Source organism: Malus sylvestris, chromosome 8 (assembly GCF_916048215.2).
Source record: "Malus sylvestris chromosome 8, drMalSylv7.2, whole genome shotgun sequence".
NCBI lineage: Eukaryota > Viridiplantae > Streptophyta > Magnoliopsida > Rosales > Rosaceae > Malus > Malus sylvestris.
In genome coordinates this window covers 29549743-29609352 of record NC_062267.1, presented here as the reverse complement: position 1 = coordinate 29609352, position 59610 = coordinate 29549743, and the positions used below count along the sequence as shown (strand labels likewise).

At 38.6% G+C, this 59610-nt stretch overlaps 7 protein-coding genes across 11 annotated transcripts in view; 5 read left to right on the top strand and 2 right to left on the bottom strand.

The window, feature by feature from the left end:
• Positions 1 to 8894: 8894 nt before the first annotated feature.
• Positions 8895 to 10107, top strand: LOC126631777 (uncharacterized). Its single transcript, XM_050301912.1, has 2 exons — positions 8895 to 9117; positions 9278 to 10107. The coding sequence occupies exons 1-2, from the start codon at positions 8968 to 8970 to the stop codon at positions 9902 to 9904; spliced, it is 777 nt and encodes a 258-aa protein (XP_050157869.1). The 5' UTR covers positions 8895 to 8967; the 3' UTR covers positions 9905 to 10107.
• Positions 10108 to 24010: 13903 nt separating this feature from the next.
• LOC126631245 (uncharacterized) lies at positions 24011 to 25437 on the top strand. The gene is made up of 2 exons (XM_050301418.1): positions 24011 to 24557; positions 24707 to 25437. The coding sequence occupies exons 1-2, from the start codon at positions 24408 to 24410 to the stop codon at positions 25331 to 25333; spliced, it is 777 nt and encodes a 258-aa protein (XP_050157375.1). The 5' UTR covers positions 24011 to 24407; the 3' UTR covers positions 25334 to 25437.
• A 715-nt stretch (positions 25438 to 26152) lies between these two features.
• Positions 26153 to 30078, top strand: LOC126632047 (stromal 70 kDa heat shock-related protein, chloroplastic-like). The gene is made up of 8 exons (XM_050302265.1): positions 26153 to 26796; positions 27366 to 27618; positions 27745 to 27824; positions 27968 to 28110; positions 28242 to 28340; positions 28515 to 28704; positions 28864 to 29262; positions 29377 to 30078. The coding sequence occupies exons 1-8, from the start codon at positions 26284 to 26286 to the stop codon at positions 29785 to 29787; spliced, it is 2088 nt and encodes a 695-aa protein (XP_050158222.1). The 5' UTR covers positions 26153 to 26283; the 3' UTR covers positions 29788 to 30078.
• A 255-nt stretch (positions 30079 to 30333) lies between these two features.
• On the bottom strand, positions 30334 to 31474 carry LOC126631526 (uncharacterized). Its single transcript, XM_050301643.1, has 2 exons — positions 31279 to 31474; positions 30334 to 31142 (listed from the first exon to the last, which is right to left on the bottom strand). Exons 1-2 carry the CDS (start codon positions 31472 to 31474, stop codon positions 30334 to 30336), a joined length of 1005 nt encoding a protein of 334 aa, XP_050157600.1.
• Positions 31475 to 33160: 1686 nt separating this feature from the next.
• LOC126632616 (autophagy protein 5-like) lies at positions 33161 to 48005 on the top strand. Of its 2 annotated transcripts, none has more exons than XM_050303061.1 (8): positions 33161 to 33579; positions 33669 to 33793; positions 34150 to 34216; positions 35548 to 35637; positions 35838 to 35925; positions 36469 to 36609; positions 45655 to 45789; positions 47475 to 48005. In XM_050303061.1, the coding sequence occupies exons 1-8, from the start codon at positions 33460 to 33462 to the stop codon at positions 47813 to 47815; spliced, it is 1107 nt and encodes a 368-aa protein (XP_050159018.1). In that variant the 5' UTR covers positions 33161 to 33459; the 3' UTR covers positions 47816 to 48005. The 2 variants fall into 2 exon arrangements, with proteins under 2 accessions (XP_050159018.1, XP_050159019.1); XM_050303062.1 differs by having other exon boundaries at positions 33165 to 33564.
• A 2453-nt stretch (positions 48006 to 50458) lies between these two features.
• LOC126632618 (uncharacterized) lies at positions 50459 to 51366 on the bottom strand. The gene has a single exon (XM_050303064.1). It carries the CDS (start codon positions 51200 to 51202, stop codon positions 50645 to 50647), a length of 558 nt encoding a protein of 185 aa, XP_050159021.1. The 5' UTR covers positions 51203 to 51366; the 3' UTR covers positions 50459 to 50644.
• A 7269-nt stretch (positions 51367 to 58635) lies between these two features.
• The window catches only part of LOC126632611 (MACPF domain-containing protein At4g24290-like), a 5884-nt gene continuing 4909 nt past the window's right edge, over positions 58636 to 59610 (top strand). Inside the window, exons 1-2 of one of the 4 annotated variants that reach the window (XM_050303041.1) lie at positions 58636 to 58965; positions 59090 to 59396. In XM_050303041.1, coding sequence (XP_050158998.1) covers positions 59133 to 59396 — 264 coding nt within the window. In that variant the 5' untranslated portion in view covers positions 58636 to 58965; positions 59090 to 59132. Of the gene's footprint in view, positions 58966 to 59089; positions 59397 to 59610 lie in introns of those variants that run through there. The other 3 variants (XM_050303040.1, XM_050303042.1, XM_050303043.1) reach the window with 3 other exon arrangements.

The window sequence follows — 59610 nt, the reverse complement described above, 5'->3', positions numbered from 1 at the left end:
GCCAATAGCCACATGTGCTCCACGTCAACTGATTATGTTATCCACATATTAAGCTTAAAAATTCGTCAAGGAGCTTGAGTATGAACTTCAACTTCCTTCACTTTGAGCCCCGTTTAGTAATTAACATAAACTAGTCGAAACCAAATTGAACTCGGCTTTCCAACAACAATTTTAATTCAAACCAAATTGGACTTGGCTTTCCAACAACAATTTTAATTCATTTTTTTCTTGGCCTTGGAGCGGAGAAAATGGAAGTCTTGAAGTTGAAAAGTATTACCAGTACTAGCTACTAGAAATGATGCACAGTCATATTATTAAATTTGTTTTACAGTAGAATTTCAACTTCTTTCACTTAGTATTAAGAAATATCTTGTAATATATTTTGTAATATATTTACCTAATATAGTTTATGTCAAATGCCACAAAAAGAGGGATACGATTTTCTAGGGAATTGATGTAAGGTTAATTGTTTGACCCAATAATGTTTATATTGAGAGGTGGATTGTATGCCCTCTCATTTTCATATCTTGTAATATATTTTGTAATATATTTACCTAATATAGTTTATATCAAATCCCACCAAAAGAGGGTTACGATTTTCTAGGGCATCGATGTAGGGTTAATTGTTTGTCCCAATGGTGTTTATATTGGTAGGTGGATTGTCTGGTTTCTCATTTCCATATTTTTTCTATCCTCTTCTGTTTTGTGTGATCATGCTTAACCGTGATCATACAAACAAAGAAGATGTGAAAAGTATGAAAATGAAAGGGCAGACAATTCCTTTCGTTTATATTGTACTGTAAAGCTTATCAATGAGATACGAAAAATCATTCAGTCTGTTCTTTCAATTGCCTTGTCATTTAGCCATTTTAATATTCACACTTGTTAAGATGGTATACAAAGCATCAGGTCCTAGTGCTTGATTGCCTGCGTTTTCAACCCTTGTTATTTTCCAAACATCATGTCAGACACAGTATTTCAACCACAACCACAAAACAGTCAAACCAATAGCAAGATCGGTATGGATTCAACGAAGCCATACTATGTTCATCATTCAGATAGTCCTGGTCATATGCTCGTTCCGGAAAAATTGAATGGATCCAATTATCCATCCTAGAGCAAATCCATGATTCATGCTCTCACAGCCAAAAACAAAATTGGTTTTGTTGATGGTTCTATTCAGCCTCCATCAGCAAAAGATCAACCAAAAGAATACGCTCTATGGAATCAATGCAATTGTGAAATCTCGTTTCTGGATTTCACTGTTATAATCTACGTATTTGTATTATTGAGATTTTATATTATTTTTCAAGAATTTATATTGATTTATTTGAATTTAGATTTCAATTAAACTAGTTATGAAGAGTGAAGTTTGGAAAATTAGTATTTACTCGTTGACCTTTCGAGGTCACAAGTAGCATTTTCAAATAGATCTCGAAACCACGAACGTATTGGTGAAAACCGTTTGCGAGTCCGGATTATAACGATAGAATTACAGACATTTAAAGTTGTTTTACTAAACTATAGATTTTAAATCGATTAAACTTCCACAAGGAAGAAGCTTAATCAGATTTAAGCAAAAATAAGAGGACCAATTAGCTAGAAGGAGAATGACCAATCAAATAAAAGGGGGGGGGGGGAAGGTTTCTGAAAGAAAAAACAATAAAATAAAATAAAGGAGGAGTGGTCTGATCTTGACCCATTTTTTGGGTGATTTCAACCCTTTAACCCGTCAATTTGATCCGCTCATATCTTCTTCATCTGAGCTTCGTTTTGGGTGATCTTAGTGTCCATGGAAAGCTCTTGACGAGTCCTACATCTATATATCATTATATTTTCTTTTTGCTTTTCCATTTTTTCTAGTTCAAGGCAGCAAAGTCCCGTGGATTTTCGGCGGTTTTATCGTTTTTCCGGTGATTACGACAACCATTTCCTTCGAGTGAGGTATGAAACTTCATCTACTCTTCCTAATCTTCAAGTTGGTATGCTTTGTTCATGCTTTAGTATTTGTTTTAGAGTTGGGTGTTTAGAACCCTAAATATCTTATTTTCTCCTGTGAATTTGGATGGTTTCTGGTTAGAATTTGTCGTCGGCCTAGTTGTGAAAAATGTTTCCCTTGTTGAACTCTAGCTACCACATAAATTTGAGCACATTTAGTTAATGTTGGAAAATTGGGGTTACTAAGCCCTCCACTTTGACTACCCCGCGTGTGGCAGTGCATGAGACTGTCAACGAGTGTTGTCTAAGTACCAAATACCTTCTAGTGAACATGTAAATCTATGTCTAGCTTGGTTTCCCGAAATTTAATTGTTTGGTTTGGGGATCAAATTGGACCGTCACTTGTTTGTGTGATTGATGATAATCCGATCGTTAGTTCGTCGTGCAATTTTGTGAACACCCTAGTTATTAGTTGTTGGACCTTTGAGAACATACAGATCAGAAATCCAATGTGCGGATCTTCTAGATTTAATTACCTTAGGTTTTTTACCTTAATGGACCTACCTTATCGACGGTTGACGTTCTAGTCAACGTGCTCTACTCTTGAGGTCGCTTACCTCAAGTATGTTGTTGAGGCTTGATGGAGCTTAGTTGGCTCATCACAATGACGTGTCATTCCCAGTTGATGTGTGTCTCAATATATGTATTAGTGGCACCATATTGAGTTATACTTGTTGATTAAATGTGCTTCCTATTGAATTGTTATTTTTATTTTTAGCATCAATCTATGTTTAGTAATTGTGAATCGACTGTAGCTTGGAAACGTTTATGAAATGTGGTTAGATATGTATGATGTGAATGATTGTTTTTATGACGATGTGAACCCAAAATCTTATGAGAAGTTTATGTAGAACTTTTATGCTTGAATGATAAGATAGTGGTCATGAGAAGTTGATAGTGCAAGTGATTACGATGTAAATCATAGCGGATGAGATAAGGGTAAGTGGTTTGTGTGTTGATCTAACTGTACAATGTAGTCGTGGTACATGGATGTTTCTGCTTGGTATATCCGCGATGGGGGACCATATGTATTCAGGGGTGATCATACTTGGTATATCCGTGATGGGTGATCATTGCATACACGATGAGATTATGCCTATGGTTCTGCTTGGTATATCTGCGATAGGGGACCATATGTATTCAGGGGTGATCATGCTTAGTATATCCGCGATGAGTGATCACTGCCAGCACGATAAGATTATGCATATGGTTCTGCTTGGTTTATCCGCGATGGGGGACCATACGCATTCTAGAGGTGATGATGATTGGTTGTACCTGGTACATTTTGTAGGCGATCATATTTGGGTTGGTTCTGTTGAGTGGTCTGGAACCCGAGGTTGTTGAATTTCGTGAAGTGGCCTAAAATCCCATTATTTGGAGAAGTAAGCTTGGCCTAACTGTGTCACTCTAACCTTAGTTTTATATATATTTGTGTCAATGATTTCAAGAGTCTTGTAGATTGAGTTAGAAAAGATGTTGGACGTCTAAGTGACTTCTTCGGGATTTTCTATGATTCGATTGTGATTTCATAAGGTATGAATTTAGAAGATATGAGAATGATTGTTATTACTAGATCAAATTAATTAATTAATACGGCTAGAGAATGGTTTTGTGTTTCGTTGGCTCTTAAATATGATGTGTGTTGTGAATTGCGATATCATGATGAGACATAATGATTTATATGTTGGATGGGAGAGAAATCATGTTTTCATGGGGATTGGTTATGTAGCTTGAGTCCAAGAATTACATGTTGACAGGTTATAATAAATGATTGAGGAATGCTATGCTTTTCTGCTTGAACTTAGTGGAATAAACGTCTGATTTTGTGATAAGTGAACTATGAATGGCTTGATCCCTATTGAGGGTATGTAGGCAATCTAACGAGGAGGTTAGATGCAACCATAAGGTAAACGGAAAATTACTTTGCAATTTGATTCTCGAATTGTGATTTGCCATATCCCAGAGACGGGGTATGTGAGTTATACGTGTATTTGGTGACGTCACGTGTCGATCCTGGACGTATGTCGAGATCGGGGTGTGACAACAATATTATGATTTTAACATGGCTCGCTCAATCTGTGGAGCCTGATTTATCCAAATGAGTTGTTCATGCAAAAAGCGCTCAATAGGTATGGGAAGATTTTAAAGATCAGTTCTCACAAAAGAATGCACCAACAATTTATCAAATCCAGAAGTTCATCACATCTCTCTCTCAAGGTTTCATGACAGTCTCGGCTTAATTTACAAAACTTAAAGGCCTTTGGGATAAATTAGAGACTTATCGACCTCTTCTCATCTGCGACCAGACAAAGGCACATAATGAACGAATAGAAGAAGATCGAATGATGCAATTTCTCATGGGTCTTAAAGGTGTCTATAGTGGAGTTTGAAGTAATATTCTCATGATGGCACCCTTGTCTAAAGTTCGTCAAGCCTACTCACTCGTTATTCAAGACGAAACACAAAGACAAATGTCTTTGGGATCGAGTAAAAAAAATTTCCATCGCTGCAGCCGTTCAAAGTCGATCAAACCATTCCTTCAACAATTCCAAAAATCTCCGTTGTGAATACTGTGATAAAGACGGACATACAATTGATAATTGTAGGACTCGAAAATATCATTGCAAGTTTTATGATAAAAGAGGCCACACAGAAGATAGATGCCGATTTAAAAATAGGACGAATGGAGGAAGTCAAGGGAGCCACAAAGCACAGCAGCGCAGTTTCCAAAACAGCAGCAACCCACGTGCTGCCCATGTCTCTTCTCCTACTGCCAATGCAGCGGTTGGGCCCCCCACTGCTGCAAACACAGCACCAGTCATCCCTCAAACACAAATGCAGCCTTCATAGAACCCGTTGCAATGACTTTCTACAGACCAACTTCAACAATTGGCTCAATTTGTGTCCATGATGAATTTAAACAATACCTCTGGTAATAACAGTGTTTATGCGAATGCAGCAGGTCTGTCTTCTTTTACTGTTGCATCCATTAATTCTGTATATACTCAACCTTGGATTTTGGATAACGGGGCTACCAACCATATCATTTCAGATTCTTCACTTTTCACCACAAGCACATCTTCACCAATACTCATTGTTAAATTACCCACTGGATCTTCAGCCACAATTACTTCTACATGAACCGTACCATTCAATTCAGATATTACATTAAACAATGTTTTATGTATTCCTTTTTTTCACTTAAATCTCATGTCTGCCAGTCAAGTCACTGACTCTCTAAATTGTTGTGCCATTTTGTTTCCCACTTTCTGTGTCTTGTAGGACTTGGCTACGAGGAAGATGATTGGATCGGGTAAGCAATGTGATGGTCTTTATTACATGTCCCTGTTGCAACAGACTCCTCTCTTTTGTCAAGTTTCCCATTCCTCCAATTTGTGGCATATGCGACTTGGACATCCTTCACCTACCCGCTTTAAATTAGTATTTCCTTCATTGTCTTCAAATAATTTTTCTTTCGATAATAATTGTACTATTTGTCCCATGGCTAAACAAACCAGGCTTCCATTTCCTTTAAGTTCTATATCAACTCATGCTCCATTTGATTTGTTACATTGTGATATATGGGGTCCTCATAGAGTTCTCACACATTCGGGGGCTCGTTTTTTTCTTAGCATTGTTGATGATTTTAGTAGGTGCACATGGGTTTTTTTTATGCAACATAAATCTGAAACTCAACACCTTTTAAAATCTTTTGTTACTTTTCCTCATACACAATTTCATGCCAATATAAAAGCAATAAGGGTTGACAATGGGTCTGAGTTTTTGTCCATGAATTTTTTTTTCCAAACCAATGGCATTGAATATCAACGCACATTTGTCTACACTCCACAACAAAATGGCATTGTCGAACGTAAGCATCGTCACATTCTCACCGTAGCACGTAGCTTACGCTTCCAATCTCAGGTACCCCTTTCTTTTTGGGGCGAATGTGTATCCACCGTTGTCTATCTTATTAACCGATTACCATCTCCTCTGTTATCAAACAAATCCCTTTTTGAGTTATTATATAAACGTCCGCCATCATTTGAGCACTTGAAAGTTTTTGGTTATTTGTGTTTTGCTACTGTTGTTCATCCTACCCATAAATTCGACCCTCGTGCTAAACGTTGTGTCTTTGTTGGCTACCCCACTGGTCAAAAGGGTTATAAACTATATGATTTGGAAAGTAAAAAAAATTTTGTAACCTGAGACGTTAAATTTACTGAAACGAGTTTCCCTTTTCACTCTATACCATCTTCCCTTTTGACCCCTACCATTCCCATCTGTGACAACGGGCCCCTCTCCATACCACCATATCTGCCAAATCTTGTTGACACCCCCCTCATATTGCCAGCCCTTCTTCCATCCCATCCGTCTCCCTCAAACATCTCTACCCCACGGACCCTACCATCTAATACTACCCTTCCTGACATGCTCCCATCACACATCCATTTTACTTCTCAAAGTCCACCCTCCCCACTCACTGTCATGCCAACCTTTCTCACTTCACCATCCACTGACATGTCTGCTTTATCCCCTGATCTCTCCCATCCTTCAGCCACCACGCCAGCTCAGCCACCCACTCCACCTCTCCCACGTCAGTCTCTCTGTCCTAAACAACTTCTGATATGGCATAAAGACTATCACGTGACTAACCAGGTCAGTCTCCCCCTTGGCGCCTCGTCCTTCCTCAGGTACTCGATACCCTCTTTCTAATTTTCTTTCTTATTCACGCCTTTCTTATGCCCATTGTGCTTTTTTGGCTAACATTACAGGTCCCACTGAACCTACTTCTTATGCCCAGGTTATCCTTGATCCTAATTGGCGACATGCCATGCATATAGAATTAATGGCTTTATAGCACAACAATACATGAACCATGGTTCCCTTACCTGTAGGACATAAACTCATTGGCTGCAAATGGGTCTATAAAATTAAATACAACTCTGATGGCACCATTGAGCGGTATAAAGCTCGTCTTGTTACAAAAGGATACACTCAAATTGAGGGCATCAATTATCAGGAAACATTTTCTCCTACTGCCAAACTCACCACTCTTCGTTATCTCCTCATGGTTGCCAGTGCCCGTCATTAGTTCATTCACCAACTGAATGTTCAGAATGCTTTTCTCCATGGTGATTTGCACGAGGTTGTTTTCATGGAACCCCTTCCTGGTCTTCGCCGACATGGGGATAACATTGTATGTCGGCTTAACAAATCTCTATATGGACTAAAACAGACCTCTAGAAACTGGTTTTCAACCTTTTCACTCACTATTCAGAAAGCAGGTTATCAACAGTCAAAAGCTGATTATTCTCTCTTTACCAAGGCTCAAGGTACTTCATTTACTGCAGTCCTTATCTATGTAGATGAAATACTTCTTACATGAAATGATCTTCAAGAGATGGAACACCTCAAAACATTTCTTCTCACACGCTTCTGCATCAAAGATCTTGGTGATTTGAAATATTTTTTAGGCATTGAATTTTCTCGCTCTAAGAAAGGCATTTTCATGTTTCAAAGAAAATATGCATTAGACATTTTGCAAGATTATGGACTTATGGGAGCACGCCCAGACAAGTTTCCAATGGAACAAAATTTGAAACTCACTCCCACTGATGGAGCATTGTTAGATGATCCCACCAAGTACAAAAGACTAGTCGGACGATTGATTTATCTTACTGTCACTAGGCCTGACATAGTCTTTTCAGTTCGCACATTGAGTCAATTCATGCATGAACCTCACAAACCTCATTGGGATGCAGCTTTATGAATTCTAAAGTACATCAAAGGTACTCATGATCAAGGTTTGTTATTCCCTATCTCTGACAATCTTGAGTTAAAAGGCTTTTTGTGATTCCGATTAAGGAGGTTGTCGAGCCACAAGAAGGTCAGTTACAGGATATTGTATTTTTCTTGGAAATTCTCTCATATCATGGAAATCCAAGAAACAAGACAATGTTTCTCGATCATCTGCAGAAGCCGAATATCGAGCTATGGCCAACACATGTTTAGAGTTAACTTGGCTACGTTATATATTGCAAGATTTAAAGGTTCCACAAAAGGCTTCCACATCATTATTTTGTGACAATCAAGCTGCCCTATATATTGCAGCTAATCCTATTTTTCACAAGCGAACGAAACATATTGAAATTGATTGTCACATCGTTCGAGAAAAAATGCAAGCTGGAATGATTATTCCCTCACATGTACCTACTCGTTTCCAGTTAGCAGATTTATTTACAAAAGCCTTGGGAAAGATCAATTTGCGACACTACGCGACAAGTTGTGAGTTCATAATATTCACTCTCCAACTTGAGGGAGAGTATTAAGAAATATCTTGTAATATATTTTGTAATATATTTACCTAATATAGTTTATGTCAAATCCCACCGAAAGAGGGATACGATTTTCTAGGGCATTGATGTAGGGTTAATTGTTTGACCCAATGGTATTGTACTGTAAAGCTTATCAATGAGATACGAAAAATCATTCAGTCTGTTCTTTCAATTGCTTTGTCATTTAGCCATTTTAATAGTCACACTTTTTAAGACTTAGGGCCCTCATTTGACAATTATTCAAGTTGTCATTTCTTTTGAAATTAAAAACTCGTACACTAACTAGTTATAATTTTCAATATTGAAAACAAAAAATAGTATACTGAAAATAGTTATCAAACGAATTTTCCGCTTGTAGTTTTTTAAACAAAATGAAAAAATAGTTATCAAAAGTCCTATTAATAGTCAAGATTAATTAGTGGAAACCAAATTGGAATTTGGCTTCCAACAACCACTTTGATTATTTTTTCTTGGCCAGGGGTGGAGAAAATTGGAAGTCTTGAAGTTGAAAATTGTTACCAGTACTAGCTTCTGCATGTATAAATTAGAAGTTTAAAACCCACGTAATTTCACTCTTCCTCATTAGGTAGTCCTCTTTTATTGACGGCTAAAAATTACAGAAGTAAAAGAAATGGCAGGTTTATTCGACAAGCAGGCAGAGCTTTACTTGGAAGCAAGGCCAACTTATCCCAAGGAATGGTTTTCCATGCTGGCCGCTCTCACACCAAATCACTCCTTAGCTTGGGATGTCGGCACTGGCAATGGCCAAGCTGCTTTCTCTGTTAGTACTCCTCTTAATTTCCAAAAATTCCACAATGCACCGCTGTATTAGACGACTAGATTTTGACACTCAAATCCAACACCGTTGGATCACATACAACGGTGCACTGTAGAAAATAAGAGTACTAAATTTTGTGATGTGTGTGTTTTTACTTTTGCAGCTTGGAGAGCATTATGAGCAAGTAATAGGAAGTGATATCAGTGAGTCCCAATTGAAGCTGGCACTCGAACATCCTCGAGTTCGTTACGTTCACACCCCGATGACCATGTCTGACGACGATTTGGTTGAGTTAATAGGGGGTGAAAACTCAGTTGATTTGGTGACCGTGGCAGTGGCCGTGCACTGGTTCGACCTCCCAAAGTTCTACTCGGTCGTCAAGCGCGTTTTGCGTAAGCCAGGAGGCATAATTGCAGTTTGGAGCTACAATGCCATCGTGACAGACCCCGAACAAGACGATTTATTGAAGCATTTTCGTGAAGCCAGTAAACCCTTTTGGGACCCGAAGACGGAGTACGTGTGGGAAGGGTATAGGACACTTCCATTTCCATTTGAAAGTGTCGGTTTGGGTTCTGAAGGTCAGCCTGTGCCACTGGAAATGCCAATGGAGATGTCATTTGAAGCGGTGATGAGGATGTTCAGGTCATCCTCTGCATTCAATAAAGCTAAAGATCAAGGTGTGGATTTGTTATCACAAGAGGTGATTGAAAACCTTCAAAGAGCTTGGGGTGACCCTAACTTGGTCAGAAAACTTACTGCCAATACATTTATGCTTGCCGGAAAAGTGTAGGCTGTAATATTTTAGTCCGACATGTATTTCAAACTACTCTAGTATCTACAATGAAGAACTTTAACATTGATGCAAAGGGACGGAAAAAGTCCTAATAAGTTGGACTAATCCACGTCTTGTTATATTGGGAATGATTCATATGCATGATATCCTTAATTCTCATCATGTCAACATATTGGTTTTGGGTAATTCTTATTTTACTAGGTTTTCAAGCTTTTACACATTAAGTTTTTTTCATCTCAATGTAATACCTAATTTGAGAATTGCAAGACACTTTCATACATTCGTTCAACTTTCCGTGGGAACTTTTGTTAACACGTGACGTGGTGCTCACATGGACAACGACTGAGGGCCCAGGAACAAGGTGTGGATTTGTTAGTCATAAGGCACTTCCATTTCCATTTCAAAGTGTTGGTTTCGGATGCGAGGGGAATCCGTTGCCACTGGACATTCTGAAGAAGTTGTCGTTTGATATGTTTTAGAAGATGTTGAGGTAGATCTGTAGTCACTACAGCCAAGGAACAAGGTGTGGATTTGTTAGCTGAAAAGTGCCTGGGGTGGTTCTAAACTGGTCTGGTGTAAGGCTTTTATATGCTTGCTGGAAAAGTTATGCTGCGATATATTTGTGACAGGTTGAAGCCATTCCATGACAATTTAACAATATTGGTAGTTACTACCAGTGGTGGATCTAAGAATTTATTTTTGGATAGGCAATGTTCAAGAGCTTCCTAAATTTAGCTTAAGTTTCAGAAACGCTCTTCTAATACATTTTTAATGGCTAGCTTGTTGTGAAATTAAGCTTAACCCTTCCTCTTAAGATAGATAATATTGTTTATTAAAAAAAAAACTCATAAAACGAATATTCAATCATGCATGAGTTCTGAGCTAGCTACAATCAAAACTATGAACATAGAAATTTGCCGTACATAATCTGGAGACAGATCGAAAGAGTGCTGCAAAAGAGACACTAGCATAATTAACTCTAATGTCAAACTTCAGCATGTGTTAATTAGTCAAATTAATTAATGTACATGGCCATAAACCCTAACCTAAGACTATTCAAACAGAATTGTCCTTTGCTTTCATGTAGTCTTTAGTTTTGAGAGTATGAATTTTACACACGAAAAAAAAAGAATGTTGTATGTGCTTACAAGTAATTGTATTATTCCTCATTGTCAATTAGTGTTATGGTGAAATCTCAAATTCCTTCATGATATCAGAGCAAGTCGTCCCGTATGTGAAGTCTAATGGCTACACTTGCTCCAATCATCCAATTTGTATTGTCCACTTGTAAGGTTTGAAAATTCGCTATATGTGAAGGAGCATGTTGAAAATATGAATTCTACATCGAAGAAAGAAGTGACTTTGCATGTTCATATTTGATAACTAATTTTAATATTTTGTTTTTAGTTTAATATTTAATCTTAATTAGTCTAAACCAAATTGGACTTGGCCTTCCAACGACAATTTTAATTCATTTTTCTTGGCCTTGGGCCGGAGAAAATCGGAAGTCTTGAAGTTGAAAAGTATTACCAGTACTAGCTACTAGAAAAGATTCACAGTTAATTTGGGTACTTCTTATATTACCAATTAGTTTATGATAGAATTTCAACTTAGTTCACTTACAAGGTCCGTTTGGTAACATTTCAGTTTTATTTTTGCCAAAAATTGAAAATTCGTTTAGTAACTAATTCAATTTTCAATATTGAAAAAACAAATAGTAATTAAACGAGTTTTTTTTTTTAATTTTATTAAACAAAATGAAAATTAAAAACAAAACGTCTTTGTCAAATGTCCCTTCAATAATTAACAAAATTTAGTCGAAGCCAAATTGGACTTGGCTTTCCAACAACAATTATAATTCATTTTTCTTGGCCTTGGGCCAGAGAAAATCGGAAGTCTTGAAGTAGAAAAGTATTACCCGTACTAGCTATTAGGAAAGATTCACAGTTAATATGGATACTTCTTATATTACCAATTAGTTTGTGATAGGATTTCAACTTAATTTATTTATAGGGTCGTTTGACAATATTTTAGATTTTATTTTTGTCAAAAATTAAAAATTCGTTTAGTAACTAATTCAATTTTCAATATTGAAAAAACAAATAGTAATTAAACGAGTTTTTTTTTTTAATTTTTAATTTTATTAAACAAAATTAAAATTGAAAACAAAACGTCTTTGTCAAATGTCCCTTTAATAATTAACATTAATCAGTCGAAACCAAATTGGACTTGGCTTTCCAACAACAATTATAATTTCATTTTTTCTTGGCGACTGGAGAAAATTGCAAGTCTTGAAGTTTGAAAAGTATTACCAGTACTAGCTAGTAGCCATCAGGAATGATTTACAGTAAATTTCTGCATGTATAAAATTAAAAAGTTTAAAACCCACATAGTTTCACTCTAGCTAGTCCTCTCTTATTTAAGGCTAATACATTGTATGAACATGAACACAAAGATACAATATGATACAACGAAGATATATCAAATTTTAAAAAACAAAAACACGATATGACATGAATATAATGTTGAAAATATATACAAAAAATTAAATATACCTAAAATATTATAAAATAAATATTCAAATTTATTACTCAAGTACAAATTTATATTATTAGACCCAAACCTTCAGTTATGTACTTATGTTGGCACATCTACAATTTAGTTATTAAATTAAAAGAAAACCAAGCAATGCCAAAGTCATCCGAGAAAGCAAAACTGATGTGCGCAATAATTACAAATAGAAACTAAATAATATTAAACCATCACCGGATGTTCTAGCAGTTGGGAATGAATTTCACACAGTATGTCATGAGTTTGATTTTTGGTGCTCATAAGTTACACGATGATGGTTAGGGAAAGATTAAAATGCCTCTGTGAGTTTTTCCAACTGTTGAAAAAATAGATTGTTGGGGCGAAGAACTAAATAATATTATAGTTTACATGAGGCCACCACCACATATAATATATAGAATTTTTTTTACTAAAATCTTATTCCTTTTCAATTTTTGTCACATCCAACTCTTGACTTCGCCGTAACACGATATTGTCCGATTTGGGCTCCGGCCACGCCCTCACGGTTTTGTTTTTGGAAACTCAGATGAGAACTTCACCCATGCTAGAATTGATCTCGATCGAACTCACTTAACTTCGGAGTTCTGATGAAACTCGAAGTCAGTGAGTTCCCAAAATGCCTCGTGCCATATGGAGGTGGGCATGTACATATAAGGCACATCACCCTCTCTCCGTTGGTCGATGTGGGATGTTACAATTTTTTTATCAAGATCCTTATATTTTAATAAACGTTATTAATTATTCCAATAATAAAATAATTTTTATTTCTAAATATATTCATTTAGTGTTAGAAATGTTAAACTTGATATATTCATATTTAAGGCTAAATTTTTTTATCATACACTTTTATTTTTAGTTTGTACCCATTTTTAATTTGCAACCCTTTTTTAATTTGTACCCATATATTAATTCCTTTTTGTGCCCATATTTTTTTAAACTTTTATTTGTTTTTGTACCCATCTTTTTAATTTATTTGTACCCATTTTAAAATTTTCTAAATGTACCCATGCTAATTATATGTATTTATTTTATATTTTAGAATATATCAATAGTTATTTTAAAAAAAATGTTAATTATTATGTGGGTACATTATTATTATTATTATTTTTTTTTTTTTTTTGCTATACTTTTTGTGAAGAACAATATTACTCTAAAATTGATTTTTAACTATTTATTATATTTAAAAAAATTATTTGAATTTGTTTAGATTTCATAATTTGTGGGACATTAAATGCATGAGTTAAATCTCTTAAATGATGCTAAGGATGTCACATCCCGGCCCGGGATGGATCACTTCCCGGGCCCGCTCCACCACCGTAGCACGATATTGTCCGCTTTGGGCTTACCATTCCCACACAGTTTTGTTTTTGGGAACTCACAAGCAACTTCCCAGCGGGTTACCCATCCTGGGAGTGCTCTGGCCTCCTTCTCGCTTAACTTCGGAGTTCCTACGGAACCCGAAGCCAATGAGCTCCCAAAAGACCTCGTGCTAGGTAGGGATGAGAATATACATTTAATGATCACTCCCCTGGGTGATGTGGGATGTTACAATCCACCCCCCTTAGGGGCCCGACGTCCTCGTCAGCACACTTCCGGCCAGGGATTGGCTCTGATACCATTTGTCACATCCCGGCCCGGGATGGATCACTTCCCGGGCCCGCTCCACCACCGTAGCACGATATTGTCCGCTTTGGGCTTACCATTCCCACACGGTTTTGTTTTTGGGAACTCACAAGCAACTTCCCAGCGGGTCACCCATCTTGGGAGTACTCTGGCCTCCTTCTCGCTTAACTTCGGAGTTCCTAGGGAATCCGAAGCCAATGAGCTCCCAAAAGGCCTCGTGCTAGGTAGGGATGAGAATATACATTTAAGGATCACTCCCCTGGACGATGTGGGATGTTACAAAGGACCTTGATCAAAATATTTAAACAAACAAGGTTTCAACATAACAATTAAGTTGATTAGGGACCGGAACCAAAATGACTCCATTATAATTTATATTATACTAACAAATTAAGTGAGAGAAAAGCCAAAAAAATAGAGAAAAAAAGAATGGCTCACCACCAAGGGGTGGCCATATTTCACACAATTCATTCTAGGTTCGATTCTTGGCGCTATGACACGTTGGTGGCTAGGGGAGGCTGAAATGTCTATGTAAGTCTTCTCAAGCTCCGAAAAGATGGATTACTGTGACTAAGCCACTAGCTGACCTCATTTTCAAGAAAAAAAAAGGTTATTTAGATATAGACCCTTGCAACTCTTATTTTCTAGACAAAAACCCACCTAGTTATAAACATCCAAATAAAACCCACATTTAAAAATAACTGCCAAGTATAGAAGTAATTGACCTATTATTACAAAATATTTACAATATGCACCACAATATTCAAAATAAAATCAATAAATGTTATACTCACCTTAATTACAATGAAAATATAATTATTGCACATATTATTACCCCTAACACACACATATATATGTTCATATGTATATATTACTACCATAAGCTCAATATATATATATACACACACACATACATACATATATAGTTTACATATATGAACGTATAGTAGTACTATATATATAGTTTAGCTATATATATATATATATATATATATATATATATATATATATATATAATACTATACGTTCACACACACACACACATATATATATACATATATACATATACATGCACAGTACTACACATGAGGCGTGCTGACCGTCACGTGAGGGTGACGTAGCCATGTACACAATGCGGAGGCGATAAAAATAAGAAATATACGAATAAATAAAAACCGAAAGCTACTAATGTGCACTAATAAGATACACGTGTAAATACACCTAATCAGAGCGTAAAAAGTCTAGGTGCAGTCCAATAGGACAAGTATTATATATATAGTACCATAAGATGTCCTACTAAATATATAATTGTTAGAACCGCTAAGATCCTCAAATGCCACCAACAACAAGTCTACCTAAAACCTAGAGGGGCGCAAAACAGAAAATGTGAGTAGGCAAAAACAAAGGTTTTGAAAACACATTTAACTTTCAAATGCTCTAACCCCTCACCGTAAAACTTGTATAATTTTTCCCAAAAATAGAATATAAATATATGCATATATATATATATATATATATATATATATATTCAAATCATGCTTCACATATCCATAATCATAAATATGCCATGCCAAGATATAAACAGAATAAGTACTCAGGTGAAAATAAATTTATGGAAAATAACACATTAGCTGGAACCCCTATAGAAGTCTGTACGGCTGAATTCATAGCTCATTAGTCCATCTAGCCGAAGTCACTGCAATTGACCTATACGGCACTACCCTGCACACGAGTCGGAACCACTGTAATGGTCTGTACGACAGGACTGGGTGTAATATAGTTATGCTCAGTGCTACTCTCTAATGATAGTTGTGCGATAAATCGCTAGTCACCTACGAGTCAGAACCACCTATCATGGTCTGTACGACAAGACTGTGCACCTAAATTGAATCCAATGTGAGTATAAGGTGTGGGAGGTGACGTTATATATACAGGCCTGTGTTATGTCTCTGACTAAATCGTTAACACCGGGGTGCAGCTTTATGAGCTCAATGTTTCTCAACTAATCACAACCGTTATTCACATTTACAATTCATATACTCACCTGGGACTTACCTGAGCATCCTCAGCACCACAATTATATATATATGCAAACATCATATGCATATGCTAAATGTAAATCATTTGGCATGGTAATTTAAGTCATAACTCATTTAAATGCGTTTTCTGGGAAAGATACAAAGCATATACATATATACTTAAAACCAAAAGCCCAATCATTGGTATGTCGAAGGGTCGTAGCCCCCGAGTCGCCCTTGACTGCGCTCATCCTCGGGATAAGTCTCCCCTATATGCGAAACAACTATAAAAACGTTAATTAAAGCACATAACCAATACTAACTAATAAGTTCTCATACATTGCTCAAATGAGGTATATAAATATACCAACATGACCTACACAACCTCACGAACATCCCCATATTTTTAGAAAAAATTTCCAACCACCTACGCTCAGGCACGTGCCATACACATTAACGGTAACCCTAACGGCGTTAGGGAATATTCTGTTAAATAATAGCATATACCGTTAAAACTAACCTGATACCATTAGAATATTCCCTCAAAGTTGACGGAATATTCGCTCGTCTTCTTCCTTCAACTCCGGTGACCGTCGCCGTCGCCGAAAAACTGGGAATTTGAAAAACCTTGATATCTCAATCATTTCTTAACCCAAAACTCATGAAATTGGTCTCAATTTAAAGCTTATAACTAGAAGAACACATCCTTACCAATTTCAAGGCTTGAAATCCACGAAAACTCGTCGGAGAAAGCTCGATAATCCGGCGAAAACTTAAAACTCGTCAAACTCGATTTCCCGACGTCCAAATCGCTTGGTTTTTCTTCTCCGAGCTTCGTGAGGATGATTCAAAGCTCCCTATGTCCTTAAAAAAATCCTAAAAACCTCACATTAATTAGTGCATGAATAGTGCATGAAATCTGGGGTTCGAGCTCTCGGGGTTTTTGAAGCCTTCACGTCCTAAAAATGGTATGGTTAAGATCCTAAGGTTACAAGGAACTCAACCATGGCCTCTAAAGGTTCGATCTGCAAAGTTTTGTGAGGGTTGGAGTTTGTCTGTATGGTTTGTACGGAAGAAGAAGAGAATCGAGAGGGAGGAGAAAGAGAGTACACGGGAATGAGAGATAGGGAGTTGGAGTGTGTGGTCCTAGTTGGTTACCAACCAACAAAACCATAAAACTTTAAGTCCTAATTGGTTCCCAAAATTTTTAAGGACTTAACGAATTGGTCCAAATCCAAAATTTAAATCACACCACACCATAAACACTCAAGGGCATATTTGACATTTCATGTCTAAAAATGTAATATTTCGGGACGGGCTGTGCCAATGATCAAACATATTAAACTAATTAATCTACCTATATTTAAATTTATGATGAGCAAATAACATATATTTTGTAGGTAAATTAATATTGAATCAAAAAACATTTTTTTTTCATTTTGTAGGTAATTTATTTTCCATGTATTATTTGACACACCCCGACCCGGAAAGTCCACTAGGACTCCGAATCGAGCTATGCTGGCGACACCTGGAAGGTGACAAAGCCATAAAGTGTGATGATGTGTAAAATATGAGTAAATTTAAAGCTAAAAGTATCTAAAGACCAGAGTGCGCTGTGAGCGGGAATGAACTCATTTCATACGCGATGTCAAAGTATAAGTAAATTACAGTAATATGGGTAAGGATCATACCCTCGGAGATAGCCACCTATATTGAGATTTGCCACGAATCCTAGTTGAGACGAACTTTCAGCAGCTAAAACCTGGAGGGGCGCAAAACAAGAAAACGTGAGTGGGGAAAAACAAAGCTTTTCAAAAATCATTTCTCTTTTCCAAAATAATAATAATAACCCCTCACCGTAAAACCCGTATAATTTCCCAGAAAATAATAATGCATACGTATATAGAAATCATGCTTGAGAATTGTGAAAACCAAGTATATGTCATGTTAGGTATTTCAACAATGAAATAAGTAAGCCAGGTGAAATAAATCAATATAAAATGATATGTCAACTGGAGTCATCTAACGTGACCTGTATGGCTGAATCTACAGCTCATCAATCAAATCCAATCATGCACACGAGTCGGAACCACCAATGTGGTCTGTACGACAAGTTTGGTGTAAATAAATACGCTCAAGTGCTACAATCACGCGAAGGCTGTGCGACGAATCGCATGTCACCTATGAGTCGGAACCACCTAATGTGGTCTGTATGACAAGCTGGCAACTGCCTTGGATCTAAGGTGAGCGTGTGGTGCAGGAGGTGAACGATCACGTGAAGGCTAGGCCCTGACCTCAGGCGGAGCACTAACACCAGGGTGTATGATATTAATCACTATGCAACTCATCATAATCATACACACTGCAATCACTACCATCAATATATAATCATCTCAAGCTTACCTGCTCGCTCGCAACGTCATACAATAATATGCATATCTATATAAATGCATATATTAAAATATAGTGCAATTGACATGGCATTTAAAAACGTAATTCCATTTAAAACGATTTCTGGGAAAACGTAAAGCATATATACGTATATATATAGAATAAGAAAAAGCCCACTCACCTGGAGTCCGCCCTAGAACTCCCTAGCACAAATATCGAGGCATCACGAACAATTGGCTCCTAGAACAATTATCAAACCATATCTCAGAATTCTTGTCAATAAAACACTTAACTTACATATCCTATTCGAGAAGATCCGTACATTGGATTCCTGATCCGTAAGTTTCTAAAATCCTCAAATATTATGTACTACAACATATCAAAGTTTAGAGGCGATCCAATGGTCGGATCATCGACTACGAATTATAATCGGGTGGAGGGACCTTAATGAAACCAGGTTCAAATGACGGAAATTCATCAATCGGACTTCAATAATTAAATCAGAGTATTCAAATTTAGCCTAGGAATGTCAAGGGACATCTCGGCCCAAGCGCCACCACAGGTAGCAGTCGGCCGCCCCGACTCGCCGGAAAATCCAACTATTTCTAAAAATTACCAAATTTCACAAAAATAAAGATCTCAGTGAGTAGAGCAACTTTCATACCTGTGACCATGGCCAATTTGGCCAGGAAATGCCTCGATTTCACTAAAACCCGTCGAAAACCCTAGGTTTGGGTGGTTCTTGATTCGACTCCAAAGCAATTCCGATGTCCCAACCAATGCATGAGCTTTGTTCCTGGCCTCAAGGGAAGTCTAATGGTGGTGGTAATTGAAGGGAATCATTTTGGAATTCACCGAAAAAGTGAGAAACTCGTTGGAACCACTGTGGGTTTATGGCTTCGATTCATGAATTTAGGTAAGAAATTTGGAAATCTAATACTACATATGTGTAAGACTCGTCAAGGGCTTTCCATGGACACTAAGATCACCCAAAATGGAGTTCGTACGAAGGAGATATGAGCATGTCAAGTTGGCAGGTCGGGTGGAGAAACCGAGTTTGGCCAGTTCTCTCCTTCTCCCTTCCTTCATTTCCCTCCATTTTCTTTTCTCTAATTGGTCACCCTCTCACTCCCTCATTTTCTGATTGAGCAGCGCCCACCTCCTTTCTCTCCTTTATCTCCTCTCCCAACCGACCATCACTATTTTCTTTTAATCTGGGCCACACACGTGGCACTCCAGATTTCTCTAAAAAAATGTGAAATTTTCTTGAAATTAATTAATCAACTAAAATGCCCTCAACTTTAAACATTAATATCTCATTCGTTAGAACTCCAAATTGCACTCCGTTTGCACCCTCGCGTCCGTAACGACGAGTACTACGAGAATATGCCAAGAAAATGAACCTTACATGACACGACATGGTAGTCAACAAAAGTCAACACTTTGACTTGAAGTGCATTTTCGTAAATTCACTTTTTGAAATTATAAAAATCATATTTTTAGGGACAGGCTGTTACAATTTATTGTAACATTCCACATTGCCCAGAGGAGTGGATCCTCTAAGCCTTATATGTATATTCTCATCTCTACCTAGCACGAGGCCTTTTGGGAGCTCACTAGTTTCGGGTTCCGTAGGAACTCCGAAGTTAACCAATTTTGCGCAAGAGCATTCCCATGATGGGTGACCTACTGGGAAGTTCTCGTGTGAGTTTCCAGAAACAAAACCATGAGGGCGTGGTCGGGGCCCAAATCGGACAATATCATGTTACGGTGGAGTCAAGCCTAGGATGTGGTGGTGGCTCGGGCGGGGATGTGACATTGTTACATATATTTGGCACATTTTATTATTATAAGATATATATACAAATAATAGGTAAAATAATCTTGAATAAAATACAATTGCTTTATTTTGTAAGTAAATTAAATTTGAATCAAATAACATTTCTTCAGTATGTAAGTATTTTATTTTGTATGTATCATCATATATATTGGGCACATTTTATTATTATATGTACAAATAATATGTAAACTAGTATTGAATAAAATAATAACATTTTTTTTACAGTTATATTATTTTGCATATATTTGGGTTTGCTTTATTATGTAGGTAATGACACACCTCGACCGAGATCAAGCCATGCTAGTCGTCACGTGAGAGTGATGTAGCCATGTCCACATTGCGGAAGTAATAGAGATAAGAAATATACGAATAATTAAAAATCGAATTACTAGAGTGCACTACTAAACAGGAATTGATAGGAGTTAGTTACAACAGTAAACACTCATAATTAGAGCATAACAAGTCTAGGTGCAGTCCAGTAGGACAAGTACTAGTTATACAGTACCAGGAATATCCTACTATTATTTAGGTAGGTCAGAACTGCCGACACCCTCAAGCCACCAACATCAAACTTACTTAAAACCTGGAGGGGCGTGAAACAGAAAACGTGAGTGGGGCAAAAACAAATGTTTTACAAAATCATTTCATTTATCAACATATCTAACCCTTATCTGTAAAACATGTATAATTTTTCCCAGAATCAAGATATAAGCATATACATAAATATGTATGAAATCATATCAATTCAATTCATGTATCAAATAATCATAATCATATATATATATGCCATGCCAATATATAATAGAGTAAGCAATTCAGGTAAAGATAATTTCATAGAAATATAACATGTGAGCCGGAACCCCTATGGTAGTTTGTACGGCTGAATTCATAGCTCCAAAAGTCACTATAGCCGGAGTCACTACTATGACCTATACGACAATATACTGCACAAGAGTCGGAACCAAACAAAAGGTCTATACGACAATAATGGGTGTAATACAATTATGCTCAATACTACTCTCACATAATAGCTGGGCAATAAATCGCTAGTCACCTACGAGTCAGAACCATAGATAAGGTCTGTATGATAAGACTGTGTACCTAAATTGGATCCAATATGAGCATATGGTGCGGGAGGTGACATAATAAACAGGCCTGTGTCATATCTATGGCTAAATCACAATCACCCTAAGTGCAGTTTTATGAGCTCAACATTATTCAATCACATATTACCTCATCGATGATTCACATAACCAAACACAACTTACCTGAGCTTACCTGAGCGTCCACAACACCACATTTATATACATACATAAAGCATCACATACCAATTCATGTATGAATTATAAACTTATATGCATGGCATTATGGCATACTATCATTTAAACAATTTTTTTTTGGGAAAATATCAAGTATATAATATATACTGAAAACCAAAAGCCCACTCACTGAGATGTCGAAGGGTCGTAGCCCTCGAGTTGCCCTTGGATACGCTCGTCCTCAGGATACGTCTCACCTATATGCGAATTGACTATAAAAACATTACTTTAAAGCACATAGGTAAAACTAGCTAATAACTTCTCATACAAAACTCAATTTTGGTATTTGAATATACCAACGTGACCTACACAACCTCACGAACATCGTGATATTTTTAAAATAATTTTTCTATGGCTTACGCGCCCTCACGCGCCGGGGAGGGCACGACCTCACGCGTATCATCTTCAACCTCCAGACGCCAGAACAGTGTTGCCTGCGCCGGATTCTGGGTAGACCTGTAACTGCCTTTTTCTCGTTCGTTTTTGCACAATTTTCCACAAAATTTTCACCAAAATTGCCACAAACTACGAGAAGAAGAAGATTATACCTCTTTGGAGCTTCAAATCCCTCGAAAACTCATTGGGAAAATCCTACCAAAACCGGCCACCTTCGAACCTCGTGATCCCGACGTTAAAACCGAGCCAATGAAGCACTCCGAGCTTCGTGAGAACCTCCTAGAGCTCGCTGTGAGCTTGGATTGTCCTAAAACACAACCATTCCAAAAGTTCATGAATAGTGCTCAACTCGGAGCTTGAGTTTTCAACGTGATATCGGACGAGTTCTTACCTGAAATGGGTACCTTTGAACTCGTAATGGAACAAAGAACACAATGGTGTGCTTCACACCTTCGATCTATGAAGATTTGGCTTGGTCCAAGGTTCTCCGTACGGAGGAGAGAGAGGAGAGAGTGAGTCTGAGAGAGAGAGAGACTACGGGAGATAGGAGAGAGAAAGGGTATGGATGTGTGAGTGGTTCCAAAATGCACACCAATCAAAACTCTTTAATCTTTTAGTTCTAATTGGGTCCAATTAGTTAGGGATAGAACTAATTGACCCAATTTCTTAACCCAAAATACAAACACACACTCGACGCTCAAGGGTAAATTCGTCTTTTCACAACCACGATAATTATTTCTCGAGACGGGCTGTGACAAGTAAATTATTTTGCATGAATTTTTATGTATATCAGGCATGTTTTTTTGTTGTTGTTATATGTATATATGTGTGTGTGAAATAATTTACCTACATTTACATGTAAAATATAATTTTATTGACTTAACTAAGCATGTATTACTACATTTATTAGCCATGTTTTATTGTTATTATATTTATGTAATTAATTTATTATTTTTTTATATTTGTAAAATCATTAATTCTCCCTTACAATTTGTATAGAATTAATTATGTAAATCAAACATTTAAGTAGGGATGTTTTGGGCATAAAAAAATTTTAAATGTGTAAAATCAAATGTAATTAATTAAGAGTGTTACTAAACCCACCCCATTATCTTATTTTCCCACCCACATTATAAATTCACCCACTATGAAATATTAAAAAATTAATATGTTATTTCTACACCAACCATTATTCCTAAAATAACCTTTAATATTTCTAAATTCTTGTTTGATTTAAAAAAATATTAAAAAGAAACAATTGACCTCTCATACTCGCCATCGAAGAGAGCGAAACAGGAGGGGGACGAGGAGAAAGAAGCAGGGGAAAGACAAAGAAAGGAGGGACTAACAAACTAAATGATCGGAGAGAGATGTGAGAAATAGGTCGGAGGTTGGATGTCTTTCTCCTAGTACTCCCCTTCGTGTAGGTGCATGTGCTCTTGAATCTGGTTATGTCCAGGTTGACTGACACGTAAGTCTCGGCCCCTCCCTCCTTCTTCTGCAATTCATAGTCTTAGTTCATTTCCATAATCCCTAATTCCATGAGTTGAATTGTGGCTTTTTATTTTATTTTATTTTATTTTATATTTTTTTTTATCAATGTTGTTGGAGATCTCCAACTTCCTTGATTCAATATTGATGAAGACGGGGGATAGAGAAATAGGGTAGTGAGGGGAAAAGTTTGCTGGGCCAATTTTAGTTTTTCTTTTTTCTTTTTTTATTATAACTACAAGAACATCATAATGAATTTATAAATAAGGGTCTAAAAGTCTTTTTAATAAGAGTAAATATATCATTAATTTTTTTATAAAAAAATGGGTGAAGAAATAAGATATTAGAGTGGACTTTGTACCACTCTTAATTAATTTGCTGATGTAAAATCTAGTAAATGAGTTTTATTTCAATAAAAAACTTATATCAGGTTTTAAATGAAAAAAATTAAGTTTCAGTGACTAAGACTTTCAAAAGAAAAAAAAAAAAGACTGGTTCAGCTGCTTCAGCATATCCCTTCCAAAAGCAAAAGCTCTCTCTCCGTTCTTCTCTGAACAGATCCCACCCAAAATACTATTGCTTCTTCTCCTTACCTGTTCTACTGTTCAAATCGTAACCCAGTTACCCAGCACCAGTAGCCAGCACACTTGCAGTTGCAGACAACGCAACCAACACAGTTGCAGACGACGGTCGACGGTGAAGCTCTCTCCCAGTCTTCTTGTCCTCTAAAAACGTATCCAGACAGTCGGATTCGCATATAGTAAGCGTATCGACGACATATCCAGAGGCCAACTAGTCAACGGACATACGTATCCGGCGCGTATCGGGCCGGAAATTACAGAAGTAAAAAAATGGAAGGTATATTCGGCAAGCACGCAGAGGTTTACTTGGTAGGAAGGCCAACTTATCCCAAGGAATGGTTTTCCATGCTGGCTACTCTCACACCAAATCATTCTTTAGCTTGGGATGTCGGCACTGGCAATGGCCAAGCTGCTTTTTCTGTGAGCACTTTCTCTTAATTTCCGAAACTTCCATAATGCACCGGTGTATTGGAAGACTAGATTTTGAAAGTCTCAGTTCAAACACCGATGAATCACATGATGAAAATAAGAGTACTAAATTTTGTGCTGTGTGTCTGTACTTTCTGCAGCTTGGAGAGCATTATGAGCAAGTAATAGGGACTGATATGAGTGAGTCCCAACTGAAGCTTGCACTCCAACATCCTCGAGTTCGTTACGTTCACACTCCGATGGCCATGTCCGAAGACGATTTAGTTGAGTTAATAGGGGGAGAAAACTCAGTTGATTTGGTGACCGCGGCAGAGGCCGTGCACTGGTTCGACCTCCCAAAGTTCTACTCGGTCGTCAAGCGCGTTTTGCGTAAGCCAGGAGGCGTAATTGCAGTTTGGGGCTACAACGATAGCGTAACAGACCCCGAACTTGACGATGTATTGAAGCGTTTTCGCGAAGCATGTAAACCGTTTTGGGACCCGAAGATGGACTACTTGTGGGAAGGGTATAGGACACTTCCATTTCCATTTGAGAGCGTTGGTTTGGGCTCTGAAGGTCGGCCTGCGCCACTGGAAATGCAAAAGGAGACGTCATTTGAAGGGGTGGTGAGGATGTTAAGGTCCTACTCTGGAGTCAATGCAGCTAAAGATCAAGGTGTGGATTTGTTATCACACGAGGTGATTGAAGAGCTTCAAAGAGTTTGGGGTGGCTCTAACTTGGTCAGAAAAGTTACTACCAAGGCATTTATGCTTGCCGGAAAAGTGTAGGCTGTAATTTTGGAATTTGAACTTTTAGTGACCGAAACCCTAATAAGTTGGACTAATCCACATCTTGTTATATTGGGAATGAATTACATGCACATGTTTCCTTATGTAAGTATATTTTTTTTAGCGTACCTGGTAAAAAAAAAACTCTTCTGGCACCACGTATTTGCTATACACGAGACTTCATCTTTTAAATTCATGATAAAAGTCCTAGAAACTTCTTTAAAATTCATATGAAAATTCACTCAAAATTGATTACTTACATTGATCTCTTAAAATTCTTCAAACTTTCTCTTAAAATAATCGGTTATCGTCGTAATTGATATTAGATCTCTTAAAATTCTTCAAAATTTCTGCTCTGAATCTCTAGTGAGGTTCTCTCTTTCGGTACAACATATCCTTGGCCAAGAAAGAAAGGCACTGAAATTAAACGAAAATAGAAGGTGACAGAATCCAACTCTTTTTAAAAAAACTTTTGAAGTTTTTTTTTTTTTCTTTCAGGAAAGTGCTTTCAGTTCTTCAAAAAAGAAAGTGCTTTCAAAACAAACGAGTCCAAACAAATCTGAGAAGCGCATCGCGCCACACATACCTTGAAGTTGAGCCCACTTTACGCCTCCAAATAGTCGGTAGCGAAATGGCACCAAAAAACCACCTCGATTCTTCAACCGGGCAGTCCTTGAGCTAGCAATCCTACGGTCAGGAATCCTGCCCGCCAAACAAAACTTTCACGGGCAGTAGATCATTCCAGAACCCATCCACGTGGCATCACCTAACCCTCACTCTCTCTCTCTCTCTCCCGCGAAAAGAACCCTTCTTCTACTTCTCTTATCTCCTCACTTCACTTCGCCTCTCTCTCTCTCTTCGCTCTTCTCCTTCTCCCAATCCGCAGCGGAAGGATTAGGGTTTCTGTACACACAGAAAAAAACCCTAATTTCACCTGAAAGCTCTCACAAATGGCTTCCGCGCAAATCAATGTCCTCAGCACAGCGCCCAATTTCACAACCCCGAGGACGGCGTTTTTTGGCCAGGGACTGGGCAGGACGACGCCGTTGAAGGCGTTTGTGAGCCTTAGACCCAACGGCATCAGAAGGGTCGGACCGCTCCGGATAGTCAATGAGAAAGTAGTGGGAATCGATTTGGGGACGACGAACTCGGCCGTTGGGGCTATGGAGGGCGGAAAGCCCACCATAGTTACCAACGCTGAGGGTCAGAGAACGACGCCGTCCGTGGTGGCGTATACGAAAAACGGGGATAGGCTTGTTGGTCAGATTGCCAAACGACAGGCCGTCGTGAATCCGGAGAACACCTTTTTCTCGGTGAAGAGGTTCATTGGAAGGACTATGTCTGAGGTGGATGAGGAGTCGAAGCAGGTGTCGTACAAAGTTGTAAGGGATGCGAATGGGAATGTCAAGATCGACTGCCCTGCTATCGGGAAGCAGTTCGCTGCCGAAGAAATTTCAGCTCAGGTATAACTTTTTGCTGACATTTTGAGTTATTTTTTATTGCTTCTTTGTTTTTGGCAATGGGATGTTGAAAGTTTACAAATTTGAATGAGGGTGAAGTTCGTAGAGTAATTTGTGGTGTTATTATGTTTTAATTTTTTGATGTTATTTGTTGGAAGTCAATGGTGGTCGTACAATTGCACGGTGTTGTTTTACGGTTTTGGTGATGGGTGTTGCGAAATTTATCTACGGGTCTGTTCGGGCGACGGCAAAATGAAGGGAAATGAATAAGGTTAATGGTAATTTTGTTTTGGTGGTGGTTTGTGGAGATTGTAGAACTTGCATTGAAGGAAGCTTTTGAGTAGAATTAGACTCAACTGTGCTTCAGTGCTTAGAAAATTGCGTGAATAGATAACTGGATATGAAGATCCAATTTCAGTCTTAAGGAAACGATTTGTTATTGTCCTTTAAAAATCTTTACTTGTCCGAAGTGCACTATTTGTGTGATTCAGCTAACAGAGTTTGGTTAACTTTTAAAACCGATGTAGTGCTTTGATTGTCTTATTCTTTATCTCCTTTTATTGCTGGTGTAGGTGTTGAGGAAGCTTGTGGATGATGCTTCAAAGTTTTTGAATGATAAAGTTACTAAAGCCGTGGTCACTGTGCCTGCTTACTTCAATGATTCTCAAAGAACTGCTACAAAAGATGCTGGCCGCATTGCCGGGTTGGAAGTTCTTAGGATTATAAATGAACCTACTGCTGCTTCTTTAGCATACGGTTTTGACAGGAAGAACAGTGAAACTATCTTGGTATTTGACCTTGGAGGTGGTACTTTTGATGTCTCAGGTACATTGTATGTTATTGGGATATGTTCTCTAGTTATTACTTCCATACTCCATACAGATGTTGGTTTCCGTGTTTTGTTTGATCTATTTTATAAACTTTTTCTAACTTGCTCTCCTTCCATTACAGTACTTGAGGTTGGTGATGGTGTGTTTGAAGTGCTATCTACATCAGGAGATACACATTTGGGTGGTGATGATTTCGATAAGGTTAGGATTTTCTATTTCTTTTAATTTTTATTATGCCATGGCCATTCACTTGAATCCTTTTATATTAAAAAACTGTGTTTCCTTTGGGCTAAGTTTAGAGGCCTAAATAATGAGACAGTTCTGATAATGCTGCTATTTTGCAGAGGATTGTTGACTGGCTTGCTGCAGACTTCAAAAGTAATGAAGGAATAGACCTGTTGAAGGATAAACAGGCTCTTCAGCGGCTGACGGAGACAGCTGAGAAAGCCAAGATGGAGTTGTCATCTTTGACTCAAGCTAACATTAGGTATGTATGTTGCCAATATCTGAGAACCTTCATTAGTCCGAAGCATTTTTCAGCCATTGACTATTCTCTGTGATCATCTATCTGGGCTGTTTTCTAACAATGCTCTATTGCTGATGATTGTTTTGTTCCAGTCTGCCTTTCATTACTGCGACTGCTGATGGGCCGAAGCACATTGAGACAACCCTTACAAGGGCAAAGTTTGAGGAGTTGTGCTCAGATCTGCTTGACAGGTGTGAATTTTTGTTTCAACTTCAATGAGATTGCGGATATATGCATATTTGAATCTAGCTCCTTGTCTTACAATCATTTTGCAAATTTCAAGATATCGTCTTTGATGTCTAGGGTTGTAGAATGTTTTCTTGTTTCTATATATTTAGCTGTATAATTTTTGGTTGATATTTTAGGCTTAGAACACCGGTCGAAAACTCCTTGAGGGATGCAAAGCTTGCCTGGAAAGATATAGATGAGGTGATACTTGTTGGTGGTTCAACACGTATACCAGCTGTACAGGAACTTGTAAGGAAGGTGACAGGGAAGGAACCAAATGTTACAGTTAATCCTGATGAAGTTGTTGCCCTAGGAGCTGCAGTTCAGGTGGGTCTCTATGATTTCTTTCTACAGTGTGCTATGTCCATTGTTACGACAATTTTTGTGAAGTTATTGGTTATTTTTTATGTTTATTATTTTATATGGGACAGTTTCAGTTGTTATTGTCGTACTGACCTGTGATACCTTTTTTTTCCTTGATCCTAGGCTGGTGTATTAGCTGGAGATGTCAGTGACATTGTGCTTTTGGATGTGACACCACTGTCACTGGGTTTGGAGACCCTTGGTGGTGTCATGACTAAGATCATCCCAAGAAACACAACTCTACCTACCTCCAAGTCAGAGGTGTTTTCAACAGCCGCAGACGGGCAGACAAGTGTCGAGATTAATGTCCTTCAAGGGGAAAGAGAATTTGTTAGAGATAACAAGTCTCTTGGGAGCTTCCGGTTGGATGGTATACCTCCTGCTCCACGAGGGGTTCCTCAAATTGAAGTCAAGTTCGACATTGATGCCAGTGGTATTCTATCTGTCGCTGCTGTGGACAAGGGCACAGGAAAGAAGCAAGACATCACCATTACTGGTGCCAGTACCTTACCTAGTGACGAGGTTAGCTGACCAGCAAATTGTAAATTTGTCAGATTTGTGATATTAGATTTGGAACTACTTGTTTGTATTTTTAAGTCTTGAATTATATTGAGGGAAATGTCTGCAAATGTACAGGTGGAAAGGATGGTTAGTGAAGCCGAGAGGTTTGCACAGGAGGACAAGGAGAAGAGAGACGCCATCGACACAAAGAACCAGGCTGATTCTGTTGTCTACCAGACAGAGAAGCAACTGAAAGAGCTGGGAGACAAGGTTCCAGCTGAAGTTAAAGCAAAGGTCGAGGCAAAACTTGGAGAGCTCAAGGAGACAGTCTCAGGGGGTTCAACTCAAGCCATAAAAGATGCCATCGCTGCCCTTAACCAGGAAGTGATGCAGCTTGGCCAGTCACTTTACAACCAGCCCGGCACTCCTGGTGCTGGTGCAGGGCCAACTCCACCCGGTGCTGAAGCTGGTGGGCCTTCAGAATCATCATCCGGCAAGGGACCTGACGGAGATGTTATTGATGCAGATTTCACCGACAGCAAGTGAGCAGGACTGTTGGACAGAAGTTAAGTGCCATTCTTGCTTATTTTGTTCAGATTGAATGTGCGTGTAAGAATGATTTTGCTGGGATGGGATCGTGGTGTCGGGGGTTGCTGTGTCATTTTTGTTTTACGGAGAATGAGAAACAATGTCCTTTAGATGGCAAAGGACTAGTTAGTTGAAATTAATTAGGGGACTTGAGAAGAACGATAACAAAACAATAGGGCGATTAGATCCCTCGCAAATTGTTTAAGCATCGATTGATTTAAATGCAGATGAGCAGTAAAGTTGACTGAACCTATATATGTGTCTGTACTTGTTCCAGTATTGATACTTGTTGATAGATAGTTTCTCTTTTATCTTTGCAATATTTCTTTCATTCACACGAAAAAAGAACAGGCACCGTATATGCATTCAGCAGTAAAAACCAACACCAATAGTAACAAACCAACAGAGACTATCTGGGACTTCGAGGGAGGCTCTCGTCCCTGCTGATGTTCGTGTTACAAGCATTCAGGGCGGACAATTGTCACAATGTCCACATTTGCTGCTTCATCCACCACCGCAGCCGCCACCACTTAGTCTTAGTGATGATCTAGGACTATTATTTTTGCTACCAGTAGCGTAGTTGTAAGGAATCGAATTTTGGGCATGCCCAGTAGAAACAGCAGGGCCCATCAACGAGCCCCGTGCGCTCCCGGACTCAGACCTGACTGGCGACGAAGGAGGTGGTGTCCTAATCCCTAGGTGGTGTGCTCTTGCACCAAGCGAAGACTGGTACGCATGGTGGTGGTGGTTCTGGTGGTAATTAGGGTGATGGTGACGCCCTTGAGCATGGCCTTGATATGCACTGCAAATACTCGGCGAGCTGTGCACTTTATGCATTGGAGGCGTAAGCAAGAACCGGTGACCTCCCATGGTTATGTCACCCACAAGCGCGTGCTGTTCTGGGGATACTGATGTGGGCGATGAACACGCCGAAGATATGCTGAGGCTGCCCATGGGGCTACTTGCGATGATCATCGGGGCAGTCGGAGCATTCTGCTGCTGTTGCTGCAGCTGTTGGGGCTGCATTTTCGGTGGTGATCGAATGATTCCATTGACGGCGTCAATGTAACGCTGCTCCAGCATTTGGTGTTCCGACGACGGGGTTGGACTCTCGATCACCACTGGCTTGGACGGGAACAAGAATGTTCGCAGCTTCGGGCTCCCTTCGCTCTCTTGTCGATCATATTCGTCGAGCATGTGCTTTAGATCCTCGTCGCTTTTGACGGAGACCAAGGCGTCGAGATCTTCCGTGACTAGCTGGTATTTCAGCACCATCTCCCCATCAGACAATGTACTCACCTTTTTCATCAACTCTGTCACGTAGATAATGTAATGTTCTTAAAAAATTCGTAAATTTGTTAAAGCCGAGGAGGTTCCGAATTCAAATCTCATTGATGAAAGTTTGATACACCCTGAAATTCAAGAGGAATAGACTAACAAAATGTGCACCTGCGAACGTAATGCTGCGAGACAATGCGACGACGCGAGTCTCCCCTCCGACGTACTTGAGGTGGCTGTCGGCGGGCCTGGGTAGGATTCTGCCACCATGGCTGCACAAGAACTTGACCCTGTTTCTGGGGGAGGACGGCGCGTCACTATCACCACCGCAACTACCGCCACCATTACCGCCAATTTCACCCGCCATTTTTCATGTCAAATTATGTCATGTACGTATTGTTGTATTAACTGATCATATAAATTAGTTATAATGTAATAATCAACTCAGCGTTTCTGCAACTGCAACCCCCTCCCCTCGACCTTGAATCGCCGTCACGAAAAGCCCCCGGAATCTGCAACGACGGCAATCAATCAAAACATCAAAATCCGATTTCGAAAAAAAATACAATTATATTTGTTTGTTTGTTTTTTTTTATTAATTTAGAAATTTATATCATTTTTATTTTAAAAAAAGGTTTCTATATGCTTAATTGGAGCTTACTCTGTACGGAAGAGGGGAGGCGCAGTTGAAAGACAAAAGAGGGAAGAACAAGATTGAATTGGGGAGTGATATTTTTTGAACAATGAAAAGAAGAATCCAAAAATAGCGGGAGAGAGAGAGAAGCATGTTGTTGGGTTTCTCTTGAATGAGAGTTTCTACGGATTTCCCTAAATTTCTCTCTTTTGTACGAGAATAAAAATGACTTACATAGAACGAAAGCATTAATACTTTTAGTTTCATACACACATTTGTTTTCACTCACCGACCCACAAACATTTTGTATGTGGTCCGTTTTATTAGGGATTGGTTGTTCTTCTCGAAAATTATGACTTTTTGAATGTTACTATGCTAGGCCATCCATCCGTCTTATTTTCTCACTCATCTGTCTTATTTGTTTATCTATTAGAGCAAGTCCAGCCCTCTCTTTTAGGCTGGCCCAAAGCCTACAAAAATAGGCTGGCACCCAAAAAAACCCCCCCACCCCTAAAAATAGGCTAGCTCAAAGTCCAAGTCAGTTTGTAGGCCCGTCCAAAATGAGCTGAGGTAAGAACCGGCCTATCTGGCGTCATGCTGACGCCAGCATGATGTCAGTGGACAACACAAATTTTTTTGCGTTAGGCGCGTGGGAAACATGCACCCGAGGCGCACTAAAGGGGCGCAGGACATGGGCCATGTGGTTAAGCCTCGGTTGTTGGATTTCCAACAATAAAAATTTTTTGAAATTCAAACCCAACGGTTAGTGACGTGGCACAATCTGGACCGTTCGATTTTCAAATCAACGGTCTAGATTTTTCGATCAAAAAACTTCTAAAAAAAATAAATAAAATGTCAGAAATTAATTATATTTTTTATAAATAAAAAATGTCAGAAATTAAAAATAAAATTATTTTTTTTTAAATTATTTTATAATAATATTTTAATAAAATAGACTAGGTTATTTAGGTTTAGGGGTGGAGATGCATTTGGCCAATTACTATTCATTGTAGTCAATTACTATTTAAATGGACTTTGGACCAGCTCATTTTTTTAGGAATGGAATTGCTTTTAGATTTTATTGCTAGTTACTTTTTGTGTTTAGGGGCCAACAAAGGACCGTCTACTTGAAGAAAAAGTTAGTCGGACTCTTATGACGATATATTTTGATTAAATTAAATATAATATATATTAAATGGTTATGCCAATAGACTTGAGCTTAATCAAGTTGGCTAATATATACTCGAGCATTGCGCTCATCTCTCTACACCTAAGTTCGAAACTCCGTCCCAACAATACAGATGAAGTTTAGCGTAGAACCAACCAAAATAAAATAAAAAAATCACCAAGAGGATGTATGCGTGTCAACTAAACGGCATAAACCCACGAAACAATACGGCATCGTTCCATTTTTTTTTTATTGGTCAACATACGGCGTCGTTCTGGTATAAAGAAAAGAAATAGTTTCACATCGTCTTCTTCCTCGCGAAGACCTCTGCACCTCAACCAAGCGCTGCCGCCTTCTGCAATTGCGCACTGCACACGGCGCCAATTGAGGCTATAATCCGACCAAAACTACACCGTTTTGATTATATTTATTTCCTCCTCCTCTTCTTCTTTCATTCTCTCTGGAGCAGAACTCAGTCTCTCAGTTTCCACTGAACCAAAACGACACCGTTTGAGGGAGAGAGAGAATTGTGCCAAGGAAGAAAAGAAGAATGGATATGGAAGCACAGAGGTTTGTATGGGACGGAGCAATTCCTCTGCAGATTCATCTCCATGAATCCGACGTCGCCACTCTTCCTGCTCCCCCACCTGCCCTGGTACTAAACCTTTATGTACACACACGTCGCCAATCTTCCAAATTTCCGATTATGCCCCCGATTCCCCTCCTATTTTACTCTGATTGTTGCTCTTTCTGTAACAGATCTTAGCTCCTCGGATTGGATACCTGCCATTGTTGGCCTCACTTCTAAAACCTTACTTCAGCTCTGCACTCCCTCCTCGCTTAGACACCATTTGGTTCGAGTACAAAGGCTTGCCTTTGAAATGGTATGCACCGATTTCCTCTTTTTCTATACCCGAAAATTCGGTTTTGCTACAATGCTTAATTTGCTGGTTTTTGTGTATGGAACAAAGTGATGATCTTGATATGCCATTTGATTTTTTATGTTAGTGACTGTCAGTATAATTTGCACTAGATTTTTGGTTTTTCTCTAATTGTTGATGCCCTTTTGGTTCTTTATATGATCTCACATGCCCGTCTAATGTTTGCGGCGTGCAAGAAGTTTGTGTTTTGAAGTGACTGAGGGAGGAAAGAGTGAATTAATAGCGCTGGATGCTTTCATAAGTTGTTAGATTCGTGTTAGTTTTATTTGTTTTCGTAACGTTGCAAGAGCTTCTTGCAGGTATATACCAACAGGAGTTCTGTTTGATCTTCTATGTGCGGAACCAGAAAGACCTTGGAATCTCACGGTAAATATTTTTTCTTATTGATTTATCTTTTTTCATCGCTATGTTTAAAATTGATGAGCATGTCATTAGTTTCTGGGGAAATGTAGATAGAAACTTAGGAGGCAACTAGTCACAAAACAAAAATGGAGAATTATGAACAAAAATCCTACCCATGCTTGGTTCTCATATATGTAAAAAGGAGATGGCTGGCTATCAGAAATCACATTTGTGCACCAAGTTTATTTCAGAAATTATTCTTGGTAAATGATTTTGGACATGATGGAGCCATTGGTACCGAAATAGAATATATTAAGGCTGAACATTTTGGAGTCATTTATGTATTTTTTTTAACTCAATTAAAAATCGATAGATAAGAATTATCAATTATTCTCTTGTTTTGGTGGCTGTTGGGAAATCTAAAAAATTGGCTAGATGTGTTTTGCGGGACCAGTTTTAAAATTTCATAATGTAGTGGGAATGTGTTTGAACGAATTTGGGACCAAACCAATTGTAAAGCAAACCTGGAAAATTTTCGTTTCCATCACCTTCTTCTGCCAACATCAACACCATCAATGGTGCTACACTGCTACATGTTGCCACCATCATTGCGACTGTACCACTTTAATTTTCCCATTGCCGCCATCTCCATTGCTACACTGTTTCTGCCACTGGTATTTATCGTCACCACCACTAAGCACTGGCACTATTACTGTCATGCAACACCTTGTTGTTGCTGAAATCAGCAAGACTACGACCATGACACAACACTTATCCACCATGTTCTCAAAATTAATTAAACTAGACTCACAAGATGTTATTTATGTGATATGTAATCCTCTGACTTTTTTGTCTCAGTATTGTTCTAAGGGTTATAACTTAGCTTAAACAAACTAGTATAGCAAACAGCCTATCAGGTTAAATGGTCTAAACTAGATTATAGGATTCACATACTTTCCAACTATTATTTATTTGTTAAGGATAAGTTTGGTTGGACCATGTAAAATGTTTTACTTTTACGACAATATAATGGTGGGTGTCAATGGAACACGTATTTTTAGCATTCATTTTTTGACGTCTAAGTACACAACAACTTGAATAATGTTACGAATATTTTTGGATGATCTACCAATAAGGGTTTAGTCGAGTGGTCATTCCTGTGGTTTGCTCCCATGTGGGTCTACATTGATTTCTCTAGCCATTTGCATCCAAGTCTGTACAGTGGCTGTAGTGAATTTCTGGGTATCGACAAACAATATTTTCTGATGATCTTTTTATTAGTGTCTTGCTCCATCTCCTTTTCATATTATGTTTCACATTTGCAGATTAGAAGTGAATTCTGGATATTTGTGCAGGTGCATTTTAGAGGATATCCGGGGAACATATTGATTCCTTGTGATGATGACGATACTGTAAAGTGGAGCTTTATTAATTCTTTGAAAGAGGTCAGGGACTGTTTTGTTAGTTTCATATTGTCTTTTTATAAAACTGTTTATTTCCCTGCCATATTATTATATTTGACTCAATTTGTTTTTACTGTTTAGTTTGGGATCTAGTGACAAAGTGACAATTTTTCATTGGAAAGTCTTGTATGACAATGTAGATGTCCTTAAAACATTTCTAATGATATTTGTTACATCTGCAGGCTGCATATATAATCAATGGAAACTGTAAGAATGTGATGAACATGTCTCAACCAGATCAGGTGGAGCTCTGGCGTTCAGTCTTAAATGGTATACCTGCTAATTGCTGATGATTAGGATTTAGGAGTTATCTGCGACATTTTTTTGGGTTCCTTCTCCTAAAAAGTACTCCATAGCCAGTGTCAAATTTACCCATATTTTAGTTAAGTTGAACAAGTATAGGTGATTACCCATCTATTAAAATCTTATAAGATCTACATATACTTGTGATAGTATAAGAAAATTTCTATAAAATTTTGTAAAAAATGTTATCTATAATCAAACACTTTATATAGGGATACTCTTTATCACTATCATTTTGTTGAGAATATCCCACATTGGAGATGGAAGTTTTGCAGTAAGTGCCTAATAGATCTGCCACCTCTCCACCCATTGGTTTTGGGATCGATGCTTGCATTCAGACTTTTATATATGCACATAGTTCTTAAGGTCATATTCTGCTAATACGTCTTCTCTCCCTTTTCTTCAACTGATTTGGGTCTTAATTGTCTGATTTCTAATTTTTTGCTGTGGCTGTGCCTTTTATGAATGAGCCTTCTTAGCTTAATGACTTCCTCCAAACATTTTTTGTAGGTAATTTGGAAGCCTACTTCCGGGTATCTTCTAAACTTAAGCTTGGAACAGTTGGGGAAGAATGGGCAGCAAAGAATTTATGCACTCCAAAATCCAGACCAAATATGGGTGAAACTGATGTTTCTGGACAAGTGAAGGCAGGTTAGCGAAGATTTAATGTTCTAGCTTGTCTTCATGATTAGTGTGCTCACATTTTCCAGGGCAATGAGACCCAGGGGAAACTCTATAATCTGGAATTTCTAAACAAACTGCATACAGAGCCTGTTAAGAGAGTATTTGTACTATACTACAACCTAGCATGCTAGCCCTTAATTAATTAAATTACTATTTAATCTTAGCTCTCCAAGATACTAAAAAACTCACATAACTGCCACCTGGACTGTTTAAAAAGACTAAGAGCATAACTATCATCTACTACAACAACAACAACAACAACAACAAAGCCTTTTCCCACTAAGTGGGGTCGGCTTTTTTTTTTTTTTTTTTTTTTTTTTTTTTTTTTTTTTTTTTTATGAATCCTAGAACGCCATTGCGCTCGGTTTTGTGTCATGCCCTCCGTTAGATCCAAGTACTCTAAGTCTTTTCTTAGAGTCTCTTCCAAAGTTTTCCTAGGTCTTCCTCTACCCCTTCGGCCCTGAACCTCTGTCCCGTAGTCACATCTTCGAACCGGAGCGTCAGTCGGCCTTCTTTGCACATGTCCAAATCACCAGAGCCGATTTTCTCTCATCTTTCCTACAATTTCGGCTACTCCTACTTTACCTCGGATATCCTCATTCCCAATCTTATCCTTTCTCGTGTGCCCACACATCCCACGAAGCATCCTCATCTCCGCTACACCCATTTTGTGTACGTGTTGATGCTTCACCACCCAACATTCTCTGCCATACAACATCGCTGGCCTTATTGCCGTCCTATAAAATTTTCCCTTGAGCTTCAGTGGCCTACGACGGTCACACAACACGCCGGATGCACTCTTTCCATCCAGCTCGTATTCTATGGTTGAGATCTCCATCTAATTCTCCGTTCTCTTGCAAGATAGATCCTAGGTAACGAAAACGGTCGCTTTTTGTGATCTTCGCTAGATTGCTCCGGTCATTAGTGTGGATAAGTATATAAATGGATAGAGATAGGAAAGCAAACACAAGATGTACGTGGTTCACCCAGATTGGCTACGCCCACGGAATAGAAAAGTTCTCATTAATTGTGAAGGGTTTACACAAGTACATAGGTTCAAGCTCTCCTTTAGTGAGTACGAGTGAATGATTTAGTACAAATGACATTAGGAAATATTGTGGGATAATGATCTCGTAATCACGAAACTTCTAAGTATCGGAGTGTGGTGTCGTCTTGACTTGCCTTATCTGTCTCATAGGTAGATGTGGCATCTTCTCTGGAAGTACTCTTCCTCCATCCAGGGGTGGTATCTTTAACTGGTGGAGATGCACAAGGTAATGTATCAATTTCACTTGAAGCTTACTTGTAGTTTCAGGCTTGGTCAAGCGCGATACAAACCATGTAGTAGGAGTCCCCCAAGTCGCCGAGCTAGGGGGTCTGCTGAAAGAGGTGACAGACAAGGTAAGCAATCAGAGCTCCGACTGATTGTTCACCTTCTCCCCATCTTGCAGCAGCATGAAGGATAAAGAGAAGAAAAATGAGAAGAGATGATATGAGATACTTTTGCTTTTGAAGAAGTAACTTTCCACAGGCTTATTCTTGAACTGAGCTGGAGGGTTTTCTGGTTTCCTCCAGAGTATAAGGCCGACTGAAGAATTTGAGGGTCAAAACAAGTCCATCAAATCTAGAGTACGTTCCACCCTGTTGATATGGGATACTTTTGCTTTTGACAGAGTAATGGATGTATCGGCACGTGTGCTGTTACGCTTGTCTCCACATGCTTCCTTGTATCCTTCGCACTTGCCCTATCTGTTCCTCAAGCAGATGCGGAATCTTCCCTGGAAACATAAGATGATGAAGATGAGTACTCGAGAGCAATGCCAGGTAAGTAATCAGGTAAGGGGTTCCAGGCAGTCAGTTCCTGGCTGGAAGCTTGATTCCAAGTGCTGACTGATTGCTCTCTTTCTCCTTGTCTTGCAGGTAAAAACAAGGCCAAAAGAAAAAACAGGGAAAAAGCATGATATGGGATACTCTTGCTTTTAACCCTGATGATATGAGATATTCTTGCTCTAGTATAGCTTGTTTGCAAAGGTATTATCGGGGGGAAAGAAAGCTGAATATTTCGAAAGGCTTTGTTGGGAGTGCCCTCTCAGATATGATGAAGGGTTGAGCATTTTTGCAGGTCTGCCTGTCCGTTGGGGATGGAGGTCGACATATATAGGAGTCTCCCTAACAAGTAGTAATGCTATTCCTTTACCCTGCTTGGTCATAGCACGGTAGTGGGAGCTGCCAGTTTCACATGTTTTAACTCTGTCAGAGCACTTTGAAAAAGTGGTATGTGGTATCTGGCTCTCGAGATTCGGAGAACGATGCCTCTTCGATTTTTGAGAAAGCAATCATGCTGGGGGTCTGACTCTCGAGATTCGGAGAGCAGTGTCTCTTCGATTTTTGAGGAAGTAATCATGTTGGGAGTCTGGCTCTCGAGATTCGGAAGGCGGTGCCTCTTCGATTTTGGAGCAAGCAATCTTGTTGGGAGTGTTGTCTCGAATGTGAGTAAAGGTTGGACATGTTTGCTAGTCTACCTTGCCACGAAGCACAAAGGTTGACACACAGGGACTTTCCAATTATCCAGCAATGGTACTGTTCCTTTACCCTCTCTTCGATTTTGAGAAAGTAGTCATGTTGGAAGTCTGGCTCTCGAGATTCGGAGGACGGTGCCTCTTCGATTTTGGAGCAAGCAATCTTGTTGGGACTGTTTGCTCGAATGTGAGTAAAGGTTGGGCATGTTTGCTAGTCTACCTTGCCACGAAGCACAGAGGTTGACACATAGGGACTTTCCAATTATCCAGCAGTGGTACTGTTCCTTTACCCTTGTGGGTAATAATATGGTAGCTAGACCTTCAAAATTTATGTGTCTAAACTTTGTTAGTGCTGTTTCTTTGCTATTCTTTTACCTTTCTTGGTCAGAGCGATGTAGTGGGAGCTGCAAGCTTCACGTGCTCAACTTTGGCAGAGAACTTTGGCAAAGTGATCTGTGGTACCCATGAGTTATTGTTGCGTGTGGGAAGTGGGTGATTGAACAGTAAGATTCATGTGCTTTCTACTTCACCAGAAGTCTTCGACAAAATGCCCATAATTTCTGCAAAGCTGAGTGTGCGTGTGACAGGTGCTGACAAGGCTAGAAAAGTAGGTGCCTCTTCGATTTCTGAGATCGGCCCTCGTGGTCTCTGAGCAGCCCAGCTTTTGAGAAAGCGAGCGCTCTTCGATTGATTCGGAGAACGGTGCCTCACCGATTTTTGAGAAAGCAATCATGCTGGGGGTCTGGCTCTCGAGATTCGGGGAGCAGTGTCTCTTCGATTTTTGAGAAAGTAATCATGTTGGGAGAGTGGCTCTCGAGATTCGGAGGGCGGTGCCTCTTCGATTTTGGAGCAAGCAATCTTGTTGGGAGTGTTTTCTCGAATGTGAGTAAAGGTTGGGCATGTTTGCTAGTCTACCTTGCCACGAAGCACAGAGGTTGACACACAGGGACTTTCCAATTATCCAGCAATGGTACTGTTCCTTTACCCTCTCTTCGATTTTTAAGAAAGTAGTCATGTTGGGAGTCTGGCTCTTTAGATTCGGAGGATGGTGCCTCTTCGATTTTGGAGCAAGCAATCTTATTGGGAGTGTTTTCTCGAATGTGAGTAAAGGTTGGGTATGTTTGCTAGTCTACCTTGCCACGAAGCACAGAGGTTGACAAACATGGACTTTCCAATTATCCAGCAGTGGTACTGTTCCTTTACCCTTGTGGGTAATAATATGGTAGCTAGACCTTCAAAATTTATGGGTCTAAACTTTGTTAGTGCTGTTTCTTTGCTATTCTTTTACCCTTCTTGGTCAGAGCGATGTAGTGGGAGCTGCAAGCTTCACGTGCTCAACTTTGGCAGAGAACTTTGGCAAAGTTATCTGTGGTACCCATGAGCTATTGTTGCGTGTGGGAAGTGGGTGATTGAACAGTAAGATTCATGTGTTTTCTACTTCCCCAGAAGTCTTTGACAGAATGCCCATAATTTCCGCAAAGCTGAGTGTGCGTGTGACAGGTGCTGACAAGGCTGGAAAAGTAGGTGCCTCTTCGATTTCTGAGATCGGCCCTCGTGGTCTCTAGGGAGCCCAGCTTTTGAGAAAGCGAGCGCCTCTTCGATTTCTGAGATCGGCCTTCGTGGTCTTTGAGCAGCCCAACTTTTGAGAAAGCAAACGGCTCTTCGATTTCTGAGATCAACCCTCGTGATCTCTAAGCAGCCCAACTTTTGAGAAAGCAAACGCCTCTTCGATTTCTAAGCAGGCGCCTCTTTGATTTCTGAAGCTCCGTCGAGTGCAGATTTTTATAGAGGCTGGCATTAAGTTCCAAAGCACACTTGAATCTCCACCAGTAGAAGCTTCATTCTTGCACTTCTAGGATCTTGATTTGTCCGACCTCTTCTCTCTTCAACACCTTTGAAAATGTCTGGCCCCTCCGACCGTCGTTTTGACTTGAACCTTGTTGAAGAGGCAGCCCCGCCTTCTCCAGACAACATATGGCGCCCATCCTTCGTCTCCCCAACTGGTCCTCTTACCGTTGGGGATTCCGTGATGAAGAATGATATGACCGCTGCGGTGGTGGCCAGGAACCTTCTCACTCCCAAAGATAACAGACTACTTTCCAAACGGTCTGATGAGTTAGCTGTTAAGGATTCGCTGGCTCTCAGTGTTCAGTGTGCAGGTTCTGTGTCTAATATGGCCCAACGCCTATTTGCTCGAACCCGCCAAGTTGAATCATTGGCGGCTGAAGTGATGAGTCTCAAACAGGAGATTAGAGGGCTCAAGCATGAGAATAAACAGTTGCACCGGCTCGCACATGACTATGCTACAAACATGAAGAGGAAGCTTGACCAGATGAAGGAAACTGATGGTCAGGTTTTACTTGATCATCAGAGATTTGTGGGTTTGTTCCAAAGGCATTTATTGCCTTCGTCTTCTGGAGCTGTACCGCGTAATGAAGCTCCAAATGATCAACCTCTGATGCCTCCTCCTTCTAGGGTTCTGTCCAGTACTGAGGCTCCAAATGATCCCCCTCCGGTGCCTTCTCTTTCTGGGGCTCTACCGACTGCTGAGACTTCTCCTAAGCAACCTTTGTGAAGGCTCCCTCTTGTGTGTTTATTTTGACTCATGTATATGTACATATTTGTAGCTTATCGGGGATATCAATAAATAAGTTTTCCTTCATTTCAACGTATTGTGTTAAATACACCAAAGCCTTCTTCGCTAAGTTCTTTGAATTTTCTTTTGTTGAAGCTTGTATGTTGAAGCTTTCTGAGTGGAGCATGTAGGTTGGGGTAGTGTTCCCTTAATTTCCCGAGTGAGGAAAACTTCTTGGTTGGAGACTTGGAAAATCCAAGTCACTGAGTGGGATCGGCTATATGAATCTTAGAACGCCATTGTGCTCGATCCTGTGTCATGTCCTTCGTTAGATCCAAGTACTCTAAGTCTTTTCTTAGAGTCTCTTCCAAAGTTTTCCTAGGTCTTCCTCTACCCCTTCGGCCCTGAACCTCTGTCCCATAGTCGCATCTTCTAATCGGAGCGTCAGTAGGCCTTCTTTGCACATGTCCAAACCACCGTAACCGATTTTCTCTCATCTTTCCTTCAATTTCGGCTACTCCTACTTTACCCCGGATATCCTCATTCCTAATCTTATCCTTTCTCGTGTGCCCACACATCCAACGAAGCATCCTCATCTCCGCTACACCCATTTTGTGTACGTGTTGATGTTTCACCGCCCAACATTCTGTGCCATACAGCATCGCCGGCCTTATTGCCGTCCTATAAAATTTTCCCTTGAGCTTCAGTGGCATACGGCGGTCACACAACACGCCGGATGCACTCTTCCACTTCATCCATCCAGCTTGTATTCTATGGTTGAGATCTCCATCTAATTCTCCGTTCTTTTGCAAGATAGATCCTAGGTAACGAAAACGGTCGCTCTTTGGTATTTCTTGATCTCCGATCCTCACCCCTAACTCGTTTTGGCCTCCATTTGCACTGAACTTGCACTCCATATATTCTGTCTTTGATCGGCTTAGGCGAAGACCTTTAGATTCCAACACTTCTCTCCAAAGGTTAAGCTTTGCATTTACCCCTTCCTGAGTTTCATCTATCAACACTATATCGTCTGCGAAAAGCATACACCAAGGAATATCATCTTGAATATGTCCTGTTAACTCATCCATTACCAACGCAAAAAGGTAAGGACTTAAGGATGAGCCTTGATGTAATCCTACAGTTATGGGAAAGCTTTCGGTTTGTCCTTCATGAGTTCTTACGGCAGTCTTTGCTCCTTCATACATATCCTTTATAGCTTGGATATATGCTACTCGTACTCCTTTCTTCTCTAAAATCCTCCAAAGAATGTCTCTTGGGACCCTATCATACGCTTTTTCCAAATCTATAAAGACCATGTGTAAATCCTTTTTCCCATCTCTATATCTTTCCATCAATCTTCGTAAGAGATAGATTGCCTCCATGGTTGAGCGCCCTGGCATGAACCCGAATTGGTTGTCCGAAACCCGTGTCTCTTGCCTCAATCTATGCTCAATGACTCTCTCCCAGAGCTTCATTGTATGACTCATTAGCTTAATACCCCTATAGTTCATGCAATTTTGTACGTCGCCCTTATTCTTGTAGATAGGCACCAAAGTGCTCGTTCGCCACTCATTTGGCATCTTCTTCGTTTTCAAAATCCTATTGAAAAGGTCAGTGAGCCATGTTATACCTGTCTCTCCCAAAACGTTCCACACTTCGATTGGTATATCGTCTGGGCCTATTGCTTTTCTATGCTTCATCTTCTTCAAAGCTACAACCACTTCTTCCTTCCGGATTCGACGATAAAAGGAGTAGTTTCTACACTCTTCTGAGTTACTCAACTCCCCTAAAGAAGCACTCATTTCATGTCCTTCATTGAAAAGATTATGAAAATAACCTCTCCATCTGTCTTTAACCGCGTTCTCTGTAGCAAGAACCTTTCCATCCTCATCCTTGATGCACCTCACTTGGTTTAGGTCCCTTGTCTTCTTTTCCCTTGCTCTAGCTAGTTTATAGATATCCAACTCTCCTTCTTTGGTATCTAGTCGTTTATACATATCGTCGTAAGCCGCTAACTTAGCTTCTCTGACAGCTTTCTTCGCCTCTTGCTTCGCTTTTCTATACCTTTCACCATTTTCATCGGTCCTCTCCTTGTATAAGGCTTTACAACATTCCTTCTTAGCCTTCACCTTTGTTTGTACCTCCTCATTCCACCACCAAGATTCCTTTTGGTGTGGGGCAAAGCCCTTGGACTCTCCTAATACCTCTTTTGCTACTTTTCGGATACAACTAGCCATGGAATCCCACATTTGGCTAGCTTCCCCCTCTCTATCCCACACACATTGGGTGATTACCTTCTCTTTGAAAATGGCTTGTTTTTCTTCTTTTAGATTCCACCATCTAGTTCTTGGGCACTTCCAAGTCTTGTTCTTTTGTCTTACTCTTTTGATATGTACATCCATCACCAACAAGCGATGTTGATTAGCCACGCTCTCTCCTGGTATAACTTTGCAATCCTTACAAGTTATACGATCCCCTTTCCTCATTAGAAGAAAATCTATTTGTGTTTTTGACGACCCACTCTTGTAGGTGATCACATGTTCTTCTCTCTTCTTAAAGAAGGTGTTGGCTAAGAAGAGATCATATGCCATTGCAAAATCCAAGATAGCTTCCCCATCCTCGTTTCTCTCCCCAAAACCATGGCCACCATGAAAACCTCCATAGTTGCCTGTCTCCCTGCCCACGTGTCCATTTAAATCTCCTCCTATAAATAACTTCTCCGTCTGAGCAATTCCTTGCACCAAGTCTCCAAGATCTTCCCAAAATTTCTCCTTCGAACTCGTATCCAACCCTACTTGAGGTGCGTACGCACTAATCACATTGATAAGTTCTTGTCCTATTACAATCTTGATTGCCATGATTCTATCTCCTACCCTCTTGATATCTACAACATCTTGTACCAAGGTCTTGTCCACGATGATGCCAACACCGTTTCTCGTTCTATTTGTGCCCGAATACCAAAGTTTAAACCCTGAGTTTTCTAGATCCTTTGCCTTACTACCAACCCACTTAGTTTCTTGTAGGCACATAATATTTATCCTTCTCCTCACCATAACTTCCACTACTTCCATAGATTTTCCCGTTAAGGTTCCTATATTCCACGTTCCTAAACGCATTTTGCTCTCTTGAACTCTACCCTTCTGTCCTAGCTTCTTCACCCTCCCCCGTCTAATAGGATCAAAGTACTTCTTTTGTGTGTCCCGGGTAAAGTTGATAGGAGCATATGCTCCCAAACAACTTTGAGTGGAGTCGTTCGAAAAGAAGTTTCTATGGCCCCCTTGCTCATTTAACACTGCATCCGGGTGCCGATGGAGATACAGCGACCCTTGCTCACTTATCACTGTGCTCGGGCCACACAGCGCGCCACTTACGGGTGACGCCCTAGCTTTAGCGCGATTTTGTTCTGGATTCATTTTCATAAGGATTCGACGTGATCATGGAGTGTAACTGAATAAAATATAAATTTCAAACTAGATAGATAAATACAAGGAAATAACCATGACAAAAAAGTAACAAGAACCAAAGCCATGTTGGCTTGCAGGCCCACTTGGCCCTGAAGGCCTCCTAGTTGCTTCTGCATCACTGACCAAGTTTAGTAGATTATCTGGGACTGAGAGCAGTACTGAAACATTGTTCTGGGTTTTGGAGCAATTCTGGCTCCTAGTTGTTGCCTAGAAGGGGTTGCAAATTTGCAGTACATATTAAGAACTGCGAAAAGGGTGTACGTCTTAGTGTTATTCAAGTATAGACCTAAAGTAGATATAGAGGTTGTAACCCTTTACCCTGAATTTATCTGACAGTCCTTGTTAAAATTGAAAGAAAAATCCTTGAAAGAGCTTCCTACATTTGAAATTGAATTGAAATTATATAGGTACACATTTATTGTTGTAATTAATTTTCAAATGATTGAATTCTTAGGTCGAGTTCCAGTTCGCTTACATGTTTGGAGTGTCAGTGAGGATTTTGATGATTTAGAAGATGCACCTCAGATTGATAGCTGGGACAAAGTCTCTTACATTAACCGGCCTGTTGAAATACCAGGAGGAGAAGGAGGTGAGGCGGCTCTTATTTCTCATAAACCTTCCTCAGGAATATGTGCATGTAGTAAATTCAAGTTTCTTTATTTCCCTTTTCATTTTACAGTAAATTTATGGAAAGTATTTTTAGAATCAAGACAAAGTAGACTTGGCTGCCTGTTAATATGGTCAGTGTAGATACAAAGAACGTCTTTCATTTACTTTCTTGTCGAATGCATTAAAATTTGTACTGAAGTTACATGGACCGTAGTTCCTTCCACCATACACCATGACTGTTTCTGGTTTGGAATTGCTTTCCACATCTTATATTCTTAGTTTTCCTGTCTGTACTTTTGGGTAAGCTGGTAGGGTTTATCCGACGTTTGATTGCTATACCTGTCATGATCTGTCATTTAAGCCTTTTACCTCCACCATTATTAAAACAAAAAGAAAGCCTTACCCCACTAAGGCCCCGTTTGGGATTGAGGTGATTTTAAAAAAAGCCACTGTGAAAAAAAGCTGAAGGTCATTTTTGTGTTTGGTAAACTGAAAAAAAAGGCTTATTTTGGAAGCTGCTGTGAGAATAAGCTGAAAATCAAAGGAAAAGCTGAAGCTGCTATTTGCTGCTTTGAAAAAAAGCCAGTTTTTTCAAAGCACACGGAGCTACAGTGCTCCTTTAATGAAAAGACACACTATCATCCTGCTTTTTTTTCCAAAAGCACTTTCACAAAAAAGTTTACCAAACACTCTACTGGCTTTATTTCACAGCCGCTTATTCTCACAGCACAGTCGCTTATTCTCACAGCAGCTTTTTTTCAAAGCACAGCAATACCAAACCAGCCCTAAGTGGGGGCCGATTGTACGAATCTTAGGACGCCATTGCTTTCGGTTTTGCGCCAAGTCTTCCATTAGCTCCAAGTACTCCATGTCTTTTCTTAAAGTCTCTTTCCAAGTCTTCCTAGGTCTTCGTCTACCCATTCAGCCCTAAGCCTCTGTCTCATAATTGTATTTAAAAATAATATCGGAATAACTGATAAAGAAAGGATTTCTCGGCGGTTTTGTAATACTGCTTTTTTTTATTTGAAGGACTTTATATGTGTTTTATGCTTTTTTTTTTTTTTTGGTATAAGATTATATTTTCTAGTTAAGAAACTCCAGGGAGGAAATATATATATTTTTTTTCTGGCACAATCTTCCTGGCTACTGCAGCTGCATAGTTCCTATTTTCGGTTGCTTGCTTAGTTCTTCAATTGAATTAGTTATTTATTTTTGGTTGCTTGCTTAGTTCTTCAATTGAATTAGTTATTTATTCGAACGAGTGAATGTCGGTCATGTGGCTTATTATTTTGGTGAAATTGATGTTGTCTGTTAGATTTAGGAGTATGAGATCTGAGGACAGTGAAATGCATGTGCGCATGTTAAACAGACAGACAAACATCAGATCTCGTTTTCTATTTTTGTTTTATGCTTGACCCAAAGCTGGTTCTTGAATCCCCACCAGGCCTCTGGAAGTCGGCAGACTTAATGACCAGGATGTCCGAACAGGAACCGTTGTCGTGTCTCACATAAGTGAATGCATTATTATATCAGTTCAAGGTGTAAATGTATTGGCGGCCTTGTCAAGTTATCGATTAAATTAGCACCGCTGAGCATGTCGGATAGATCATGTTAGGGTTTATAATCTCTTAAGTTTTGACTGAGTTCATCGATCTTGCACTACAGGTAGATGCTTCACTCTAAATGATGCAATCAAGAGCCTTTTGCCAGAGTATTTTCCTGACAAATCCTTGATCAATGAAGAATCACCGACGGTAGCTGAAGAGGATGAACAAAAGGTTTCCGCTGAAGATGCGAGGGCCGAAGAGGAAGTAGAAAAGTCAGGTGAACAAACAGAGTCTTGCAACCAGTTTGTTGATGCCGAAATCAAGCTAGTCCGTATCCAAGGTATTGAGCCGAAATTGGAGATACCGTTCTCTTGGGTCGCAAACAACCTGCTGAACCCCGAGCACTTTCTTCATATCTGTGTGTATTTGAAAGTACCACAAGTTAGTACCATGTCATAGGCAGGTTGCGTTTGGAATCATAAAACACAAGGGGAAGGGAGGGATCTTCCATTGGCGACTTTGAAAGGCATTTAACTGTATAGAAGTGTACAGAAGATTAATTGTCAATATATCTTCATCATCCACTTGATTTTTCTACGATTTTATTTTCCATAATAGAAGAAATTAAAAAGCTAGGGGTTTTTTGATCGATAGCGCGTACCATTGAGTGGTTTGGAAAATTAATAGCTAGATCTTGCATATAAGGATCTAATGAATTTTTACGATGGATGGATTTTGCATCTGGTTATTTATTTTATTTAGATTTTAGCTCGTGTTTTTTCCTTCATATTCTCTTGATCTGCGATGCTATCATTTAGCTAACGGGACTAGTGTGGGGTCGGACGTGACCAACGTACCTGAGTCTCAATCGTTGTGAGAATATCGTGGATGGCGCGATTCAAGTACCCCACCTGGTCCAATAACATCATTACACATTCCTAATATATTTTGACCGAAGGTATTCAATCATCGATTTTTTCTTTTGCATTCATTAACCCAACAATTAAACCTTCATTAAAATATTAAAAAAAATTAGACACGTAATAACATCAATGATTGAAAGGATGAGAAGGTCCAAACAAGGCAAGATGCAAATATTACTATTTCCAATTTCCACGTTGGAAATACATGAATGTCACTTTAACTCAAGGTAGAGTGCTCTACTGCAATTTGCCACCTAACAAAATTTTGAATCACCTTTTCACCTTGACCAAAAAATATAAAAAATTATAATGTGCCAGCTTCATCCTTTTCTTTTTCATCAAAGAATTGTATGTGCTTAATACGTGATTCTTCGAAATGAATATTTATATCAGAAGAAATTAGAGCAATGGTTCTTGAATTTTAAGACAATTGAAGTTTTGGTCTCTGAATTAAGAATTCGTGAGTACATGTCCTTGAACTTGTTATAGTGTGGAGCAATGATCATTTTCGCTAACTACGTTTGAACTTACATCCAACATAAAGGGTTCAAATGGGACAAAAATGGATCGAAGTTTAAACAGAGTTAGCCAAAATAATTGTTGCTCCATACGATTACAAGTTAAAAAATCAACAATCACAAATTTTTAATTCAGTGACTAAACCTCTAATTGAGCAAAAATTCAAGGACCATTGCTCCAGCTATCTCTTGTGTCTCCGACTTTAAAATACTCTTTTTGTTTAAGGAAAAGTAATGCTACACTTGCCACATTTTTCATATTACATTTGTATCATCTCTCAAATAGAGGTAAGAGCTATCAATACATATGAGTATCATCTCTATTAAAAATACGGTACAAATATGATATAAAAAATATGATAAGAGTATCATTTTTGTTTAAATAATCACGTACGACTTTATGAACAAATTTTTAAACGAGGAAATAGACAAAGTCAAGTTGTTAATTGCACAGTTGCAACAAAATATTATATGAATTCACAAATTGACACAATTTATTTTTCAGCTGGCAAATTGCAACATCACTTAAAGTTGACATTGATCTAATGTTTTCCAAACACATAAAGGTGAAAAGGCTGTTGAGTAATGTGATCCCTACCTCATGCTCATGCAATGAATGCATCAGACTATCAGTATTATTTTATTTAATGTGAATGTGAGAGTTTTAGAATCTCATAAACGTCAATACAACAAGATATTATTCATGTTTTTATGTCTTTTACTTTTTGTTTGCATGTTTTCATTCTATCGAAGAAAACATTCAATTTAATGACATGATTATTATCTTTGTATCTCTTGTAGTGAAGAAGTTTAAGGGAGGATATGCTACACCATTTCAAGATCAGGGTATATACCGCAAAGTCTTTTTGAAAACTTATAAAGAGGGTCTTAGCTATTTCTTTGGTTTTTACAAATTGCCCACTATGAGAGATTGTTGTCAGCAAGACTCAAATTTAAATCTTAGTCTAGTAAAGAGGACAATTCTTACCAACTCAACTAACCCGTAAATCTTTTGAGTGGTCGTTTGCTTTCTCTGTCCTCACTATACATCTCTCATTATTTTGGGTTTGAGTCAAAAGCCTCAAGGGCCACCTCACTCGTTATGTAATAAGAGAGGGCAATGATTTTCACATATCTATTTTGTCACTTCTTCTATTGCACACCTCTACTCATTTTTAATCGCTTAGTCTCTTTTGATTCTTCAATTCAATAAAAAATAAAAATTAAACGGAGATGTGCAGGAAATAAAAAAGATAAGTGAAAATGACTTTCAAATATGAGATTGTAAATAATTGGAAGCATCATCTCAGATGTTGCTCGAAACAACATTGTGTAGTTCTTTTTCGATGGAAACATTTTGTACATTGGATCTTCTTATATATGGTACAATGAAAGTAAATGGATGAAGTTCATGAGAGTTAAGATAACAAGGTTTGTTTGAAACTACTTTTAAAATTATTGAAAATGCTTTTAGAAAAAATATTTTTGGATTTCAAAGGGCTTCCTGGAATAAGCACTAGTTATATACTTCTTCTATGAAGCAATTGTTTTTTATTTCATAATTCACGTTTTTTCTAAAAATTAATTTCAAATATTTTCACAAAAAATCGTGTTCAATCGTTATAAAAGAACTTCCAAATAAGCCATAACATAGATGATAATTTGTGAATATATCTCAATTCTCATTGGTCAACCAAAATTAAGATACAGAATTCAGTGCATAAGTGGGAGTGTATCTGTCTGCTCCTACAGGTAGTAAAAAACTGCATATTATATGAAATTTCACTCTTTGACCAAAAAACAAATAAATTTTACACATGGAACAATAAAATCTACGAGCTAGCTAGCTACATTCCAAAAAAGCGCTTACATACTTTAAGGATCTTGCCTCCCTTGTGCTTTTTCTTGATAGATCTTGTTGCTTGATGATCTTCATCTTCATCTTCCTCATCACCATCAATGGAAGATGTCATGAAAGTTGTAGTTGCAGACTGGTCATGGATCCTGCAATACCTCTCTGACACAGAAGAAGATCTTTTCATGGATGAGAATGCTCCTTTCACTGCTGATTGAAACCCTAACCCTAAACCACCAGATGAAGCAGCAGCAGAAGAAGAAGAGACTGAGCTATTCCTCTTCAGCACCACGTGAGTGCCAAACCTCTCTCCACCATTGCCTTTGATCTGACCATCTTCCTCAGAAGAATCATGGGTTGTGTTGTTTTTCTTCTCCTGCTGCAGATCGAGATTGGTTTTTTCTTGAACTTTTGAGGAGGTGGGGTTTTCTGGGGTAGATATCTGCGTTTCGGCAAATGATTGGAGATCTGAAAAGTCTATGGATCTTGAGTTTTGGGAGCGACGACTACTACTAGTACCCATGGTTTTAATCTTGGAATATCCACCCATTTTTGTGTGTTTGAAAGTGGAGCTAGTGAGGAGTGGAGGAAGACGGTAATTTGCAGTAGGTATATATAAAGACAAAGGAACGGAAGCATGGAAGGTACAAGGGATGGGGTGTAGAAGGTGAGAAGAAAGTGGTGGAGGGAGACAAGTTGTGGATGAGAGACCATGTAAGTTGAAAATTTAGACAGGTCGGTAGATTTTTAACCGGTTGGAATTTTGGAGTGCAGTGCAGAATGCAGATAAAAAAGTGAAACGTACATTTCAGATTTGGAAACATATGCAGGTAGGGTATGAGTCATGACTGTAGAAAAATGGTTCGATTTTATATTTTTCTTTTTTGAGAAGTTGGTGAGATGATCAGATCTCACCCTTTCTTTTTAAAACTTGTTTTCTTTATTGTTTTAAGCTCATTGACCTTTTGCTTGGCGGATTTGCCAGGCAACACACAAACCATTAAACCAATACAAGTTATGTTAAATTTAGCTCCTGATGTTAACTAATAATAATAATAATAATAATAATAATAATAATATAATTATATGCACACTATTATTTATGAAAACTACTACGGGCTGGTTTAGTATTGCTGTACTTTAAAAAAAAACTATTTCTGCTGTGCGGTGAGAATAAGCTCATTTTTTATGCTTCACGTTTTCAGCTTTTTTTCACCCAAAATTGTGAAGCTGTTTTAAGTGTTTACTAAACACCTTTTTTAGCTCAGCTTTTTTTTATACCCATTTTTTATAAAAACACATCAATACCAAACCAATACTACGTAGCTTATATCATTTGTCACATTATTTATTGTGCACATTTTTAAGGGACTTGATAACCAAGGAATTGGATTCCCTCCGGATCCATATATACTGAGTCTGCTGAGTAGGCGATCTAGGTCATTGAAATTTGATTCAACGGCTACAATTATTATAACTTTTAGAGGGTCCCTGTTTGTAGTCGTTGGATCAATTTTCAAAGGATGAGGATTCTCTACCCTCCTAATCTTTCTACCCTTCCATACCCTTCTATTTGAACGGTTACGGTTAAGTCACGTCAACATCTTATATTGATTTTTTATAAAGATAATAAGACAAAAAGTAATGTGTGAGCGGAAGGGATGGAAGAGGATGAGAATAGAAGGGTAGAGAATCCTCCTCCAATTTCAATAACCCGAATCACCTGCTCAGCAGACTCAGTTTTATTGGATCCAGAGAAGATCTAGTTCGATAACCAGGGCCGGCCTTGGGGAGCGCGGTGCACCCACTTAGGGCCTATTTTCGAAGGGCCGTGATCTTTTAACAGGTATTACATATTAAATGTATGTATATATAATTTTGTACAATAAACCGATATATTTTGTGGTTCGGCAATGGCATCTTTCTTAGCAACTTTCCCATGTCGTGTTGGATTCGAACCCGCCATGGCTCCCAAAATCTCAGACCGCCCTGTTGATAAACTAAGGCCTCGCTCATGCCATAGGTAAAGAAATGTCTTATGCTAATCTTGAGAACAAGCAATTATACTGTAGCATGTCGACTATAAGAATTATATGGACTTCACCCTCAATATCTTCTTTAACAATCACTTTGCTGGGTTGGTAGTCTATTTGAGCTGGTGGTGCTTTTATTATTACATACTCATTTCTAATTTTGATCGTTATTTTTGTTTGATTTATTAATCCGACGACCAGAAATAAAAAAGAGTTTGTAAAAAACTACAAACGATAGTTTAAAAATTATCTCTATTATTATAAGACATCACTTGGGCAACCCAATCTATGTATTAGTGCAAGAAAGTTGAACAATTACCAATTTTATCAGTTGCTTTAAGAGACGCGCCCTAAGGTGGCTTAACATACTATTGAACTTGTATACCCTTCATACTCTGGATGATTTTTAAAAAGTAAAACTAATGAAAAGAGCTTGAAAACTTTAAGTTTTAACGATAAGGACAAAATAAAGGGTAAAGTGAATAGTATTAGAATTGACTTTTTAATGTAAAAATGTGATTTTTCGTTAAAGTGAACAGTATCGGAAGCTTTTCGTTAAAGTTCCCTTTTTAAAATAGGCTATGGAGTTTCACATAAGTATTAAACTAAACATGGTAAATACCAAAAATATATATGACAATATTTGAGAATTTCTCCAAAGTAGAGTATATATAGGAGTTACAATTGGTACTATATATGTACTTCACCAATGTGGGACAATAAACTACTATTTACACTTTAACTAATATATAACTCGCAACACTCCCCCTCAAGTTGGTGCAAAGATGTCATGCATGCCCAACTTGTCAAGCGAGTTGGAAAACACATTATTAGACACAGCCTTAGTAAGAGCATCAACAAGTTGATCTTCAGATCTCACAAACTGAAACATAATAATTCCAGCATCCAATTTTTCCTTAATGAAATGTCGATCAATCTCCACATGTTTTGTTCGATCATGTTGCACTGGATTATGAGCAATCTCAATAGCAGCCTTGTTATCACAATGAAGTTTCATAGCACCTTTGGGTTTAAACCCAAGATCTCTCAACAATTTTTTCAACCACAACAACTCACATACACCATGAGACATACCACGAAACTCAGCTTCTGCACTTGACCTAGCCACCACTTTTTGTTTCTTGCTTCTCCAAGTAACTAAATTTCCACCCACAAACATAAAGTATCCAGATGTAGATTGCCGATCAGTGATAGAACTTGCCCAATCTGCATCTGTTTACCCTTCGACATTCAAATGACCATTCTTGGAGAAAACCAGGCATCTGCTAGGAGTCATCTTCAAGTACCTCAAAATACGGGTTACTGCATCCATATGAGCTTCATTAGGTGAGTGCATAAACCGACTTACCACACTAACTACATAAGCAATGTTAGGGCAGGTGTGGGACAAATAAATTAATCTTCCCACAAGCCTCTGATACCGTTCCTTATGAGTAGGAACTTGATCTGGAAATAAGCCCAAACGATGATTCTGCTCAATCGGAGTATCAACAGGTTTGCAATCTAACAAATCTGATACCTGTTTCAGCTAACAAATCAAGAACATACTTCCGTTGAGACAGAAAAATACCATGCATGGATCGTGCAACTTCGATTCCAAGAAAATACTTCAACTCACCCAATTCTTTCATCTCAAACTCAGTAGCTAGGTACTTTTGAAGGCGTTGTATCTCCTTCTGATCATCATCAGTCACTATCATGTCATCAACATAAATAACCAATGCAGTTAGCTTACCATTTGTCGCTTTAGAAACAAAGTATGATCTGAATGACTCTAGATATACCCAAACTTCTTCATTGAACTTGTAAACCTCTCAAACCACGCTCTAGGAGATTGTTTCAAACCATACAAGGCCTTTCGTAACCTACATACAACACCTTTTTCCAGGAGATGTTCCAATACCAGGTGGGAGATCCATATACACTTCCTCCTTAAGATCACCATGAAGGAAAGCATTCTTAACATCAAACTGCAACAGAGGTCAATCCTAGTTTGCTGCTAAGAACAGAAGAACACGCACAGTATTAAGTTTGGCAACAGGAGCAAAGGTCTCCTAATAGTCCATCCCATAAGTTTGAGTATAACCTTTAGCAACTAATCTGGCTTTATACTAGTCAATAGAACCATCTGCTTTGTGCTTAATAGTAAACACCCATCTACATCCAATGGTTTTCTTCCCGTTTGGTAAAGGAACCAAATCCCAAGTAGAGTTTTTTTCCAAAGCTTCCATCTCAACTTTTATGGCATTAACCCACTTACGGTCAGACGAAGCATCTTGCAATTTTGTTGGAATTGATACACTAGATAGCTAACATATGTAAGATGCATATGGTTTGGACCAAGATCTAAAATATCGCTGATATCGAAAATATTGGTAGTCCAAAAACACGGAAATTTGTATGGAAATATCGAGATATTATCGATATCGATAAAATTTGAATAAAAACCACGAAAATTGTAAGAAAAATTTGGAAATTTTTATTGAAACTTTGCAGGATGTTTATTTAGTCAATTATATCACAAAAAATTGGAAGGAAATGCATTGCATGATGGATTTAACTGATTTAAGTTGATTATATAGCGAGTTGGTAAACATTGTGAGTGTAGAAAATATGTCGTAATTAATGAAAGAAGTTTAAACACACCATAATCATTTATATATAATGAATTAGTACAATATTTTATACTTTATACATTGAATGGTAAGATACATGAGTGACTTAGTACCACATAGAGTTCCTATGAGGTTCAAAATTTTCACTATCTTCATCATCTCTATGTGTAGAGTAAGTGTACTGTGAAGAGTAGTCATCAAATGATAAATCCCCAAAAGAGTTTTGCATGTAATTGTTAACATGCCACCCGTATGAAACCAACCACCACTACTTTTTGTCTTGTCAAAAGTTGTCAAAAGTTGGCCCGTTTGGAGGATTTATATTATTTATATTATATATATTATATATTATATTATGTAACTTATCATAACACACACACACCACCACACACACACAATGACACACACACACACACACACACACACAATGACACACACACTGAATTATTATGTTTATTTTATCGATATTATCCCGATATTACCGATATTATCCCAATATTACCGATATTACAGATATTATCCCGATATATTGACGAAAAATAAGGTGGATACATGTGAAAATATCCCCCTCTAAAAAAAATGATATTATTGGCGAAATATCGCCGATAATATCGATATTTAAGACCTTGGTTTGGACAAACGATGAGTAGACACATAATTGTTGATAGGATATTTGGCTTTGGCATGCATATCAGGCTTATATTGTACTTTAGGTTTTCCACGATTAGCTCGTTGAGGCAACTGATAAGTAGAAGAATCGTCAGAATTTATCTCATGTATGCCACCATATTGTACCAAATTGTTAGAAGAATCATCACTGGACGAACCATCATCAGGCAACTCGTTAGACATATCAGCAGCAGGCAACCGATCATCAGAAGGTAATTCGTCAAACATACTAACAGGCAATTCGTTGGGCACATATGATCTATCGTCAGTAGAAATAGTTCTATGAATGACAGGTGACCGATCACTATCTGTAGCCGACTGATCAGTATCACGCAACATAATAGGTTCTGTTTCCAACTCTGCCTGTAACACATCATCCATACCATCTCTTTGAATCTACACTTCACTCCCCCTCTCCCCCTGAAGTGGAAAGTCGGAAGAGGGTTTCATAAAATACAAAACTTCCTCATGGAAGGTGACATCTATGGTAATATAAGTTTTTTGAGTCGGAGGATAATAACACTTATAGTTTTTTTGATTGTTAGCATACCCAATAAAGACACACCGGAGAGCACATGGATCAAGTTTACTCCGCTGATGAGAGTAGATATGCACACACACAATACACCCAAACACTTTCGGAGGAAGCTTTGATACAGAAACAAGAGAAACATGTTTTTGTAGCATATCAAACGGTGTCTGAAAATTAAGAACCCTACTTGGAACACGATTGATCAAATACACAGCAGCCAAAACAACATGACCCCACAAATGATTAGGAACACATTTATCTAACATCAAGGAGTGAGCAATCTCCATTATTTGACGATTCTTCCGTTCGGACACATCATTTTGTTGGGGTGTAAACGGAGTAGTTGTCTGGTGAATAATACCATGATCACAAAAAAAAAATGCCAAAGTGTGATTCACATATTCTCCTCTGTTATCAAACCTGAGGACCTTAACTTTGGTCTGAAACAGAGTAAACACCATTGTACAAAATTCTTGAAGAAGTAACGGAACATCACTTTTATTCTTCATCAAGAACACCCAAGTTAACCGAGTACAATCATCAATAAAAGTAACAAACCAACGAAATCCATTAAAAGTAACTTTCACCGGACCCCACACATCAGAATGTATCAAATCAAATGGCAAAGTAGCTTTAGAATCACTTACGAGAAATGAAGCACGATGACTCTTAGCCATAACACATGTTTCACACTTGAACTCTGAATCACTACAAGTGCGAAACAAAGAAGGAAATAGATGCTTCATATAACTGAATGATGGATGTCCCAATCGTCGATGCCACAACCAAATTTGATGTCTGTCATCCACTTTAGCACTTAAAACTTGATGATTATTTGAACCGAAAACAACAGTATCCTCCATAGTCAAGATGTACAAACCCCTTATTCTTTTACCATGACCAATTATCTTCTCAATTTAAATGTCTTGAAAATAACAATACGCAGAGTAGAAGTGAGCAGATATAAGGTATCAAGAAGTTTTCCTACCGACAAAAGATTGTACTTAACATCAGGAACAAGTAAAGTACGGACCAGTGATAAGGTTGGAGTCAGAGAGATAGGATCTTCACCCTTCACAGGGGAAAGTGCTCCATTTGCACTAGTAATATATGAATCACGAACATAGTCACATAACTCATCAAATACTCTAGGGTCACTAGTCACATAATCAGTGGCCCCAATATCAATTATCCATTTATTTGTTCCACCAAGATGCATAACAACCCTATGATTATATTGAGTCATTGAACAAAATCACCAATAATAAAGGCACAAAAGATACGCAACATAATGAAAACAATTTACCAGAACACTGTAGCAATCAATATTCACGGTACTGTAGCAGAGCACTAATCACAACGCTGTAGCAATCACTGTTCACGGCAATGTAGATGACCACTCACTGTAGCAAAGTGTTGTACTGTAGCGCGACACTATTCACTTTTTTTTTCTTTTTTCTCACAGAGAAAATCACGAAAAACGTGGACACAAAATTAAAGCACACAGGTCACCAAGAGCGAACTGCTTTGATGCCATATTAAACTAAATATGGTAAATACCAATATTAAACTAAACATGGTAAATACCAAAAATATATATGACAATATTTGAGAATTTCTTATATATTCATTAATCTCCAAAGTGGAGTATATATAGGAGTTACAATTGGTATTACATATGTACTTCACCAATGTAGGACAATAAACTACTATTTACACTTTAACTAATATATAACTCAACAATAAGCACCCTAAATGTATGGCAATTGTATGAATTTGTGCATTTTGGTCTAATTGATACTTGATAACTCAATTGGTATTGGCCAAAAAAAATAAAATTCATCAATTGGATGACTAGACATTAAAAAAAATAAAATTTTAAATTGATATAATTTTAAAATTTTAGGAAACAATATGTAAAAGCTAAACTTCATAACTCGCAAGTGATCCTTTATCACAATGATGGAAAGATATTGAGATCTTACATAATGATGTGTATTCAAATTTCGTCAATGACTAATCTAACAAAATTATTGTCTGACAAAGGAGCTTGATCCTTCCCCGTACTTTCTTTCTCTCTCGTTCTCACTTGTCTTTGACGACGACCGACCGACGGAGACGACGAGTCAATAAATCTTTCAAATTCGGTCAAACCCCACAACTCTCACTTTTACTCTCTCTCTCTCTCTCTCTCTCTTTCTCTCTCTCTCTCTCTCCCGTGCTTTTCACTCATTCAGTTGACACTTGTCTCACTCTGTGACTAGGGTTTCTCTCTTTCGAAAACCCAGTCAGTCCACTCCTCGACCCAAGTTTTTGTACAATCGAAGCCGAATCTCGCACTGGCATTGCGCAATTCGCGAGAATTCCGATTGCAACGACGGCGTTTCAGCTCGATTCCCTCTTTGTTTCTGCTCAAAAAATGTATTGAATCCTCGTCGATCTGGTTTCTCTGTAAAAAATTTCCATTGTTTCTTTATTTTCAGCTGAATTTATGGTCTCTGCAGATAGATCATTTCTAAATTAGAATTTTTGTTTACTTATAGACTCGAATTTTGTATGTAATTCAGACATTTGATCTTGATTTGGTGAATGAGAGCGATGCGCTGAGCAATGGCGCTTAAGGCTCCGGCTACGGAAGCTGCTGAAATTGCAGTTGCATCGATTGGGCGTGGATACGATATATCCATTGATTTACGGCTCAAGTACTGTAAAGGGGAGTCTCACACTGCTCGATTGATTGAAATCGATGACGACGATGGAGGTCGCGAGGTTGTTCTTCCGGGTGGGATTACCATCCCAAATGTTCCCAAATCGATTAAATGCGATAAAGGAGAGCGCACACGATTCAGGTCCGATGTTATCTCTTTCCAACAGGTATCTTCAGTTTTTCTTAATTGCAATTCTCGCATGTTTTTCTTATTGATTGAATTTTTGGTATGCATGTCCTTTCTTGAAGTTTTGTAATCTAAACTCTAATGTTCAAATGCGAGGCTATCACGGCTTGGCTTGTTTTAAAACATTCGTGGAGTTGGATGCAATCTAGAGTAGTAATGGAGGACATTTAAGAGTCACATTAGGATCGGAAGAC

Coding starts and splice junctions, on each gene's coding strand:
- LOC126632616 (XM_050303061.1), top strand. CDS start 33,460: ATGGATATGGAAGCACAGAGGTTTGTATGGGACGGAGCAATTCCTCTG. Junction 33,580..33,668: donor CCCTGGTACTAAACCTTTAT/GTACACACACGT, acceptor TTTCTGTAACAG/ATCTTAGCTCCTCGGATTGG. Junction 35,926..36,468: donor CTGGCGTTCAGTCTTAAATG/GTATACCTGCTA, acceptor CATTTTTTGTAG/GTAATTTGGAAGCCTACTTC.
- LOC126632618 (XM_050303064.1), bottom strand. CDS start 51,202: ATGGGTGGATATTCCAAGATTAAAACCATGGGTACTAGTAGTAGTCGT.
- LOC126632047 (XM_050302265.1), top strand. CDS start 26,284: ATGGCTTCCGCGCAAATCAATGTCCTCAGCACAGCGCCCAATTTCACA. Junction 28,341..28,514: donor TGCTCAGATCTGCTTGACAG/GTGTGAATTTTT, acceptor TTGATATTTTAG/GCTTAGAACACCGGTCGAAA. Junction 29,263..29,376: donor GTACCTTACCTAGTGACGAG/GTTAGCTGACCA, acceptor GCAAATGTACAG/GTGGAAAGGATGGTTAGTGA.
- LOC126631526 (XM_050301643.1), bottom strand. CDS start 31,474: ATGGCGGGTGAAATTGGCGGTAATGGTGGCGGTAGTTGCGGTGGTGAT. Junction 31,143..31,278: donor TCGCAGCATTACGTTCGCAG/GTGCACATTTTG, acceptor TCTACGTGACAG/AGTTGATGAAAAAGGTGAGT.
- LOC126631777 (XM_050301912.1), top strand. CDS start 8,968: ATGGCAGGTTTATTCGACAAGCAGGCAGAGCTTTACTTGGAAGCAAGG. Junction 9,118..9,277: donor ATGGCCAAGCTGCTTTCTCT/GTTAGTACTCCT, acceptor TTACTTTTGCAG/CTTGGAGAGCATTATGAGCA.
- LOC126631245 (XM_050301418.1), top strand. CDS start 24,408: ATGGAAGGTATATTCGGCAAGCACGCAGAGGTTTACTTGGTAGGAAGG. Junction 24,558..24,706: donor ATGGCCAAGCTGCTTTTTCT/GTGAGCACTTTC, acceptor TACTTTCTGCAG/CTTGGAGAGCATTATGAGCA.